The following is a 69721-nucleotide window of genomic DNA, read 5'->3' on the forward strand; positions in this document are numbered from 1 at the left end:
GAAGAAATTAAAAAGTCTTCTTTTTAAACTTGATTATGAGAAAGCATTTGATAGGGTTAATTGGAATTTTTTAATTGAGGTACTTAAGGCAAGAGGGTTTGGTAATCTTTTCATCACTTGGATAAAATCTATCCTCCATAGCGGATAAACATGTATTAATTTTAATGGTGTTTTAGGACCTTATTTTAAATGTAAGAGAGGCTTGAGACAAGGTGATCCCTTGTCTCCATTATTATTTAACCTAGTGGCTGATGTACTTAACAAATCTTTACAACAAATTCAATCTATTGGATTTATTTCTGGTGTAGGCAATTTGGCATCTATTGGTCCAGTTCTCAATCTGCAATTTGCAGATGATACACTTTTATTTCTTCAAGCTGACCCTAAAATGGTTGCAGCTCTTAAATTACATCTTATTGCCTTTGAAAATCTTTCGGGTATGAAAATTAATTATAGTAAATCTGAAATGGTACCCTTCAATTTAACTGAACAGGAAGGTAATCATTTGGCTCAACTTTTTGGTTGTAAGGTGTCTTCTTTACCTATTACATATCTTGGTCTACCTTTACATTATAAAAAACCAAGCATTCTTGATTGGCAATTAGTTATCGATAAAATTGAATCTCGGATTCAAGGTTGGAAAGGCAAGTTTCTTTCTTATGGTGGTAGGGTAACCCTCTTGAACTCGGTTTTATCAGCCATACCAATTTATTGGTTATCTGTGTTTGTTATGCCATCTAAGATTCGACGGAGAATTGACCAATTACGTAGATGATTTTTGTGGTTTGGTGGTAGTACAGTGCGAAAAAGATACTATTTGGTTTCATGGGATACTGTGTGTAAAAGCAAAAATCAAGGTGGTTTAGGGCTTTTGGATTTAAAAAGACTTAATCAAGCCTTATTGGCTAAATGGTGGGTAAGATTTCAGGATCCCATAGTTGTTGGGAAATGGAAGTTAATTGTCCTAGCCAAATATGGTCCTACTGGATTTTCTTCTAGAAGTTCACCCTTCTAGAAGGGTATTCTTGAGGGATCAGCTGTGGTTGAGGTTGGTTTTGCTAGGAAATTAGGTAACGGATCAACTATTCAATTCTGGCATGATAGATGGATTTCTGATCATTCTTTATCTAATTTGTTTCCTAATTTATATAATATTTCAACTGATCCTGATTTGCTTGTAATTGAAGCCTTCTCGTACGGTTCTTTACATCTTTCTTTTACTAGACAACTAACTGGTATGTTACTTAATGATTGGACTGCATTATCTTCTTTATTACATGATTGCAACCCTGACTCTAGTTTAGCGGATTCTTTATTATGGCGATGGTCCTCTAACGGGACATTTTCTGTGCATTCTTATTATCTTTGGCTTGAGTATGGTGGGATGGTCAATACTGAATTTACTGCGATTTGGTCTTCCAAAATCCCTCTTAAAATTAAGATTTTCCTTTATTTGCTCAAACAAAACAAGGTTTTAACTAAGGAAAATCTGATTTCGAAAGGGTGGACTGGTGATACCTCATGTGTCTTTTGTGGTGCTTTTGAATCCACTGATCATCTCTTTGTCCATTGCCCTTTCACTCTTCAAATTTGGCGATGGATTTCAGCACATAACAACTTTATTTTTGAAGGTTATACAATGGAAGATATTTGGTATATTAATGCTTGTATCCCTCTCAAGAACAAGCCATTAGTCGAGCTTGTCCGTGGGGCTGTTCTATGGTGTATTTGGCTTGTGCGAAATCAAATATGTTTTCAAAATGTTTCAATTCCTTCTTTGCAGGTGGTGGGTTCTAAGATAATATCCTTATCTACCTTTTGGTGTAAATCATTGTATGATGGTTCTTTACTGCCTTTATCTTTAATTTTACCTTTACATACTAATGACATTCCCTGTCAGGTCATAATTCCATTAGAGGAAGAGGTGGATTCATTAGAAGTGGATACAATCGAGAGGGATTCAATGGTGGCAGATTCAACGGTAGATATAACCCATATTCTTGGGTTAGAGCTCCTAAATAGTTTGTAGGCTGTTTGTTTTGGGTAGTTTTATGGTGTTGCACAACATGTTTAGTTTCCCTTTATTTTGGATACTTGTTAGGTGTACTTTGTTTTTGGTACATGTGGTTGCTTTGGATGTGATAAGGCTATTTTGTTGTACTGTTTTTAGTTTGATTGCTGGCTTGTCCCAGCTATTGTATCTGTTCTAGTTCCAATTTTTTGAAATTGCTTAATAAATAGTAAAAAAATTCCAAAAAATGTAAAATTTGGTCTCCAAGCACATTTCAATATGGAGAACAAGATGAACGGTTCGGATCGACGTTTTGAACTTTAAAATCGCAAAATATGAGTGTGAAGTAAAATAGTCGCTTTACTTCACAACTCACCATAGCCTACCTCTCTCTCTCTCTCTCTCTATATATATATATATATAGAGGAGGGATCAAGTTACAACACTTGAAAGTTACAACAAAGTTACAACATCATTTTTTTTCATTTTCAAAGTCCAAATCGTCGATCCAAACCGTTAGATATTCAATCTATATTAAAATGTGCTTGCAGACCAAATTTTACATTTTTTGAAATTTTTTTGCTATTTATTAAGATGGGTACAAAATTGCTGTTTTTTAATGGTGCAGAATTTTAATAAAAACAGCGATTTTGTACCCATCTTAATAAATAGCAAAAAAATTTCAAAAAATGTAAAATTTGGTCTGCAAGCACATTTTAATATAGATTGAATATCTAACGGTTTGGATCGACGATTTGGACTTTAAAAATGAAAAACAATGATGTTGTAACTTTCAAGTGTTGTAACTTGATCCCTCCTCATATATATATATATATATATATATATAGGATTTGGCTAATATGCTATGGGTAGCTAAGAGGCCTCCTGTGCTACGGCTCAATATTCGACTTTTCAAAATCCTAACGGTCGATCCGAACCGTTCATCTTGTTTTCCATATTAATATGTGCTTGGAGACCAAATTTTACATTTTTTGGAAATTTTTTACTATTTTTTTAGATTTATTGAATATCGCTGTTTTTTATGGTCCAGATTTGTCTGAAAAACAGCGATTTTCAATAAATCTAAAAAAATAGTAAAAAATTTCCAAAAAATATAAAATTTGGTCTCCAAGCACATATTAATATGGAGAACAAGATGAACGGTTCGGATCGACCGTTAGAATTTGGAAAAGTCGAATATTGAGCCATAGCACGGGAGGCCTCTTAGCTACCCATAGCACCGTAGCCAAGTCCTATATATAAATATATATATTTTTTGAAATTTTATGGCAGTAGCTCCCAGAATCATTGTAATTGCAATGCGAAACAAATCACGTACAAAAAGCAAAAACGAAAAGAGCAGACAAAACCCTAGCGCTACCACTTCATTCACTTTCGTTCGCCCCTCTCCAGTCTGTACTCCTTCTCTCTCTACCTCTGCTCTACCACCCCTCCAGCAACCCACTTTCCATCCTTCGCATTCTCCGGACGGTGGACAGAGACTGGCAACAACACTCCCTCTTTCTCATCCCACGGTCCCACCGCAACTTCTACGCCTCTTCGTTGTCTTTCACACCTTCAGAGATGAGAGAGAGTCGGCAACGATAGCCCTAGTCACTAGCTCTCCGTACCCCTGCACCTTTCTGTCTTCCTCCACTCAAGTCGGAAGTTTCAGGGAGAGTTGACGACAATAGTCCTAGCCGCCATCCCTCCCATCTCCTAGCGCTCCCAACCCTCATGCCAACACCCTCACTACATAAAACCCTTGATAGGGAAGGGGAAACTGAGGTCGCACAGATCTCTCCCACCCACAAACCTAATGGAAAAAAGAAAAAAAATGATGATGTCCCCTTTCCTCCGATCGCTGGCCAGCCGATGCTTGAAGGTCGTTGGTGTTTGCTCTAGGATTACAAAACAAAATTGACTATTGTCAACCAATCATATAAACAATAATTACAAACAAAATGTTTGCTCTAGGACACCCGACTCTATCATTAGCGCAACTGAATTTTGACCAGAACTTCCAACCCCTGACTCAATCGGAACTCTCTTTACATAGAGTTTCATCATCATATATCCATTCCCTTTAACCATCCGTACAAGCCTATCCATGAATTCTTTGTTAGTATCAGCAATTTGGCAAAGCAACGGTCGGGGGTATTCCAATGTTCAGTCGAGCTACCAATTCTAAGTTCCACCTTTTTGGGGTATTCGAATGTAACCATAAATCAGAGACTTCAAGTCCAAAATTGAGATTTCATCAATAACCATGAATGAATATGCTGGATTTTTGATGTCATAAATCCCGAATGCATCAGTCTTAAATTCTCACCATAATGTAGTGGAATGAATATTTTTGGCCAACAAACTACATTGGTAAATGATGAACATATGTAAGTCATGTGATATTCACAAAATTAGGTTACTAATTTAAATAATTAAATAAATAAAAAATTACTAAAAAATCACCTCAAAATTCTCCTGTTTTTGCTTTCGAAATCACCCCTTCTCATCCTCTTTCTCTTCTTCTTTTTCTCTTTTATTGAGTTTGAGTGAGTTGTGAGTGGGAGGAGAGACAAACATGGTTTATATAGCCTGTTTCAAAAGAAAAAAAAAAAACTCGGTTGCTGAGAAACTCGACGGCCCAAATTTGGTCTCGACCGCCGAGTTTCTGAGGGGCCTGAGCATTTTTATAATTTGTCAAAATAAATAGGAATTTCTATTATTTTTATTTAATATTGAATATTAATAAAAATTTCGAGAGTATGACTTGTAGTTGGGGGATGAAAATGGAGCGAATAATGCTGATATCATATTTATATCCACATTCTAGTGAGTGAATACGAATAAAGATGGAGAGTGATTAAGTCCCACAAGTGAAGGGGAGAGGCGCATGCATCAGTATATAACTGTTAAGCCTGTAAGAGTTCGAGCGGAGAAAATAAAGAGGAGATGAATACTATGTGTACAAGAGGATATTATGCGAATTGCCAATTGGAGTGTGCAGTATGTCAAGATTATCCCCTCGAAACAGCCTTCCATGTCCTATTCCAGTGCAGGTATGCATCTCGTGTTTGGGGTTGTATGGGACAGCTTATTACTCATGCGAATTCAATGTTTGAAACATGGGACAAATCACGGGCTTCATATAAGAGAGTGGTGAAAGAAGGAAAGAGGGTCTGGGCAGGAAAGAGGGTCTGGGCAACAAGGTTTATGGCGGTATTGTGGAATATTTGAAAGCAAAGGAATGATACTATATTCAAAGGGAAGAGAGTGCATCCAGTGGTACTTGCAGCGCGAATTCGAGAAGAGACTGAATTGTGGTTATCTTGTTGTAGGCGAGACAGTGTGGCAGTTGCCAATGTTGTGCAGTTTAGTAAGTTTTTAGGAGACTGTTTTTGTTGTTTTAAGCATATCTATTTACTGTAATTTGGTAGCTGCTACCAAAGTTTCAAAAAAAATAAAATAAAGAGGAGAGAGGGTGACGATTAGAAAACAATCGGATCCTGTTTCCCTGATATACGCGAAATGGTTCTTTGATAAGCGGGAATACTAATATCGTATCCGAATCTGGAATTAATTCATCATATGCATGTGCAGTGTATATCCGGATCCTCACCATATGCATATGCAGTGTATATCCGGATCCATATCCGAATTCGGAATTAATTCACCAGATGCAGTATATATCCGGATCCAATAATATACAGATTCACATTTAAAATTATTCGGATCCATTTAATTTGGATTCGGAATTGTGCAGATCATTTAATTCGGATTTGGAATTATGCAGATCTGTTCAATTCGGATTTGGATTATTTTCGAATTCGGAGGGGATTAATTCACCAGATGCAGTACATATCCGGATCCAATAAAATATGGATTCACATTTAAAATTATTCGGATCCATTTAATTTGGATTCGGAATTATGCAGATCATTTAATTCGGATTTGGAATTATGCAGATCTGTTTAATTCGGATTCGGATTATTTTCGAATTTGGAGGGGATTATCCATGTTCGTTTTCAGCCCTACTTGCAGTCGCAGGTGAATTTAAAATTTAAAATTTAGTCTCTGTTGCATTTTTTTATCTCGTATACTGTCCCACACTTCCTCAGTTCCTCCACTTTTTTAGTGATATGTCTCCATCTCTCTCTCTCTCTCTCACTCTCACTCAGATCAGATGGCTTTTGGAGAGGACAGAACAACCCTCGTCTTAGTCAATCTTGCATCTATCATGGAGAGCGCCGACGAAGCGTTGCTCCCAGCGGTTTACAAGGAGGTGGGTGCTGCATTGCACGCCACTCCTACTGGTCTCGGATCGCTAACTCTGTTTCGCTCAGTCGTACAATCATTGTGCTATCCCCTTGCCGCCTACATGGCATCCCGCTACAATCGGACACGTGTCATCGCTCTAGGTGCCTTCCTATGGGCTGCCGCAACCTTCCTCGTAGCCATTTCCACCACTTTCCTTCAGGTTATTGAATCTATTGTTCTTCATTTTCTTGTTTTTTTTTGTCTTTAATGGGATTTTTTTGTCTTTAATGGGATTTTTTTGTGTGTTTTGATTATTGACTGCTCATATTGAACAAAATTGGTAAAGCCAGGTTGCAGTCTCAAGAGGTCTAAATGGCATTGGACTAGCATTAGTGATACCAACAATCCAATCGCTGGTCGCCGATTTGACTGAAGAAGAATCACGCGGTTCGGCATTTGGATGGTTGCAATTCACCGGAAGCATGGGCTCCATAATTGGAACCTTCTTTGGCCTCCTCCTAGCATCCACCACAGTCATGGGTATAGCCGGATGGCGAATCGCTTTCCATCTAGTTGCGGCTATAAGCACCATAGTTGGATCGCTCGTCTGGTTCTACGCTGTGGACCCTCATTTTGCAACCAAATCCATTTCGTCAAAGAATGAGACCACACAGAAATCCACACTCGAAGATATGCAAGAATTTTTGAAAGAAGGAAAGGGAGTCTTGCAGATACCAACATTTCAAATAATTGTTGCTCAAGGTGTTGCCGGCTCATTTTCAGGATCTGGTCTCTCTTTTGTCCCGATGTGGTTCGAACTCATCGGGTTCTCTCACGAGTACACTGGTTTTTTGATAGGTGTTTTCCATGTTGCAACTTCAATTGGGGGAGTTTTTGGGGGAAAGTTGGGGGATTTTCTTGCTCGGCGTTTCCCTAATGCCGGGAGAATTGTTTTGTCACAGATTAGCGCGGCCTCGGCAATTCCATCTGCAACCATTTTGTTACTGGTGCTACCATATAACCCCTCTACAGGAATTTTGCATGCTGTTGTAATCTTTGTAATGGGTGTACTTGTCTCATGGAATGCCCCTGCCACAAACAAGTATGCTTCTTTGTTGACATCAATTTATGGCTACTTTGCACAAATTATGTTTATAGATCACATCACTATCTGTCCTCTCATATGTACTGCTGAAGCCTGAAAGCCTAAAACTTCGTTGAAACTTTTAGTTTTGGTCAAAAATTCCCTGCTGTTCAATTAAGCATTTTAACCCAACTTAACTCATTTTTATGTTGGGCAATTAAACACCAAACAACCTGACCTTACCCATATGATTCTTATTATCCAAATTTAATCATAAGTCTTGCATGTGTAACTTCTTCGTGTAATTTTGAATTCATTTTTTGTATAGAAACAGCTGTGTTCTCTTGGTCATCCACTATAATTTATTTTGTTTATTGAACTACTTTTAACATATGCAGTCCAATATTTTCTGAGATTGTACCGGTGAAATCAAGAACAAGCATCTATGCACTGGACAATTCTTGTGAGTCAATACTAGCGTCTTTCGCCCCTCCAATTGTTGGTGCTTTAGCCGAACATGTCTACGGTTACAAAATAGGAGATTACGGCAGGAGCGATGATCCAAAGACCAATCAAGAAAATGCGGCCTCTCTAGCCAAGGCGCTTTACACTTCTGTATCCATTTCAATGCTACTTTGCTGCTCCATCTATTCCTTCCTGTACTGCACTTACCCGAGAGACAGAGAGCGAGCCCGGATGGATTTTCTAATAGCTTCAGAAATTGAGCAGATAGACTTAGACAGTTCAGAAAAGGTGAGAGATCATACTTGCCTCCAGAATTTTGAATCAGAATATGACAATGAAATGAGTACTATTGACTTATATCATGAAGGAGGAGGTTTTGAGAGTGATGTTAGTGCGGAGAAATTGCTAGGACATCAATTATAATTATAGAGAAATAGGTTGATATTTCATTCTTGATCAATTTAAGTTCTCTAAAATACAAAAATAGATAAATCGTAGAGTAGCTGATACTATGGAGAAAGAGGGCTCTTTATTAATTAATTTTCAGTTGACATGTTCGATCTCGTAATACAAATTTGTATAGATAGAACAGGGTGTAAACTGTAAACTACTGAAATTATTAATTAATATTATGTTTACTCCCGAAATGTGTTTGTTCAAATTAGGTTGTCAAAGAAACATCTTTACTCATTTATCAGTGTTGTAAAAAACGGTCAATTAGTCAGTAGTGGTGATTAAATTGTCATGAACAGATTTGTCGGAAGACTGTTTGTGGGTGGATAAGACCTAATTGGCTGATTTATCTCATTAATTGCTCATTTTTTGTTTAAATAATCTGATTCATTATCCGTTTTCCGTTTGTACATTTTGATTATTATTTTCTGCATTTATTTTCTTGTATACACTGTATTTCGTCTTATCTTATATGGAGTTTTTTCAAAATGGCAATTTCCTAAAACTTTATTAGTTTACAAGAAAATTAAGTTAAAATAAATATATTTTGATAAATTAAATTAATTATTTTTAATAAATTATGAGTATATGGACATAATTTTAATGAAAATGTAAAATTGTCCGTAAAATATCGATTAATCAGTCTCATACTGATTAATCATTTGGCATGATTATATTCGTCCGACAAGCGCATATTGTTATTTACAACATTGATTTATCATATTCATATTGTATTCAATATAAATAAAGAACATTTTTGCATAAAAAAAAACTTTCTTTAACTAATAAGAATACGAACATGTTTTTCCCATCTGTTGCTCTATTAGATTAATGGATAAATACAAAAAAATTATTATATTTTTTTATTGATACATATAAGTATATAACTTCTTTTATTTATACAATATTTTATATAGTTTTATTTTGTTAATAATTTATATATTTTTAAATAATAAAACCAAGCAATTATTTTTTTTTTTATTCATATTTAAGATATTATGCACATAATGTGTTTAAAAGTAATATCTACATTTTTTATTTTTGAATTAGACACTTAATTTTTATAAGCTATAAATTATTTGATAATTATTTATTACTCATTTGTTATTCATTAATTGTAATGATTAATGCTAGAGTACCAATAAGACTAATGCTTAAAGGGTAGGGATAAGATATGAATAACACTAATTTAAATCATTAAAACAGAAAAAATATCTCTTTACAACTCGTACTGTATCTATGTTAAACGGGCAATTGATAAGATATGACTAAAATTAATTTAAATATATAAAAATATAAAAATATCTCGGTACGACCCGTACCATACTTATTGAGTACTCTTATAAAATGGTAGATGAGTCTATCATTAATTTAACTCTTACAAGAATAACCTTTATAAATTTTATCACATGTTCACATTAATAGGGATACTGATATAAATTATGATTTGCGTGATGCTACAAAAACCACAACTATATATATAGAGTAGAATTAGGGTCACTACTATAGAAATGGTCATTGTACACTGCACATTGTACACGGATTTGAAGAATCCGAACCGTTAAAACCCACCTACCTTACGAGTAATGCGTCTACATGTGAAAATTTTAAACATTCGAATTAATTTAGTATAAAGTCAATCGGTCAAAATTAGAAAGTTAGTAAATTAATTTTAATGCATTCATTTTTTGAATGTTTTTTGACTGTTTGACTTTATACTAAATTAATTCGAATGTTTAAAATTTTCACATGTAGAGGCATCACTCGTAAGGTAGTCGGATTTTAACAGTTTGGATTCATCATTTAAAATTAATTTAACGGGTTTTGGTGAACTTAAGAACACCCTAGTTCTACTCATATATATAGAGTATACTAGTATCATACCCGTGCGTTGCAACGGGGACATATTATAAGAAACAAATATATCAATGAAACTAATAATTATCTAAAAATTAAGCCACATGTTAATAGAAAATTTATATGATTATGTATTTTTAATTAGGGTAAATTTCGCTCTAGGTCACTAAACTTTGTTATTTGTCACGAATTGGTCACTCAAGTTTGATTTGTCCATTTCGAGTCACTCAACTTTGTTATTTGTCCCAATCAAGTCCCTATATTTTTTCCATCCAAAATTTTAACGGAATATGCTAATTCCATTAATATTTTGGATGGAATATGCTCATTCCGTTAATATTTTGGATGGAATGAGTATATTCCGTTAATTTTTTGGACGAAATAGGAATATTTCGTTAAAATTTTGGATGGAAAAGTATAGAGGGACTTGATTGGGACAAATAACAAAGTTGAGTGACTCAAAAGGAACAAATTAAACTTGAGTGACCAATTTGTGACAAATAACAAAGTTTAGCGACCTCCAGCGAAATTTACCCTTTTAATTAACTTTAATCGTGATCTCTGATAACAATTTGATGATGTGATGATTCTTTACTTTTAAGTACCAATGATATCAAATAATAGCTCGATTCGAATCTAATATCAAATATCATACAACAATTCAATATCGACATATAATATGATATCAAAAAACATAAATAAAATGTGTTATCGTGTGTATGTATAGGATACATATATACATACACGTATTATAAGAGAAATATATATTCACACACACGTTCCAATTTAGAATAGACACACACACACACACACATATTGACATATTATATATTGAAAGTATATTCTAAATTACCCACACCAATATGTATAGAAACAAAGAAAGAGAAATATGAAAATAAAAATAAAATGATTTCCATTGTGATCTGTATAAAAACGAAGAAGAAATAAGGAAACAAAGAAATATGAAAATGGAAGGTGGAGTATTCTCAATTGAAGATGAGAAATATGAAAATGGAGAAATAAGGAAACAGATAAATACATTGCTAAATTTCAGAATTTATTTAATTTTAATTGTAATGTATCGTGTGGCAGCACATGTGGTGAGTATGTTTTTAACTAAATTTAGACTTCTATACATAAAACAGATGCATTTAATCAAAAGAAGACAAATTATGTAATTGGAGGGCTGAGATCAAATTAGAAGTTTCATCAATCATAGCCGTTGGCGGATGGAAAACCCAACGTGCTTAATAATAGAATGGAGATATATATGTATGATATAAAAGTTTTTGCTAAATAACAATATTCTAAATAGCGTGCTATAGCGACATAATAGCAGTGTTATAATGTTTACGGACTTTGAACGCTAAGTTATGGGATGAAAGTGCATTATTTCAATTACGACCGCTATAGCGATAATAGCGGTCCGCTATCTGCACTACACGCTACGCGCTATAGTGCACGCTATGCTACCCAGGCTTTTATATAAAAGCCAAACTGAAAATTAGTTTTAAAGATCAACTTTTTCAAGGTCCAGATTGATTTTACTTTTAAATAAAATAAGATAGATAGTTTATTCCGTGATGCTTAGTTCTTTTTTTAATAAAAAAAATATATAGTTTATATCATGATGCTTCGGTTATTTTGAATGGAAAAAGATAAATAGTTTATGATATTATTAAAGATATTTTGAATAACGATTTATATTTTGTATTATAATCTAATTCTTTAATTAATTTTGTGTTACTTATTTTTCTATAAGACTTTAGATATGGTTGATAATTAGTAGAATATAAAATATATGTTTTTAAATAAAAAACGTTATGTATGATGGCTTTAGTTATAACTACGCTATTCGCGATAACTTCTTCTTTTTTAGTCTTTTCGCTATGACGCGATAATCGCTATTTAGAACCTTGCTAAATGAAGCAAGTATACATCTACATTTTCATCTACACTTTCGTTATATCTACATTGCTAAATGAAACTTCAAAATTTTTGTATGTACATGCATCACTCATGAAATACTTGAATTTCAATGTTTTGAATTCATAGTTCAAAATCAATACGATCGTCTTTTAGAGATGTACTCATCAATCTCTCTTGATAAGCACATCACACTCTAGTTTTGGTTTACCAGTCTTTCATAGTATCCAAGCAATTCTTATTTACTTGAATACTTTTAACTTCAGAACCTTTTAATAGGGTCACCGATTTAGCTCTAAAAATCAGACAAAAATGGTCAACTATGTTTTGTTTATATGATGATCAATTTGGAAGTTGTATTACATGAGATCCACATTGATTAAATCTGAACCAAGAAAACCTCATCCATACTCGTATACTTAAATAAATGGGATCTCCACCAGATACGGGGAAGCTTGCAAAGCCAGTACCAAAATACACGTAAAACTGACGAGTCAAAATTCAAACGCGGCCCAAAGTCAACTATAAACCCGAGCAAGTCAGTACTATGTGCCTCAGCTATCATTACAAAAAGAAAAGAAATCAAAACGGATATCAATTGAAGATCCCGCGACGAAAGCCTACCCAAACCGAAACAAATCATTTACCGTTACCCCAATCCGGACTAATAGATCAACCTATACCCGAATCCGATCAACATTAAAAGCGAAATGATTGGCTTCTGAGTTCTGAATAATTTGAGATTTATTAAAGAACTCCTAGCAATTTGCAATGAACCTTACTTAAACGGTTAAACCCCCCAACCTTGATCTATAACCGGTCCATGTGGATGTCTTGCTTGGGCGCTTTAATTACGTGCTCTCACTTTCGGTCTTGGAAACCAAAAATAATAATAAATAAAACAAATAAAATAAACCAAAGAAAAGTGGGAAGTGCCTGGAGTACTGCTGGCTAATGTTTCTTTATTGAGATATGGCCAATAAAATGCAAGTTATTTTTATTCATTTTGGTTCTAATATTTCGGAAACTTTCTCAAATCAACATTTATCATACTCCCAAAGTATATTCCCCGACTATGTTCCCTGCCCCATTACAAATACATCTGTTTTCCCGCTTGTAGATCTGAGTCAACCTCTCCACCTCTCTCGGCAGACAACAAAATGGGAATGGATAAAATGAAGATGAAGACAACCTTAATATTAGTCAATCTTGCCTCAATCATGGAGAGGGCAGATGAGGCGCTGCTGCCAGCAGTGTACAACGAGGTTGGTGTCGCACTACACACCACGCCAACTGGTCTTGGGTCATTAACTTTGTTCAGATCACTAATACAAGCATCCTGCTATCCTCTAGCTGCCTACATGGCATCGCGGTACAACCGTACCCATGTCATTGCATTGGGTGCATTCTTGTGGGCTGGGGCCACTTTCCTAGTTGGCATTTCTAATTCATTCCTTCAGGTATATCTTGCAGCCTTCCCTGCTTCATTAATTAATTTTATTGCTCTTTGGTTCCCTTGACCTTAATTTCGTGCTACATCTGTTGTCATTGATATAAACTAGGTAGCAATATCAAGAGGCTTAAATGGCATTGGGTTAGCACTAGTATCACCAGCTATCACTTCATTAGTTGCCGATTGTGCTGAGCCAGAATCACGGGGTTTGGCATTCGGATGGTTGCAATTCACTGGATGCATGGGCGCTATATTAGGAGGCTACATTGGCCTTCTCCTAGCACCAACTACATTCATGGGTATAGCCGGATGGCGATTTTCTTTTCATCTAGTCGCAATCATAAGTATAATTGTTGGTTTGCTCGTCCGGGCTTTCGCAGTAGACCCACATTTCCTTTGCAAAGCAAATGCTGTTTCAAGAAAGAAAGATACCGAAAAGGAATCTGTACTTGATGGTGTGAAGGATTTTCTGAGAGAGGCGAAGTCCGTCATGCAAATACCTACATTTCAAATTATTGTTGCTCAAGGTGTCATGGGATGTTTTCCCTGGTACGCCCTTTCTTTTCTGTCGATGTGGTTCGAGCTGATTGGTTTCTCTCATGGATATACGGCATTTCTTGTGACCCTTTTCTCAATCGCCACATCACTTGGTGGACTTTTTGGGGGGATTATGGGGGATTTTCTTGCTCGGCATTTTCCAAATGGAGGGAGAATAATTTTGTCCCAAATCAGTGCAGGTTCTGCAATTCCGCTAGGAGCTGTGTTGCTATTGGCAATACCATATGATCCGTCCAAAGGATTTTGGTATGCTATTGTTATTTTTGTTATGGGTTTGATTATCTCCTGGAACGCACCGGCTACCAATGGTATGTTACTCCAATTTATTTGTTTTATCTTTCACTAGTTCTGGTACTCTCGTTTTCTTTGATCTTCAGCTAGTATTATTTTGTTAATTATTTTCCTATTCTTGGCCTGTATATCTACCATTTGCACAGTCCAATTTTTGCGGAGATTGTACCCGAGAGATCAAGAGCAAGCATCTATGCACTAGACAATGCGTTTGAGACGATACTTGCCTCTTTTGCTCCTCCAATTGTCGGCATTCTTGCCAAGAAAGTGTACGGTTACAAAATCAGAGATAGCAACATGAGTGATGATCCTACCATCAATCGAGAAAATGCAGCCTCATTGGCTAAGGCACTTTACACTGCCGTGGCGATTCCTATGGTATTCTGTTCCTCCATCTACTCTTTCTTGTACTGCAGTTACCCGATAGACAGGGACCGTGCCCAGGCCTATTCTCTTATGGCTCTTGAAGATCAGCATATTGAGTTGGCGAATCCCAGGATGGTTGATAACAAGATTCAATTTGGCAACTTCGGTACAGAATTTGGAGATGAAATGAGGGATGACATGGAGAAATCGTCAACAAAACAGCAGCAAAGTAGGATTTAGCATGGTTTTAAGTTTCGTAATGAAACCAGTGGGCATACCCACTTTTGTCAAAAAAAAAAAAAAGATATAGCATGTTTGTTGTTCCTTTTCTTTCTGTCTATCTTTTTTTTTTCTCCTAAAAAAATATTGTTTCACTAATATTGTCTTGAGTTGTAGAGGAAAGCTGTTGAAAGCCACGAAATTTGAAATAACTCTGATCGGCCAAAAATAAATGTTTGTAAGATAATTAATTTGCTCAAGGATTTAAAGAAACTATGTCGAGAAATTAAGTTAATGCCTAAGAAATATATATATTACACTATATTTCGCTCCGCATGTTTAAAAAATTTACTAGATGTCTTTACAAATTTACATCACATATAAAAATTACTTCCTTACTGCATGATAGCAGCTGTATTTATACTTACGAAAGATTAATTAAAAACCATAATACAAAAGTTTAGGATAAACATTAGCTAGGTTTAGTGGCAGATATCATTACAAAGAACCCATTTCTTACACATGTAAAACCAACCAGCCCACATGCACTACAGAGGTCCTCCAGTTCTGTTTCTGACACATAAATCGTGTTGCTTGTGAACTGAGCAAAATACTGCATGTATTATACAACCAAAATCATGAAGTCGCCTACATAAAACTTGTAGCATAACATAGTTCTGAATGTTGTCAATAGTTTTACCATAGTATTTACCTGGCGAGTAAATCTCAAGACAGGAACAGCTGGGGGAACGACGTCTGCAATGAAAGTTGTTGCAACAAACACACCTCCTGGACGAAGAACTCGGCTTATTTCTGCCACCTGGAAGAAATGTGAAGCAAAAAAAAAGGTCATGACAGGCAAGAGTTGGTTACAAAATATAAACCGGTTCACTAAAGGGCTATAGAGGTTTCGAAGTCTTATCATATTAAGAATTCATTCTTTTAATTTATAGAAAATAGCATATTCGTCTACCTCTTCAAAATATATACATTTGATTGCCAAAACGATTATGGATTGTTCAAATTTGTCCAGAAAATAGTTATATTTGGAATTCATAAGATTAATCTTTCTATTCTCTTCACTCTTATGTCATCATGAGTTGACAATATCACGTCCTGTATATTGTGCTCTCTCCCCATCTCTCCAGAGGCTGCTTGGTGTCTCTCCCACTCTCTCTAAAATCCTAATGCATTCGATTTCAAGGATTTCAAATGTTTTTGAGTTTGCTCCAAAAGCGTGTAGTGGGAGAAAGAAAGCATCTAGCCATGTGCGGTCCACTGTCCAATGTATATCATAATATAAAGCACTACACAACCATTGTTGCTAGTTGGACTAACAGGACCAACTTGAACAATCTAAAACACTTTTGAAAGCTTTAGGAAGTCAATCAGGATAAAAAAAGATGTTATATAGTGATTTGAATAATACTTTACTATCTGGGTCACAATTGGAACAAAACAGAAATACATAGTTTAACTTGAATCATTCAAGGTAGTTTCAGAATTAGATGCACAACTTGTCCTGAAAAAATATTATTAAATAACAACAGAATCAACTTGAACAATCAAGTAGTTTGGGACAAACAGAAACAAAACATAAGTGCATGCGAACCTCAACATTAAAAAAAAATGACAAAATAGTTTTGAATATCAGGACCAAGTGGAACAACACAAAATTTATTGCAACTTCCACGTACAATCAATAATATTAAAAACCAATGTGCAACTTAGCCTTAATAAAATCAAAACTAAACGGAGCAGAACTCAAGACAGAGTTAAAGCTGATTGAATTGAAGAAGAGAGCTTACAGCAGAGACCGGAGACTGGTGATGGCCAACAATGGAGAGCTGCTCCAGCATGGACAGCATCAATGGAGCCAGAAGGGAATGGTAACCGTGATATGTCTGCCCTTACCAAGACTAAATTCCTAAAAAGCAGGAAACAGTTCCAAAAAGACTTACCACATGACTATAATAAGAGACATAAAAGGTAAACAAAATTAACAAATAATAGGGGTGGTCAAAAGTGTACTCATGTGGGATGTTCTCCTTCTCAACAAACTCACTGCATTGACGCAACATATTTTCTGAGAAGTCCAAGGCAATGACTTGAGAAAACATCCCACTTCTGACAAAAAGCCTCGAAAATAGCCCACTTACCACAACTGGCATCGACAATTGTTCCTCCTATGGTTGGCTTCAGGTACTCCTTCGCCATTTCAAACTGCATGTTCCCAGGTTAATATCATAGTATGATATTGTTCCAAAAAACACTTCGAAAAATAGACAATCTTCAAGATATGGGGTGTAAGGAACCTCTTTTTGAAGGCCGGGAAAACCACCTCATACGAAGTTTTGGCGCCAGCCCCTCTCTTAGAGAAAAGATACCAAGGGGCTCCTGTTGGAACAAACCATGCGTGATAAATAATCTTTTCAACAGGTTAAATGCAGTCAATAGCTCAAATTTTAAATCCTATCTAATTTTCACTGACTCAAAAATTCTTTAGGGCCCCAAATTTTATTAATCCATTGACCAAAATTAAATTTTGAAAAGTTATCAAGATGAGGAAATGTCAAGCCTAAAGAGCTCTGTTGCCACAGGCATGGATTCAGTATATTCCCCAGAACTAGCTGCCACAGTCAAATCAAGATATGTTCCATTATTTGGGTTGTCTTTCTTGCATCTGTTACACTTGAGAAGAGGCCCATATATAGAACTCCTGTCATAAGTTTGAAGAAAAAGAAGTGGTAAGACCATAACAAGAATTCTTTTAAGAGTGATATTACTTACTAAGCAAGGTTAGTTGCTTACGAAGATTCATCAGATTTCTTCACAAGAGGATAGTAACAGATTGGGCAGGCCAGCTTAGCTGCTCTTTGTTCAGTTTTGGCATCCAATTCAAGATCTTGTTGAATCTAGATCCGTGCAAAAATATAAAAATTTATAATGTGTTATTGATATTAGACTTATACATAAATATTAAGAAAGTAAATTCGCTAAACTGTTGTGAATTGAACAAATAGATAGTTGTTTTATAACATTACTGAGAGTTCTCTTCATCAAAAAAAACATTACTGAGAGTTCGCAATAAAGGACATATGAGCATCTCAATCCCAGCACTGTTTTTGGTAAAGTTTATTGTTTTGAGTCTTTTGACAGTTTTAACTAGCAGTTATCTGTTTCCGACGGGTCCCACTAACTGCCACATCTCTTGAAGACAATACAAAGTTTCAACCCATGACAATTTCTATTTATTTATTAGCTTTATCCATGCAAAATTAATAATATCCTACATAGATTAAGACTCAACAAACAACTAAAAACAATTATGACAGGGAGATGGCTGATAAATTTGATCCAAGTAGGAAACCAATTTGAATTAACAACTGCATACCAATAAATTTGAATTAACAATTAGGCCGGCTTGAACACCTACTGTTCAATTATTGATTATCCTTTGTGCGCGCAATTGGGTATAAACCAACGCATAATTTTTCTGTCATCATGATAACCCACTTATGGCAAGATGAAATTCTCAGTTCACCATCCAAAAATGATACCAAAATACGTTTCTAAAACTGTACCCAGTGCAGTGAATGATTGCTTGCTACAATGTTTTGCTATTTTTATTTGGTTAATGAAATTTAGTATGCAAAAGCCTACTACTTCAAGAAAAAGAAAAGAAAGTTATACGAAATGTGCATGTAACGAAAAATGTTGTTGCTACTAAATAAAACAGAGAATGAAAACGGAGAAACAATAAGCATACTTGACTGATTTCCTCAATGGGGGAGGAAGTAGAAGCAGAGGCCGCAACTCGAAGCATGGTTGCGGGTAGGAATACCAAAGGTCTGGTGGCACACTGTGCGCTTCTACCTCTGTTCAACCAGACGCATCGCCGAGGGAGGATCGTTCCGATGCTTCCGACCACTCCCGCCATTGCCTCTCTCTCTCTCCCAAACCGCGCCCCTTTTTTTAGGCTTAATTTCTTATGTATCCTTAAAAACTCTTCTAGTTTCTTATTTCTCCTTGTAATTTTGAATATAGCAAATATACCTCTCGACTCTTTTAAACGTTTCTTATTTGCCCATGCAACTCTCCAGCCTTAAAATTGATTCATCCAAATTTTTAATACCCATTTTACCCTCCTTCTCCTCCCCAGTTTGTATCTTCTCTTTCTATCTTCATCCAAAAGATATATAGGAACAAAAGGCTCTTTGTTTTCGTTTCAAATCCTCTCTCCATTCTTTTCAGCAAGTGCTTCCATCCGAAATACACATTAATCTAATCCTCTCTCCATTCTTTATTTTCTATACGAAATACACACTATTCTTTCTCATGCATTTCATCAAACACCTTTTGTGCATCCTCCATGGACCAGCTTACGAACAAAAGGCTCTTTGTTTCCATACGAAATTACTACCTCTCAATTCTTGTCTTTGTTTCTATTCCTCCCTCCATTCTTTTCCTGTAGTTATCATCACAAGTGATGGAAACAAATAATTTGACATTTTTTATTTTACACAAGTAAAGAAGAAAAAAAGAAAAAAAAAAACAGGTAGCGAACAATTGTGAGGCTTTCGTGTATTGGGGATCTTTTTATTCGTGTTATATAATGGAGTTAATACATAGTATTAAGACGTGATTTTATTTAAATTGATATAAGTATCGTCTGATTGGTTACTTACACTATTTGCTTTTAATTGGAACCCTATAGGTTGCAAAATGTTTATATGTATAAGAGCTCCCTCTACGTGCATAATGTATTTTGTTTTCAATATGACTAAAAGTAATTTAAATAGATAAAAATATAGAAAATCTCGGTCTAATCCGTACCATACATATTAAGTACTCTTATGTTTGATTGTGGAATAAGTGGTAGAGTAAACCCTCTATTCCACCTTTAAGGAGTCAAACGAGAATTAAATTTGAAGAAGTAATATAGAGTAACATTTGAGTTAATTCGGATTAAGTTACAACATTTGAGTTAATTTGAATTGAGTTACGCATCGCCGAGGGAGGATCGTTCCTTTTGCCTGAAGTAATTCTTATTTACTAGGGTACTTTTAACTTCAGAACCTTTTAATAGGGTCACCGATTTAGCTTTAAAAATCCGACAAAATTGGTCAACTATGTTTTGTTTATCTGATGATCAATTTGGAAGTTGTATTACCTGAGATCCACATTGATTAAATCTGAACCGAGAAAACCTCATCCATATTCGTATACTTAAATAAATGGGATCTCCACCAGATACGGGGAAGCTTGCAAAGCCAGTACCAAAAAAAAAAAAAAAACTCAAACTCGTGCAGTGCCAGTACCAGAACACTTTGACAAGTCAACGGAATTCCCAGCACACGTTGCGTTGCGTTGATTGACGAGTCAAAATTCAAACGCGACCCAAAGTCAACTATAAACCCGAGCAACTCAGTACTATGTGCCTCGGTTAGTCGGTTATCATTACAAAAAGAAAAGAAATAAAAACGGATATCAATTGAAGATCCCGCGACGAAAGCCTACCCAAACAGAAACAAGTCATTTACCGTCACCCCAAATCGGACTAATAGGTCAACCTATACCCCAAATCGCGAAATGATTCGCTTCTAAGTTCTGAATAAGAGAATAATTAGAGATTTAAAGAAACTCTAGCGCAATTTGCAATGAACCTTACTTAAACCCCCAACCTTGATCTATAACCGGTCCATGTGGATGTCTTGCTTGGGCGCTTTAATTACGTGCTCTCACTTCCGGTCTTGGAAACCAAAAATAATAATAAATAAAACAAATAAAATAAACCAAAGAAAAGTGGGAAGTGCCTGGAGTACTGCTAGCTAGAGTGGAAAAAATGTGTCGTGCCGTAACTTTGACTTCGTGCCAAGCCGTATTGTTAAGGGGTCGTCACGCCGTGACTATTCACGTGCCGTGTCCAAACGTGACCAATCACGTTTCCCACGTTTAACTATTTTTTTATAATTTAAGTTAGTTTCTTCAAGATTCACCATTTAATTAAAGACCTAATGATCCTAATTACACGTAACTCGCGTGATTACGTGCCGTGCCGTGACCAAAATGTCAAGGTGTGGTTACAGAACAATAACCCGTGTCGTGCTGTGCCATTCCGTGTTGTAGCCGTGTCATTTCGTGACAAAGCCAGCTCTACCGTGTCATTTTTCGCACACTACTGCTGGCTAATGTTTCTTTATTGACATATGGCCAATAAAATGCAAGTTATTTTTATGCATTTTGGTTCTAATCTTTCGGAAACTTTCTCAAATCAACATTTATCATACTCCCAAATTGTATTCCCCCACTATGTTCCCTGCCCCTTTACAAATACATATGTTTTCCCGCTTGTAGATCTGAGTCAACCTCTCCACCTCTCTCGGTAGACAACAAAATGGAAATGGATAAAATGAAGATGAAGACAACCTTAATATTAGTCAATCTCGCCTCAATCATGGAAAAGGCAGATGAGGCGCTGCTGCCGGCAGTGTACAACGAGGTTGGTGTCGCACTACACACCACGCCAACTGGTCTTGGGTCATTAACTTTGTTCAGATCACTAATACAAGCATCCTGCTATCCTCTAGCTGCCTACATGGCATCACGGTACAACCGTACCCATGTCATTGCATTGGGTGCATTCTTGTGGGCTGGGGCCACTTTCCTAGTTGGCATTTCTAATTCATTCCTACAGGTAAATCTTGCAGCCTTCCCTGCTTCATTAATTAATTTTATTGCTCTTTGGTTCCCTTGACCTTAATTTCGTGCTACATCTGTTGTCATTGATATAAACAAGGTAGCAATATCAAGAGGCCTAAATGGCATTGGGTTAGCACTAGTATCACCAGCTATCACTTCATTAGTTGCCGATTGCGCTGAGGCAGAATCACGGGGTTTGGCATTCGGATGGTTGCAATTCACTGGATGCATGGGCGCTATATTAGGAGGCTTCATCGGCCTTCTCCTAGCACCAACTACATTCATGGGTATAGCCGGCTGGCGATTTTCTTTTCATCTAGTCGCAATCATAAGTGTAATTGTTGGTTTGCTCGTCTGGGCTTTCGCAATAGACCCACATTTCCCTTGCAAAGCAAATGCTGTTTCAAGAAAGAAAGATACCGAAGAAGAATCTGTACTTGATGGCGTGAAGGATTTTCTAAGAGAGGCAAAGTCGGTCATGCAAATACCTACATTTCAAATTATTGTTGCTCAAGGTGTCATGGGACGTTTTCCCTGGTACGCCCTTTCTTTTCTGTCAATGTGGTTCGAGCTGATTGGTTTCTCTCATGGATATACCGCATTTCTGGTGACTCTTTTCTCGATCGCCACGTCACTCGGTGGACTTTTTGGGGGGAATATGGGGGATTTTCTTGCTCGGCATTTTCCAAATGGAGGGAGAATAATTTTGTCCCAAATCAGTGCATGTTCTGCAATTCCGCTTGGAGCTGTGTTGCTATTGGCAATACCATATGATCCGTCCAAAGGATTTTGGTATGCTATTGCTATTTTTGTTATGGGTCTGATTATCTCCTGGAACGGACCGGCTACTGACGGGTAAGTTACTCCAATTTATTTTTTTTATCTTTTATTACTTCTGGTACTGTGGTTTTCTTTGATCTTCAGATAGTATCATTTTGTTAATTATTTTCCTGTTCTTGGCCTGTATATCTACTATTTGCGCAGTCCAATTTTTGCGGAGATTGTACCAGAGAGATCAAGAGCAAGCATCTATGCACTAGACAATACGTTTGAGTGGATAGTTGGCTCTTTTGCTCCTCCAATTGTCGGCATTCTTGCCGAGAAAGTGTACGGTTATAAAATCAGAGATAGCAACATGAGTGATGATCCTAACATCAATCGAGAAAATGCAGCCTCATTGGCTAAGGCACTTTACACTGCAGTGGCAATTCCTATGGTATTATGTTCTTCCATCTACTCTTTCCTGTACTGCAGCTACCCGATAGACAGGGACCGTGCCCAGGCCTATTCTCCTATGGCTCTTGAAGATCAGCATATTGAGTTGGCGAGTCCCAGAATGGTTGATAACAAGATTCAATTTGGCAACTTCGGTACAGAATTTGGAGATGAAATGAGTGATGACATGGAGAAATTGTCAACATAACAGCAGCAAAGTAGGATATAGCATGTTTTTAAGTTTTGTAATGAAACCGGTGGGCATACCCACTTTTCTCAACAAAAAAAAATGATATAGCATCTTTGTTGTTCCTTCTCTTTCTTTCTATCTATTTTTTGCTCCTAAAAAAAAATATTATTTCACTAATATTATCTTGAGTTGTAGAGGAAAGCTATTGAAAGGACCACTTATATTGTTGGAAGCCACGATGTTTGAAATAACTCGGATCGACCAAAAATAAATGTTTGTAAAGTAATTAATTTGCTCAAAGGATTTAAAGAAACTATGTCGAGAAATTAAGTTAATGCCTAAGAAATATATATGTTACACTATATTTTGCTCCGCATGTTTAAAATTTTTTACTAGATGTCTGTACAAATTTACATCACATATAAAAATTACTTCCTTACTGCATGACAGCAGCTGTATTTATACTTACGAAAGAATAATTAAAACCATAATACAAAAGTATAGGATAAACATTAGCTAGGTTTAGTGGCAGATATCATTACAAAGAACCCATTTCTTACACACGTAAAACCAACCAGCCCACATGCACTACAGAGGTCCTCTAGTTCTGTTTCTGACACATAAATCGTGTTGCTTGTGAACTGAGCAAAATACTGCATGTATTATACAACCAAAATCATGAAGCTGCCTACATAAAACTTGTAGCATAACATAGTTCTGAATGTTGTCAATAGTTTTACCATAGTATTTACCTGGCGAGTAAATCTCAAGACAGGAACAGCTGGGGGAACAACATCAGCAATGAAAGTTGTTGCAACAAACACACCTCCTGGACGAAGAACTCGGCTTATTTCTGCCACCTGGAAGAAATGTGAAGCAAAAAAAAAGGTCATGACAGGCAAGAGTTGGTTACAAAATATAAACCGGTTCACTAAAGGGCTATAGAGGTTTCGAAGTCTTATCATATTAAGAATTCATTCTTTTAATTTATAGAAAATAGCATATTCGTCTACCTCTTCAAAATATATACATTTGATTGCCAAAACGATTATGGATTGTTCAAATTTGTCCAGAAAATAGTTATATTTGGAATTCTTAAGATTAATCTTTCTATTCTCTTCACTCTTATCTGGAAATATCACGTCCTGTATATTGTGCTCCCTCCCCCTCTCCAGAGGCTGCTTGGTGTCTCTCCCACTCTCTCTAAGATCCTAATGCATTCGATTTCAAGGATTTAAAATCTTTTTGAGTTTGCTCCAAAAGCATGTAGTGGGAGAAAGAAAGCATCTAGCCATGTGCGGCCCACTGTCAAATGTATATCATAATATAAAGCTTACACAACCATTGTTGCTAGTTGCACTAACAGGACCAACTTGAACAATCTAAAACACTTTTGAAAGCTTTAGGAAGTCAATCAGGATAAAAAAGATATTATATAGTGATTTGAATAATACTTTACTGTCTGGGTCACAATTGGAACAAAACAGAAATACATAGTTTAACTTGAATCATTCAAGGTAGTTTCAGAATTAGATGCACAACTTGGCCTGAAAATAAATTATTAAATAACAACAGAATCAACTTGAACAATCAAGTAGTTTAGGACCAACAGAAACAAAACAGAAGCGCATGTGAACCTCAACATAAAAAAAAATAAAAATAAAAACTTGACAAAATAGTTTTGAATATCAGGACCAAGTGGAACAACACAAAATTTATTGCAACTTGCACAATCAATAATATTAAAACCAATGTGCAACTTAGCCTTAATAAAATCAAAACTAAAAGAAGCAGAACTCAAGACAGAGTTAAAGCTGATTGAATTGAAGAAGAGAGCTTACAGCAGAGGCCGGTGATGGCCAACAATGGAGAGCTGCTCCAGCATGGACAGCATCAATGGAGCCAGAAGGGAATGGTAACCGTGATATGTCTGCCCTTACCAAGACTAAATTCCTAAAAAGCAGGAAACAGTTCCAAAAAGACTTACCACATGACTATTATTAGAGACATAAAAGGTAAAACAAAATTAACAAATAACAGGGGTGGTCAAAAGTGTACTCATTTGGGATGTTCTCCTTCTCAACAAATTCACTGCATTGACGCAACATATTTTCTGAGAAGTCCAAGGCAATGACTTGAGAAAACATCCCACTTCTGACAAAAAGCCTCGAAAATAGCCCACTACCACAACTGGCATCGACAATCGTTCCTCCTATGGTTGGGTTCAGGTACTCCTTCGCCATTTCAAACTGCATGTTCCAGGTTAATATCATAGTATGATATTTTACCAAAGAAAGCTTAGAAAAATAGACAATCTTCAAGATATGGAGTATAAGGAACCTCTTTTTTAGGGCCCGGAAAACCAGCCCAAACGAAATTTTGGCGCCAGCCCCTCTCATAGAGAAAAGATACCAAGGGGCTCCTGTTGGAACAAACCATGCGTGATAAATAATCTTTTCAACAGGTTAAATGCAGTCAGTAACTCAAATTTTATATCCTATCTAATTTTCACTGACTCAAAAATTCTTTAGGGCAGCAAATTTTATTAATCCATTGACCAAAATTAAATTTGAAAAGTTGTCAAGATGAAAAAATGTCAAGCCTAAAGAGCTCTGTTGCTACAGGCATGGATTCAGTATATTCCCCAGAACTAGCTGCTACAGTCAAATCAAGATATGTGCCATTATTTTGGTAGTCTTTCTTGCATCTGTCACACTTGAGAAGTGGCCCATATATAGAACTCCTGTCATAAGTTTGAAGAAAAATAAGTGGTAAGACCATAACAAGAATTCTTTTAAGAGTGATATTACTTACTAAGCAAGGTTAGTTGCTTACGAAGATTTATCAGATTTCTTCACAAGAGGATAGTAACAGATTGGGCAGGCCAGCTTAGCTGCTCTTTGTTCAGTTTTGGCATCCAATTCAAGATCTTGTTGAATCTGGATCCGTACAAAAATATAAAAATTTATAATGTGTTATTGAGATTAGACTTATACATAAATATTAAGAAAGTAAATTCGCTAAACTGTTGTGAATTGAACAAATAGATAGTTGTTTTATAACATTACTGAGAGTTCGCAATAAAGGACATATGAGAATCTCAATCCCAGCACTGTTTTTGGTAAAGTTTATTGTTTTGAGTCTTTTGACAGTTTTAACTAGCAGTTATCTGTTTCCGACGGGTCCCACTAACTGCCACATCTCTTGAAGTCAATACAAAGTTTCAACCCATGACAATTTCTATTTATTTATTAGCTTTATCCATGCAAAATTAATAATATCCTAAATAGATTAAGACTCAACAAACAACTAAAAACAATTATGACAGGGAGATGGCTGATAAATTTGATCCAAGTAGCACACCAATTTGAATTAACAACTGCATACCAATAAATTTGAATTAACAATTAGGCCGGCTTGAACACCTACTGTTCAATTATTGATTATCCTTTGTGCGCGCAATTGGGTATAAACCAACGCATAATTTTTCTGTCATCATGATAACCCACTTATGGCAAGATGAAATTCTCAGTTCACCATCCAAAAATGATACCAAAATACGTTTCTAAAACTGTACCCAGTGCAGTGAATGATTGCTTGCTACAATGTTTTGCTTCTTATATTTGGTTAATGAAATTTAGTATGCAAAAGCCTACTACTTCAAGAAAAAGAAAAGAAAGTGATACCAAATGTGCATGTAACGAAAAATGTCGTCGCTTCTAAAAAAAAAAAAATAGAGAATGAAAACGGAGAAACAATAAGCATACTTGACTGATTTCCTCAGTGGGGGAGGAAGTAGAAGCAGAGGCCGCAATTCGAAGCATAGTTGCGGGTTGGAATACCAAAGGTCTCATGGCACACTGTGCGCCTCTACCTCTGTTCAACCAGACGCATCGACGAGGGAGGATCGTGCCGATGCTTCCAACCGCTCCCGCCATTGCCTCTCTCTCTCTCCTAACCCCCGCCCCGCTTTTTATTTTATATTTTCTTTTCCTTGCAAAGTTGCAAGTTTCCTTTTTGGATCAATTAGGTGATGGGCGTTCTTTATCCACGATGCGAGATTGCCGAACACGAATTACATGTGGGTTGTTTTGGGTCGATTAGGGGGTTAGGTGTCGTATCTCGTATCTTCTAGGCCTGAAAGAAGGCCCTAGTTTTATTTATAATCAACCAAGGATCTGCCTTAAAGTTTAAAAAGAAAAAAAAAAAAAAAAGCAAATAAAAGAGAAGAGAAAAGAAAAGGCAAAATGAAAAAGAGGACCAAGTTTGCTATCCTCTAAATTAAAACAGAATATATTTTTTTAATAGATTGATTTTATCTTATTTTCTTGCAGTTACCTTTTCTTCTTTTGAAATTAAAAATTGAAAGCAAGGTCAATATTTATTTTTCTTCTTTCTTTTAATAGATGGAGTCGTGTATAATGGCAAAGAGAGAGGCACTTGCTCCATGACCTTAAAAGAATTTCAAAAATATATTTCTTATGCTTTAATTCTTAAAAAATATAACAATATAAATTTTGTTTAAAATCATTGTAAAATTGTACTCATCCTAAATTTCTGTCCCTTGTACATTTCTTTACATTCACTTCTTATTATGCCAACAAAAGATATTCCGGAAACATGACGGTATTCACATCAACATCTAAACCACCAACTGTTTAAGCATATAAACGACTTCAATTATTAATTAATGGGATCTTAAAATGCCGGGTCAACATCTGTGTTTATAAGTTGCCCTGCTTTGATTTTCAAGTTTGTTTTTACTTAACAAGATCCTAATTATGAGAACACACACTCCAAATTATTTCCAGCTAGATTCGGTTGAACTTTCTCCATCTATGCCTTTATAATTGTATATAATTTTTTGTTTTTTTAGGAAAGAATGGAGTTCATTCTTCCTTTTAAAAAAAAAAATCCAATAGATACTGAATTTTCAACCTTGTATATGATTATTCTTATAGCATAAATCCTTATCGGTTGTCAAATATGGTTAAAATAAATAAATAAATAAGTGGTACTAGAGGTTCTACTTTTATCCGGTATCCGGTCCTAATATGGCACCGAACTGGATTCGAACCGAAACCGATTTGAATCCGATTAATTTGGGTATGATATGGTTTTAAGAATATGACCGGCTAAATTATAGACAGTTACAAAATTAATACTTAAATATCCGATCTGAATCTGCACCAGAACCGATATTTGTAATTCATAGGATATGGGTTTGATTTAATTATCTGGCCGGCAACCGAATCCAACCTAATACCGGTATAAATACCCGATACAATACTAATACAATTCTTTATAATTAATTAATATAAAAACATAGATTAATACTATAGATAGATAATCATATGTAATATATTTTTAGGAAACAGATTTTTATTTAAGTAATAAGCTATACCATAAAGATACCGAGAGTTTTTTTTTTCTTTTACTATTTGACATGCAAAAAGGTAAAGATTACAAGAAAGATTGGACAGAGGAGAACAAAAAGAAGAATTGGATTTTTAGTTCAACAATATGTGGTTGGAAAACAAGGATCGGTTTGTTAGAAAAGTACAGAATATATTGTCCAAATTCCAATATTCAATATGATACTACAATATCGCTTTTCAATCAAGCAAGTGATTCAAGATAATTGAAAGGATATGTACTCGTTTCGGATCCGAACCAGATTTAATAATTCACAAGCAAATTTTTGGGACTTTTTTCATAAATCATAATTAATAAAACGTTTTTTAGATAACCAATATGATTGATTTTTTTTTTCAAAAACCATAAGGACCGTGGGAACCCCACGGTCTCAAATTGGTTTTTTTTTTTTTTTTTTTTTTCAGACTGTGGGGTTCCCACGGTCTCAAATTTTTTTTTTTTTTATAAAACTGAATTTTTTTTTATTTTTTTTATTTTTGTATTAAAATATTATAAATGTCGAATATATTTCTTTGAAAATAGATGAAATACAATATAATTTGATTTATTAGAAATATTGCAATAAATAACTCGGATCAATATTTTTCAGGTCGGGTTTTTCGCAGCTGTAAGAAAAATTAATATATTTCTTTATATGTTATTAGAAAAAAATAAAAATGCTTAGATTCTGAGTTATTGATCCCGGTTCAAAAGTCATTTCTAGGTAATCCAGAAAATATTATGATCTTTCTAGTAAATTTAATTTATGAAAAGTTGTATCTATTTTTGAAAAAAACAATAACTTTTAAGTTATTTAATAATTGTTATTCAAAAAGAATTCTCAAAATAGATATAACTTTTTATAAATTAAATGTCCTAGAAGGATCACAATATTTTCTGGATTACCTAGAAGTGACTTTTGAACCGGGATCAAGAACTCAGAATCTAAGCATTTTTATTTTTTTCTAATAACACATACAGAAATATATTAATTTTTCTTACAGCCGCGAAAAATCCGACCTGAAAAATATTGATCCGAGTTATTTATTGCAGTATTTCTAATAAATCAAATTATATTGTATTTCATCTATTTTCAAAGAAATATATTCAACATTTCTAATATTTTAATACAAAAATTTAAAAATTTAAAAATTTAAAAAAATTCTGTTTTATAAAAAAAAAAATTGAGACCGTGGGAACCCCACGGTCTGAAAAAAAAAAAAAAAAAAAAAACCCAATTTGAGACCGTGGGTTCCCACGGTCCTTATGGTTTTGAAAAAAAAAAATCAATCATATTGGTTCCCTAAAAAACGTTTTATTAATTATGGTTTATGAAAAAAATTCAAATTTTTTAGTACATATTTATCGGGAATCAAAATATTGGACCGTATGTAAAATTTTATTTGAAGCAATACAGGCTTTTTTCACTACAAATTTGCTAATTTCTAAAGTGCATAACCGTATGCAAAATTTTATTTGGAGCAATAGCAAGAAACCAAGAATTAGTATTATATTTTTTTTCGTTGGATAATCAGAAGGGATCACAGAATAGTGTGTAATAATACATAATAACATTTCAGCTATATTTAATGTATAATGTGATAATTATATGATACAAGTGATGTTTTTAAATACAAATGCTGCACAATTATGGGGGCAAATGGATCGGATATTATCCATTCGGATTCAGATTCGGATCTAGATTTTTTGCAGATTATGATATTCAGTATGGATAATTTGCAAATATGAATGCTGATATAGATATGATTCATGCGAATACGGCTACAGATACGGATTCAGAGATACATAATTAGTTATCCGTATTCGTAAGTTTAATTTAAACGGATATTTGTTATCAGTTTAGCACCTGGTAAAACTTTGCCACCCTTCTGACTTCTTCTCTCGATCCCAATTCTCGTTGTTTCAAACCTCCTCTCACAAAGCTACATGAAATTTCCTCTACCGAATAGATTAATCGTCAGTTGAATTGCTTGGTAAAATGCTCTCTCCTCTCTTCTTCTCTCTCCATAACTCTATTTTTCTTTCTTCTTCTCTCTCCATAACTCTATTTTTCTTTCCCCCGATTCTTCCTCTCTTCTCCTCCTCCTCCTCCTCTTCTTCTTCTTCTTCTTCTTCAATTTGCTAGGTTTTCTCTTTGTTGCAAACTGAATCACTCGTTGAGTTGCAATTTAGTCGCTGGCCGGGTTGCTCTCTCTCTCAATAGAGCTTGTGTATCTTCCCCTTCTTATTTGATTCTAATTTTTCTCTCATTTTTAATTTGATAAATTGTAAAGTCATTTTTTCTGTAAATTAGGGTTAAGCAAGTTTATTAGTTGAAATTTCTCTTCTTTTACCTTTGAATATCTGAAACCCTCTCAAATACTGATACATGTTGGTTGTGCTTACTCAGGGGCGGACTCAGGATTTTCGGTGGGGAGGGGGGGAACAAGAAAATATTGAATCGTGTTTAAATAGCTTATCGGATTTTAACCCACTAACTAATTGGGTACTCGATAAAAAAAAATGATTTGACTTATATTTTTCAATACTCTGACTTATAATTTATGATCTTGTGACTTATAATTAATATTACCAATCATAATTCAAAAAAAATATTTTGATTTTAATACTAAATTTAACTCAAATTACAAATCAAACATTCAGAGGGGAGCAAAAAAATTTCCAGAGAGAAGCAAAGTCAATCGGTACCAATAGATCACCACTAAAACTCAAAATTCAGGAGGAGCGGCTGCCCCCCACCCAAGTAGATCCGTCCCGGTGCTTACTGATATGCTATATTGGTTGTTCCAGAAGCTTGTGTACAACAAAAATGAATATAAAGAACGCAAATTGAAAAATTATCTAAGCTGGTAATTAGATTATGTCAGAAAGATTAAATTGCATAATTGTATAATAGTGACATTTTATCAACAATGAAGTTTGACATCATGTCTCACAGATTTATTCAAACTAATATATCCATTTAAAAAAAAAAATCAAAGATGGCAGAATCGCATTTTTGTATATTAGCTGTGCGATTAGCCGATTACTGTAACTTCAACATCATTTTATGTTAGTAACTAATTTTGTTAATTATATTTATATTTTGTAATGACTCAATAAATTTACCATGAGAAAAATAATATTGTTTGTCATAACGATCAAATATCAGAATTATATTTGTATCCATATTCGTATCCGTTTGATTATATCTCATTCATATCTATATCCATCTAATATCCGATCCGTATCCGTATCCATATCCGTATCCGTATCTTAAAAATAAATGTGGATACGGATATGAGTTTACCACTATCCAATCTGTGTCAGATCCGTTTGTACCTCTAGCATAACCACCTCTCTGGATGTAGACTGGAGAGCGCATAACGAGTGTTTTGAGATCCGGAAAAACTTCAGAATTAATAAGTCTCTAACCTGTATAGATCAAAATGATTTGGCCGACAAACTAGCAAGAATGGCTAGGGTGCAGGGATGGGATTGTCAGGGTTACACTTCTCCAATTTTTAGGAACTGATACCTGGTTGTGCCAGTACCAAATGGGGGATTTTAGAACATATCCATGATGTTTGTTTTGATGTATTGATACTTGATATAATACCCACGTGTTTTGAAATAAAAAATATAATACATTTTCAAATTAATTTAGTATAAAGTCAAGTAATTAAAAAATAACAAAAAAATGAATATATTGAAGTTAAAAGACGTATAATATTATGTATGTAAAACTCACGTGTATATGTATCCATACAACATATAAATTTATAGCACTCAATATACACAAAGCTCACCTTGTAATAAAAAGACTAAAATTAAACTTTGAAAATTAGTTGTTCGTTAAGAAAAATGGATTTCAAAATTAGTAAACTCTAAATTTGATTTTGAATTTTTCATAATTAGCAAAATCATGTTTCCTTTGGCAGTATCCGAGTTTTTAAGACTATAGAAGGTACAGAGGACCCCTGGACATAATCATTCACGTGCATTTGTCCATCATGCCTAAGACACGGTGAGACTTGTACATTAGCCTAATTATAACATAACATGGATTGGTGCAAACCATCATACTCCGAAACAGTTCCCCTTTTCTTTTCAGGATCTTTTACATCACGGCCTGTCGCCTGAAAAATAGCCTTTCTTTTCTTTCAGTTCTATGCTACACCGGCGGCAAACCGGCATTAATTGAATGATTTTAATCCTCATCCTCTACAATCAGGAAATCATTGTATAGCAGATGCAAATAAATCAATCAATCAATCAATCATTTATTTATATGAAATGCTCCTAGATCCATAGTATACTTCTAAAATAAACATTCGATCGGTTTAATAACCGAAACAGCCAACAATTACAACATTTATTATTATAATTTTTGTGAGAAAACAAACCCAAATCCTCTACATGAAACACAAACCTCTTTGAGTAGAACTAGGGTGTTCTTAAGCTCACCAAAGTGTTTGGTGAGCTTGACTTCAAAATCCGTCAAATCGGTTTCAAATGACGAATCCGAACCGTTGGAATCCGCCTATTTTACGTGTGATGCGTCTACATGTGAAATTTTTTAACTTTCGAATTAGTTTAGTATAAAGTCAAGCGGTCAAAACATGTTCAAAAAATGAATGCACTAAAATTAATTTATTAACCTTCTAATTTTGACCAATTGACTTTATACTAAACTAATTCGAAAGTTCAAAAATTTCACATGTAGACGCATCACACGTAAAATAGACGGGTTCCAACGGTTTGGATTCGTCATTTGAAACCGATTTGACAGGTTTTGGAGTCAAGCTCACCAAACACTTTGGTGAGCTTAAGAACACCCTAGTTCTACTCAACCTCTTTCCTATCAGAATGTAAATTTAAATTTTTATCTCAGCATCAAAATGAAAAGATATGATCTCATGATCTATTATATTCAATTTGAGAAATCACATCTGGATAGGGATCAATTGACCATAAGTTTAACTCGATAAATTTGGTAATGTTTTTTTTAGTTAAGTAAAAAGAAATTATAAACACGTTTTTAAGGTTATAGATTGACAACATCAAATGATGTTAATTATGAATTATGTAAATTTCAAGTACTTGGACGATTGGTAAAACTCTTTTTAATATTTTTCAAGTATATGTGCATAAAATATAAATTATATTCCAACCATACAATTTCAAATTTAAAAATTATTATTTTTGTATGATTGCATGTCACCTTAACCCGTTGCCAAAAGCTGGGTATATATTTTCACAGGACATCTTTTACTGTTTCCGACTCCATGCCGTACATTGCTTACAGGAGCGGAATTAGAAATTCATGATAGATGTACTAAAATTAAAATGAACAATATGTTATCAGTGGAAATTGAATTCAAGTTCTTTACAATCACAAAATAAGCTCTAACCACTAGATTACAAGTAAACATGTGATATTTATGAAGAGAGCTAGATTATATAAAAGATTCTAAAAAAATAAAATTCAATTAAATTTCAATATACATAACTAAAATTTTAAAATTATAAGGTGACTTAGCTCTCGTATGGGTGAATGTAGATCCGTCCCTGATTGCTTATGCATCAAATTTTAATTTGTTAAATAGATACCAGACATCAAATTATATTATGAATACATGAATGAGTATACGTAAATGTCAAATAGTTGTGTTCAAAACACGGAAAAAATATCTTTATTAAAGTATACGTTATTTGCTTTATTATATAAGTGCATATTTGATTGTGGAGTAAAGTTAAGAATGATTTAATTGCTTAAGTTAATCATATTTGGTAGAGTAATCGTGAAAAGAGATAAAATTGAAAGATGAATTTTAGAGTAAGTTAATCCGTCTGGAGAGAGAGAGTACATGTCGAGTAAGTTAATTACTTCATCTAGATAGAGGAAATAACTGTGAAACAAGTTACTTTGCTTGAATAGAGAGAGTAACTGTGAAGCAAGTTACTACGTCTAAAAATTAGAAGTAACTTGCTCCATATCAACCCAAATATTACTCCATATTAATAAGAAGTTTACTCCACTTCACAATCAAACATGCAAGTAATACATAAGAATTAGCATTTAATCTTGTGACAAAAGTTAACATTCTTTACGTGAGAGATCGTGTGTAGAAGAGTTATTTATGAATAATTAAATGGAAGTTGGTAGATCTTCATTTTTTTTATCTAAAAAAAAAGGGCTAATACATACCAAAACAATTAGGTGTAACATATCAAGAATAAAAGATCAATTAAATTATAATGCATGTGATTAAAATTTTAAAAATCTTAGGGGTGCTTAATCACTTCTAATACAGTGTTAGATATGCTTCTGATTTTGAATCAATTGATATTAAATCGAGCAGAAATGGAGGTTTCACATTGTTCCAAGCGAATCAAAGTAAAATTTTAGATCATCGGATATAGGTCGGCTTGATTTCACATAGCTTAGGAGTTAGGTCCGAATCAATAACTAACTCGAGAGAAGAATAAATTCAACATAAATAGAGGTCCACTTTAGAAATGAAGTTCAAGTGTCATGAATCATGATGTCCATGACTTGTCGCGTTGTGTGATTTTTCAATATATCGCAGGATCCATAAATTCTAAGAGGATTTCTTTTAACCATTTATTATTTTCCGAAGAGGCCGGAATGGTAGTCATGGTTAGACTTTTGCTAAACCCGGAACGGGTAGAACCCGTTTTGCCCGGCCCGTACCCGTTACCCGTGGTACCCGTACCCGTTGCCCGGGTACAAACGGGTAGACGGGTAGACGGGTACGGGTAATAAACGGACCGGAGAACGTGATTTAAAAAATAACCCGTTGTACCCGTACCCGTCTACCCGCCAACCCGTACCCGCCTACCCGTACCCCTATACCCGCCTACCCGTACCCGTACCCGTACCCGTTACCCGTACCCTTTACCCGGTTGCCCGTACCCGTTACCCGTACCCGTTACCCGTTACCCGTACCCGCCAACTTTACCCGTACCCACTTTTGAAATTCAAATTTTGAATTGTACCGCCGGTTCAAGAGGGGCCCGGTCCGGGTCAAATCAAACCCGGCCGGACCCACCCGGGTCACGTCGGTTTTTTTTTTTTTTTTTTTTTTTTTCAAATTTTATTCCCTCTCCAATTTTTTCTTTAAATACACCCCTCTAATCCTCTTCCTCTCCACATTCTAACTCAAATTCTCAAATTCTCAATCCCTCAAACTCAATCTCAAATTCTCATTTTTCATTATTCTCAATTTTTAAATTTATTTTTAAAAAAATATATAGTTGTAATTTAATTCATTTTACCAATACGCAAACGGAATTAGAGGTTCGCTAAACCCGTTACGGAATTACGAAGGTATCAAAATTACAAAGTTCGGCACCTCCCGCAAGATTTTTCCGCGAAATTTAAAGGTTAGATTTATTTTATGTTAGATTAATTTATTTTTGTAGAGTAATTTAAAATTTGATATTAGATTTATTGTTGTAGATAAATGTATAATTTAAATTGAATGTTAGATTTAGTTTATGATAGATTTGTTAGATTTATTTAATTTATGTTAGATTTGTTAGATTTATTGAATGTTACAATTATTTAATTTATGTTAGATTTGTTAGATGTGATTATGTGAACTTGTGAAATAATTAGATTTATTTTGAATATGTTAGATTTTATTTTTGAAATTCGGATTTATTTTTAATAGGTTAAAAAAATATGTTAGATTCATTTTTGTTAGATTCATTTATTTTTGTAGAGTAATTTAAAATTTGATATTAGATTTATTGTTGTAGATAAATGTATAATTTAAATTGAATGTTAGATTTAGTTTATGATAGATTTGTTAGATTTATTTAATTTATGTTAGATTTGTTAGATTTATTGAATGTTACATTTATTTAATTTATGTTAGATTTGTTAGATGTGATTATGTGAACTTGTGAAATAATTAGATTTATTTTGAATATGTTAGATTTTATTTTTGAAATTCGGATTTATTTTTAATAGGTTAAAAAAATATGTTAGATTCATTTTTGTGAATATGTGAAATATTTTGAATATGTTAGATTTATTTTTGAAAATGATAAATTTATTTTGAATAAGTTATATTTATTTCGAATATGATAGATTTATTATGTGAACTTGTGAAATAATTAGATTTATTTTGAATATGTTAGATTTATTTTTGAATAGGTTAGATTTTATCTTTGTTTTTTCAAATTCTTTTTTTTTTTTTCTGTTTTTCCTATTTTTTCTGTTTTTTTCCAGATTTTTTTAATTTTATTTTTTTCTGTTTTTTTTAAATAAAGTTGTATTTGAAATTCATTATATAATTAGGTTAGATATATTTGTTGAATATGTTAAGTAATTGTATTTATTTTTGAATATGTTAGATTTATTTTTCAATAGGTTAGATTTTATCATTGTTTTTTCAAATTCTTTTTTTTTCTGTTTTTCCTATTTTTTCTGTTTTTTCCAGATTTTTTTAATTTTATTTTTTTCTGTTTTTTTTAAATAAAGTTGTATTTGAAATTCATTATATAACTAGGTTAGATTTATTTGTTGAATATGGTAAGTAATTGTATTTATTTTTTAATATGTTAGATTTATTTTTCAATAGGTTAGATTTTATCTTTGTTTTTTCAAATTCTTTTTTTTTTTCTGTTTTTCCTATTTTTTCTGTTTTTTTTCCAGATTTTTTTAATTTTATTTTTTTCTGTTTTTTTTTAAATAAAGTTGTATTTGAAATTCATTATATAATTAGGTTAGATATATTTGTTGAATATGTTAAGTAATTGTATTTATTTTTGAATATGTTAGATTTATTTTTGAATAGGTTAGATTTTATCTTTGTTTTTTCAAATTCTTTTTTTTTTCTGTTTTTCCTATTTTTTCTGTTTTTTTCCAGATTTTTTTAATTTTTTTTTTTTTTTTTTTTAAATAAAGTTGTATTTGAAATTCATTATATAATTAGGTTAGATATATTTGTTGAATATGTTAAGTAATTGTATTTATTTTTGAATATGTTAGATTTATTTTTCAATAGGTTAGATTTTATCTTTGTTTTTTCAAATTCTTTTTTTTTCTGTTTTTCCTATTTTTTCTGTTTTTTTCCAGATTTTTTTAATTTTATTTTTTTCTGTTTTTTTTAAATAAAGTTGTATTTGAAATTCATTATATAACTAGGTTAGATTTATTTGTTGAATATGGTAAGTAATTGTATTTATTTTTTAATATGTTAGATTTATTTTTCAATAGATTAGATTTTAATCATTTTATTTTTGCTTTTTCAAATTCTTTTTTTCTTCTTCTGTTTTTTCCGGATTTTTTAAGATTTATTTTTTTCTGTTTTTTTTTTAAAGAAGTTGTATTTGAAATTCATTATATAACTATGTTAGATTTATTTGTTGAATATGGTAAGTAATTGTATTTATTTTTGAATATAGGTTTACATTTTTTAAAAATGTCATCTCATCGTGATTCGGTGCAAGAAGATATCGCGAGAATGTCGGCCGATATTTTTGGCCCCGAAATACCAACTACAAATTATCCACAAGATTATTCACAAAATTATTTTGATAGTTCCTCTCAAATGCCACCACCTAATTATCCACAACCTCCCCAAAATTATCAAAGAAGAGACCAAATGCTACAAACAAATTATCAACAAAACCCCCAAACGGGTGCACCGTATTATACTTCAAATGATCCAAACACATTCATTCCACAAGAATCACATCAACTACCACCACCGTATGCATATGGAGTCACTTCTTCCGTTGCATCGTCGAGTCAACTCAACCCCCCTATTTCAGGTACTCCTTCGACAAGTGTCACTGAAATTCAAGAAGAAGGTCTCGCTCCTCCTCCGCCAATTGTCCCCCGCCCCCCACAACAACCAGCAGCAAAGAAGGCTAGAAGACCTCCCGAATACAACCAATATTGGTTTGAATGGTATGATGTGACCAAAGATGACGACGGTTACTTGAAAACTCTTTATTGTAAGGTAGACCATTGCAAGAAACCTTATTTTGTTTATAAACAAGCTAGTGGTATGAGTAGCTTTAAAAGACATGTTGATGTGCATATTAGAAAGGTGAAAACTATAACCCGAATAATACCCCGCAAATTCAAACTCAAATCACCCCGGATGGTACTTTAACCAACCCAAAATTTGATGAAAAAAGAATGCTTAGTGAATTGGCCCGGTACATAACCCACAAAGCCCAACCAATCAGTATGGGTGGTTGCACAGCCTTTGCCCGGTTGGTCATTCGGGTGTGTGCTCAACCAATGTACAAGAGGATGCATCATAGAAAGTTGGTTGGTGAAATAAAAAAACAGTTTACAACCATAAAAGATGACCTCAAAGGTACATTTGCATATCAATCCAACAAGGTCTCAATTACCTCCGATATATGGACTGCTGGTAAACATGGCCTTGGGTACTCTTGTATTACTGGGCATTGGATCGATGATCAGTGGGTATTACAAAAGAGGATATTAAGTTTTCGAGTGTTAGATTCCCCGCACACCGCAAATGTAATTTTTAAATCTATTATTGAGGTTTTACAAGAGTATAACCTTAAGAGGGATATGGCTAACAAGGTTTTTTCAATATCTTTCGATAATGCTAGCAACAACATTGCTTCCATTGAAATTTTTAAACGGTCACTAAACCCGATTATGAATGGTGAAATGTTTCACCAAAAGTGTGCTTGTCATATACTTAACCTCGTCGTGAAGGCGGGACTTAAAACAGAAGCCATAAAATTATTGATAGTTAAATTTAAGGATGCCCTCAACCACATTGTTTCAAACCATGAAAGAAGACAAGAGTTTGCGAAGTTGTGCGTAACCTATCGAGTAAGCAAGTTGAAAGTACCTTGGGATATAGATACCCGTTGGAACTCAACCTATAGGATGTTGAACCGATGCCTTCCTTATAAAGCTGTCATAGGGGAGTTTTTGAGGGGATCCACCCCTCAGGCAATGCAATTGGAACTCACCGTCGGGGAATGGGACCAACTAGAAAGGCTTTCAACATTCCTAGGAACCTTTTTTGAAGCAACCGTCAAACTATCCTGCTCGTATTCACCGACGGCATTTGAGTTGTTGGGGCAAATCTATCAAATTTCCAAGGTTTATCGTATTTTGGAACAAGCAGAAACCCACGATAAATCTCTCACACCGATTGTAGAGGCCATGAAACTAAAATTTCTAAAATATTGGGAAGATGTACCCCTCTTGGCCATTATTGCAAGCTGCCTCAACCCGGCATACAAGAAATATTACACGATCAAAATGGTTGAAGCGTACAAAGATAATCTACATTTAGTCGCAACCGGGGTCGAGGCATACGTGGATGCGAAGTTCGCTGAGATGTTTAACATATACAACTCAAGAATTAGTGGCAACCAGAACCCCTCTTCGTCCCGGGCTGGTCCTAAGTATGAATAAATATACATTATGCTTTTAATCTTTATTATTTATAATATCTACATTATTTGTCCACTAATTTTTTTTTTTTTAATAGTTCCACTTTCAGGAGCACTAGCAGTAGTGGATTGTTAGCAGATTTTCAATCAGATAGCGAACTGCACGCATCCACAAACGAGTTAGTGAGCTATTTGAATATGCGCAACGAAAATGAAAACGTTGACATCATGACGTGGTGGAAGAGGAATCAAAGGTCTTATCCAACACTGGCGATGATGGCCCGCGACGTCTTTGCCGTACCCGTGTCAACCGTCCCTTCAGAAAGTTGTTTTAGTTCGGCGAACAGGATCCTCTCCGACAAACGCAGTAAATTGGGTCCACATGTTTTTGAAAGACTTGTGTGCTTGAAAGATTGGATTAATGCTGACGAGCGCAACCAACATCAAGCTCAAGAATCATCTTCTGCAGCTGATACTGAAGAAAGCGTTACCGAGCCGCAGCCTCAACCTAATTCAGATTCAGACGGTGCGGAAGAAAACGAACAATGGTATATGAATCCAAACTACTAGATAGGTAGTGTCGGTATAATTTTCTAACCTCTTTTAATATTTATGGTTATTTTAAAAATTATAATTTCTAAACATTTCAATTAGTTTTTAAATTATTCATTTTAAAGAACAATTACTAACAAAAAAAAAAGTTAGAACTCCGCCTATGTTATTTTACATAGCCGGTCCCAAGCCCGGAATAAAGGAGGAGGGTAACTTTTATTTTTTAATCTATTGTTTTCAAATTATTCATAATTATTTTTAATGTAATAAATTAATTTAAGATATTATTATTTATAATTTATTGTTTTAATTATAATGAGAATTTGAAAATAAAATAAAATGACTTGCTTAAAGAAATAAATAAATAGATTTGTACTTAGCCGTATAAATATACAAATTTTCGTACGAATAATTTTTATATATAAGGTACAAATTTTATTCATTTATAAATTATAAAGACGCGACTTGATAATTTCATGTATATATATACTCTATTTGATATCGAACTATTCATATTATAAAAATCGAATTATAAACACGTAATAATATTTATACGACACTGTAAAAAAAACAGAAAAAAAATATTAAACAAAACAGGAAAAAAAAACAGAAACAAAGACAGAAAAAATAAAAAAACGGAAATACAAAACTGAAAAAAAAAAATTAAAAAAAAAAAACAGAAAAAAAAACAGAAAGAAAAACAGAAAAAAAAAAAACAGAAAAAAAAACGGAAAGAAAAACAGAAAAAAAAACAAGGAAAAAACAGAAAAAAAAAAAAAAAAAAAAATGGGCGGACCGGACCCGTACCCGGATACCCGGACCCGTACCCGCGGTACCCGTACCCGTCAACCCGCAACGGGTACGGGTAATAAACGGACCGGATATACATTTTTGGAAATTTACCCGTCTACCCGTTACGGGTTTTACCCGTACCCGACCTACCCTTTTACCCGTCCTACCCGTTACCCGTAACGGGTAACCCGGAACGGGTCACGGGTTACCCGTTAGCAAATGTCTAGTCATGGTAGAGTGACGAAGCGTTGGATATTGCAATGATGAACCAAATAAGTTATTACTTATCACTAAAAGGCCTCTTAAAGTTCTATCGCATGTTTGAATTTGATTCTGGGATTCATTCATTTAAGTTTGATAACGAGGATGACTGGTGTAGATATAAACAATGGTAATTAAAAATAAAATAGATTGACTTCTGTATTAAATATTAATGCTACGCATAAGCTAATATGTTTTATGAAATAAATGTCCTAATTTACTTGGCATTCATATCTTCAATTTTAAAATTCAAACAATTGATTCAAAAGACAAAAATAACGATTCAAAAATTTATTAATTATAAAATTCCTGAACCATTAAAAAATAATCCACAAGACCACAACCAGTCACTTATATTAAAGTTCACTTCAGGCGTAATATGTGCAATAAATACCGGTAAGAGCTCCTTTTAAGTTTTAAACTTCAATCTCTTTGGTGATATCAGTATCAGTATTGCTACAACCTAAAATTTTATATCTTTCCGACAACGGACAAATATTTAATGCAAAAAAATAAAATACACTAATAATTCTCAGAATATGATCGTTCTAATATTTAAATTCTTAAATAATGTAACTTTCCAATTTGTTCCTAAGATGGTGGGTCCATGTTCCGGTGTCATTCGAGCCCAATTGCCAACATGTCAACTTTATTCAAATCACGGGCCGAAGTACTCAGGTGGCATCTATAAATATAAAATTTGATCTTTAATACAAGATAAATTGTGCCGAAATTTTTATTCATAACAATAATAAAAAAAAAATCAGAACATATCCTCAAATTTATGAAATTTTCAAAAATAACATCAATTTTTTTTTCAAAAATGACGACTTCAGTCTTAAAATGCATGACTAGTTCCGCTGAATAATTCAGCAGAATTGAGATTCTGCCTCCTAGTCTTCCAACCCTATATCTCCAATTACTCTTGCTGAATTATTCAAAAATAGTGGGCTACAGTTCCATCGGAACCAATCTTACATTCTAGTTCTACTGTATGCAACGAAAATGATATTGTTTGAATTTGTATCAATGCGATGATATATTTTGAAATTTCATTTATTTTAATGTTATAAATAAATATTTCTGTAAATTGTGCGCATATTTACTTCACGAAAGACCTTAACATAATTTTATATTTTAAAAATCAACATAGTACCCTTTGAATTACTATATTAAGAGGACTAATCGTAATTAATCACTCGAAAACTATTATTTTAATTTGCGTTATGATATTTGTAATATTTGAACAATGATATATATGCACTGCACAATTAATATCTTATAGTTTAAGCAGATTATAAACTGCTCTGAAAGATACAAATAGGGGCTAGACTCCTACTTCTTTCTTAAAAAAAGAAAGAAATAAAATACTCCTCTACCGAAAATTTTAAATATACTCTCAACAAAAAAAATAAACCAAAAGACTAAATATATATTTGGGCCGTAACAATAGATGGTGACCCTTCAAAACTGGAGTCGTCATTTGTCGTTGTGTCCCCGCAAAAACTAAAAAAACCAAAGAAATTTATTTGATTCTATTGAGTTTACAATATTTGTTTAATAATTTTTAAAAATAGAAAAACAAATAATAATTTAAATATGTTAGAAATAGTATAAAAAAAATATCTTATTGGTACCTGTCTTATTGAATACATTATGAATTGAGTAAACGGATAAACATGTGCCATTAACACTCCTAATAATGACTCACTTATTAATCATACTATTGCAATAATTGCATGGTTAAAAACCTGAATAATTTTTTCTCTAGAAAAGAAACCTGAATTATTACATCATGCAATGCAAATAACTGCCTCATCACAAATTAAAGGTGGCAGGCAGCAGATGGGACCTCTATTATACATACTCTGTCATCCATGATCCATCCACTGATCCACACCATTCGAATAAAACTGGTAGACTCTTGCCATCACAAAATGCAGTCTGGGAGCGGAAGCACAATACAACGTACAGAGTCCAAATCTAGCACCCAGGCTTGTGTTTGTGTCTCTGTGTCAACGCGGCATCATGTGGCACTGGATCACCATGCACCACTCACCACTCACCACTAATTATCACGAGTCAATATTCTCTTAATCCTTTTTTTGTAGAGAATTTAACATACACCCCTAAAAACATCAAAATTACGTATTCTCCTCTGAAATTCATAATATCATATGAGTAAGACTTGGGTGCTATAGATAGCATAAGGTAATATGTGCCACAACTTCAAAAACCTATCGTGTAAACTTCAAACTTAGATTTCAGTAGCTCAATAAATTAGTTATATAAATAGCTTGTAGAATTCTAATTTTTACTATTTTTATGATTTATGAAAAAGGAAAAAAAATGACATAAAAATATTGACAATTTTCTTTTATTTTTAGGCTATTTTTAGCCATTTTTCATAAATCATAAAAAATAGTACAAAATTTTCAAAAATAGTAAAAATTAGTATTCTACAAGTTTATTATATAACCAATTTATTGAGCTACTTAAATCAAAATTTGAAGTTTATACGATAGGTTTTTAAGGCCGTAGCACGGATGACCTTATGCTATCCATATATAGCACCCAAGCCTTACTCATATCAATATATCATATTTATACTTCAAAAACTTATAAATTTATTTAATTTATTGACTATTAAAGCTCATTTTAAATTTATAAAGTACTTATTTTATTCTTTATTAAAATTAAAAAATATATAATTTGTGTAAAAAAAAACATTATGTCTTCCAATCGATTTCCAAGGACAAACATATTAAAATCTGACCCTTTTAAAATTTAATTCTTAGATCTCTGGTCACTATCATGAGGTCGTAGTTTCAGTTACCTAAATCTCTATTATTCCTTCAATTATGTATGTACAATTAATAATGGATTCAGGTCCACTATAATTATACAGGATTTCACAAGCAGATTTAAATCGTCTATTTCACACCGACTGACCAATAAAAGATAATATACTATCAATGTTAATACTTAATATAGACCCATAAATATGAAATAAGAGTAAGACTTAGATGCTGTGAATAACATAACACCTTCCGTGCTACGTACGGTCTCAAAAATATATCGTATAAACTTCAAACTTTGATCTAAGTATCCTAATAAAGTAGTTATATAATGAACTTTGTAGCATACTAATTTTTACTATTTTAAAAAAAAATTTATTTTTTTATTTTAAGCCATTTTTCATAAATCACAAAAAACAGTAAAAAAAAAAAATTCAAAAATGATTAAAAGTTGATATTCTACAAGTTCATTATATAACTAATTTACTGAACTATAATTAGATCGAAGTTTAAAGTTTATACGATAAGTTTTTGAGACCATAGCACGGAAAACCTTATGCTATCTGTAGCACGTAAGCCTTACTCATGAAATAAACGGTAAGAATATGTTCGAGATTTTCCAATGAAATTCAAGCAATTAAAGAGGAGAATTTCCATTACTATGAAACAAAAATATAGCACGGCACCATTTTTTTTTCCAGAAACATGACAAACATAAAAAAATGACAACTTGCTTTACAATGTGAAGATATCAGTGTATCCAGTAGTCAGTCTACTCTTTTTGCCCCAATTCTAGAAGACGACTAAAATTTTCCGTTCATGAATTTTTGTTCAAAAAGTGAGATTCAACAATTTAGAGATTTTGTATAGCTCAATTAAACCAGCAGGAAAAAATAATAAAAATACTAGTACAAAGAAAGTAAACCATTCTCATTCAAAAATCAAAATATGGTAATATATGAAATTTCAAGAATTATTATACGTAAATATGATTGTGGCTCCAATTATTTAGTCATGTCATATCACATATTTTGTCATTCGTATGATTTGTTTAATTCTTTTTATTTATCTTGAATAATTTATTTAGTCATGAACTTTATATTTTCTCAACGCAAATTACGGGGCAAAACAATTTAGATGACACAGCACTCACAGCCCACAGGCGTAGGCAAAAGGGAAGCAAGGAAGGTAAAGGCGGTAAGCTTGTGAATTGTGTACACTTTATTTTCTTTTTCCATTAAAACTAGTATTTTGCTTTAAATGCGAATACTCTCCGATCTACTTTGTGAAAAAAAAAGAAACTAAAATTGTGCTATATTTTATTATTCATTCTCTCCATTTAATTTTTTGGCTTCATCCCAAGTCACGAGAGTTGCGGAGGTGCAAGACAAATTATGTCGTATAAATTTTAAAAAAAAAGGTTAACTCCTTTGTCTCTTCTTAAAAAAATTATTCGTACAATTTTTGTTTTTGTTTGGGATTATAAAATTTAACTCATTGGTGGTGATAGTTAGTTACTAAACTAGTCATCAAAATAATGTAATCATTATATTATTTAATTTTCAATTGATTGTGCATTAAATTTTGTGTTATTTGAAATAAAATATCTGGTTATTGATGAAGTGTCAATAAAAAAATAAGTTTGTTTTTGAAATATAATTTAACCCAAATTCCATATACAATGTATGCCAATAAGAGATGATATCTAATTAAATTTTATAATTTTTTAAGTCCTTGTTTCTTAGCTTCCTTCCTGTGAAGTATCAACAGTCAACGAAGTGCGGTGGTGGCAACATCACTTCACAGTTCGCACTCTCTCACTCACCGAAGTATCCATAAATGCTGAACCGATTCACAGCTTAGATACTTCTTCTTCCTTTCAAAGTTCACAGAATTGAACTATTGGATCTCCAAAGAGATATTCAGATCCCAAAATGGTCTCCTTATCTCACCAAGCCACAATTCTCTTCATTTTGCTTGTATCTTTCCACATTGGCCTCTCTCTGTCTTCTTCGGCCACCACCTTTCCATCCTCTTCTCTCTTTCAGTCCCAGAAGACTAAAAATTCAAGCAAAAAAGGCCTTCTCTCCTCCATTGATAAAGAGGAGAAATTATCAGGTTCAAAGTCTCCCAAGAAGAAATCAATTTCGGATGAGAAAGAGGAGAATTTAGTCAGCACCAAACCGTCGAAGAAGAAGCTCATTTTAGAAGAGAAATTTCAGAAGCCAATCTCGAGCTTGAAATCTCCTCGAAAGAAACTCATTTCGGAGGAGAGAACTGACGAGATAATCTCAAATTCGAAACTTGCCAAGAAGAAATCAAATTGGGAAGAGAAATTGGATAAGGTAAGTTCAGGATTAAAAAGTACCAAGAAAAAACTTACTTTGAAGGAGGAAGTAGAGAAGTTGCTCTCAAGCTCAGACACAAAACCTCTCAAGAAGAAAACCAATGTAGAATTGAAAGAACAAAAAGATCAAACCAAACCTGTTAAACCCAAAAAAACAAATTCCACGGCCTCTACAATTCCCACAAAAATCAAACTCTCAAAACTCAACAGCACCACAAATTCTAACAAAAAATCCATCAACTCCACTAAAACCGCCATCTCCAAACCCAAACTAAAACAACCCAAAAATGAAGGCACAGAAGATATCCCAAAACCAAAGAAACCCGACCACCCATTATTACTCGATGAAACCGACAGCGATGACATAATCTCTGATCTGCCAGACCTGATCGAGCGGCTTTCGATCACTTCTAAGGCCTACATAACGGCTGCTAATTTTGGCATTGCTGAGGGAGTGAAGCCATTTCTGGGAAGAAAATCTGCACAGATAGTAGCCCCTGTTGCCTCTGCTTTATTCCTAGTTGTACCGCTGCTTCTGCTAATTACTTTGCTAAAGCGGCTCGGTTCGTGCCTCTCTCTTGTTCGGCACCTACTTGTGTTCATCCAGGCATATCTAGCAATTTATTTTGCCACTCTTGCTGTTACGGCATTGGTGACGGGTCTCGAGCCGTTGCGGTTTTTCTATGCCACATCACCTTCGTCATACACATGGACTCAGGTTTGATGCTATATTTAGACATAAAATTGTTAATAACTAGCTTAGTATAATTAAATTACATTTTGCAATAATTGTTTGCAACGGCCAATTATTTTTTTTCATTTATTGGTTCCCAATTTATAGTTAACATTTTCAACAGAAGAATTTTCATTGATATTGTCATGTTGTGTTAAATTTGCAAAAAGGTGCCAGCATGATTTAATGAAGTACATCAGATATGGCAACTTGGCAAGAACGAAAGCTGATGGCTTTATAGCTAAATAACAATTTAGGCTAGATACTTTTTATCCAAAAGAATCAAATTTTCATATGAACCCCTATACATTGTAAAATTCAATTACTGGTACAAAATCTGACTAAATTCTACATCACAGGTGGCACAGTCGCTTGGCTATGTGGTTTACCTGGTACTACAGCTTGTAGACCTGTTAGCAGTATTCTCTTCCTCAGCCAGTGAAGGGAGCAGAGCACTGGCACTGGCACAGATGCTAGTAGGATTGGCAGTGGGGCTACATTACTATGCGGCTGTATTCCACAGGGCAGTGATGGGAGAGCCGCCTCGAGCCAATTGGCATGTGCACGGTGTATATTCCATGTGTTTCATGCTGATCTGTGTATGTGCACGGGCTGAGCGGAGGAAGAAGGCCTACGTCGGCATTGAAGGCACTGAGGAGTGGAAGAAAAGCTGAGACGTGGTACAATTTTCGGGTGAGGAAACCCCATCCAAGGGGTCGTTGCACAACACAACGAGCTTTGAGGGACCAAGGGGAAAATTATGTGTTTTTGTTTTTAAGGGGTGTGATTGGAAAAGTTAATAAAGCTTTGACATTGATAGATACGACCTGGCGGGAGAATCCGGCTGAGGTTTAGAAATGGGAGCACGAGGTTAGAGCATTGGAGGTGTTTTTTTTAATAGTTTTTACTATTCTTTTACTGTAATCTAAGATGTGGAAAAATATAGCAAGGGAAGTAGGAAACTGTGTAATAAAGGAAAATGGAATAACAAATAATGCAATGCCAGTATTAAAATTTAAGTTGTAAACAATACTTGCGCGTAGTCTGAAATCCATGTGAGGTGTCAAACGCGTTGGTAGGTACATTGGGTATTTTTGGGGAGGTACGTAATTTGGTTTGTAGTTCAATGGCTGTAATGTGCGGAGACCGGAGGGGCTAAGCAGTTGGTGAGGATTTGGTGCATTCTTTTTGGAGGTATGCAGATTCAGATCCAGAAATTCTTGCAATAATTTTTTGTATAGTACTAGAAATAACAAAAATTAATGGTCAGAGAGGAGGAGACTGCATATGAATTATTGTATTCTTCACTGCTTTTATTTTATTTTCTTAGTTTACGATTGTATACGGCCACGATATGAAAGACGCGTGCAGTTGATTTTGCAATCAGAAAAAGGGTCTGATTGTGGTGCGGCCGTACAAAATTGTAGCTGCATAACATAGAAATTTAGGCCGGTAAGGATACTATCTTGAACCAGCACAAATTAAGTATTTTTTTTTCCTAAATTGAATTTTATTATATACTATGTTTTTCTAGATAAATTTTTCATTCATCACAATAGAGTATTTTTTAAACAAATACGTTTTGAATTTGATATTTAAATTTTAAAAATTAAAACAATATAAATATAGAATATATGATATTTCATGTAATCAGATAACTTTGACATTACAACCTCCTTAGTCCTCACAAGAAAATAAAAGAACTGAGATCAGCCTCGTATTTTTGTCCTTGTTAGCTTCTCTTCGATAAAAGACAGGACCATAAATAACGCGGTGTAACTTTCCATACCCGATATGTTTGGCAAGCTAAGCTGACTTTAATTGATCTGGCGCACCTCCATTTCCCCTCATATTTTTTTTTTTCAGAATAATAGAAATAACTGCCCACTACAATTAATTAATTATTACTTACAAGTCAAACCAAGAAGAAGAAATGAGACTGTTGTCAGTGGTCCTCCACGGTCCCACCCCCTACTAATTCAAATTTACAATACAATTAAAGATCCATAAAATAGCGTGTGTTCGAGAGCACACTCTATCAACAAAGTAAACACTTTTTGCTATCAACAAAGTAAACACTTTTTGCGAGGAAAAAAATGCATTTATGACGGTAGTCCGTCGCAAAAAGAAAATACTGAATAATAAGGGTAGTCCGTTGCAAAAATGTCACTTTTTTATTCTCTCGAAAAGTGTCTCATTTTTGTTGTGCTCTACACCTAACGGTATTTTGGGGTCAAATCAGCTATAATTTACGGAACTGAAGGAAAATTTTCAATAGAATTCATTCGTTATCCATTCATAATTTAGACGGTTATAATTAAAGTACGAGTTGTATTTTTTTCAAAATTTAATATTTTTTACTTCATTTATGACCGTCCAGATCATAAATGAATAGATATATAGACTCTGTTGGCAAAATTTGTGATAGAAGATTCAGTTCCATAATTTACACTTTCGTTAACGGTAAACTAGTTAGCTATTGACTATTATTTACTGCACAACAAGCCATCAACCAACAATTTATCATTTCTGTTTCATTAAAGATTTATGACATAAACTAATAAATTAAGTGTTGCAAAGAGATAAATGATAGAGAATATAAAAGGTTGCTAAAATACACACACACACTAATTTTATAAAAAAAGATATTGAATTTTCTTATCGAGCATGAGATTATGTTTAAATTCCGCAAATCGCAAACGGTAAGAATATTAGAGTTCGAACATATATATACAAACTTTCAAATGAGAGTAATATCTCAACCAGCTAGTCTTTATAAACTATGATATAATTTTCAACAAATAAAAAGCTATGTACATACGTATGAAAACATAAAATCATCACAAAAATTATAAAGAGGGAGTGTTACATTTTGCTAAAAGAGGAGGGTTCAAATGCATCATAATTTTATGCTCCAATATACTCTACATCTTTTATTTCAGATTTTAAAGTCTGAATAGTCGATTTGAACCGCTCAACATGATCTTCATAATAAAATATGTTTGGAGATCAAATTTTATATTTTTTAGATAGATACAAAATTACTGTTTTAAAGAGATTCTGGACCGATAAAGTGACATTGTACTTATGTAAAAAAGTAGTAAAAAAGTTCTAAAAAATATAAAATTTGGTCTCCGAGAATATTTTATTATGAAGATTATGTTGAGCTGTTCGGATCGATTGTTCGGTCTTTGAAAACGAAAATAAATAATATGGAATATATTGGAACACAAAAATTACTGAATGCCAATCTCAAAAATTAAGTATGTCTGCAAAAAATTTGTGCCAGTGGCTTGTATTAGAAAGTTGCGAGTCTATGGAGATGATTATAATGACGCTTGTCTTTGTCTCTTACAATTAAGATTTGATTTCAAAAGTAGAATTAAATCCACACTTAATAAAAAAAAGTATAGACAAGTAGCTCACACAGAAATAGTTGACAACACGAGGACTGAAGTCTTTGAACGTCGGATGTTATTTAAATTTTAAGAAATTAGAAACCTGTAAAATGAATTTTTAAGATAGAAAAACGCACCCATTTATTACATTAGATGAAACCGCATTCCATGTCTTTTTCAAGTACCAATGTTTGTAGGCCAGCCTCATTTAACGCGTCTATGGACTATGGGGCACCGTGGTCACTGATCACCGACACAACAAAACAAAGCTCCTGTCCTTGTTATTCGCCTGAATTTGTTAAGAGTACGCGGCTGATTCTTTAATCCCCATATTTATAGATTAATCAGATTAGGATAAATATGGGGATGTTTGTCGCTTCTAACCTAAAAAAAATGATATTATGGCCCCACCATCGCTATTTGGTTACCTGTCGTTTCGTTCCTCATCTTGCAGTTGTTCGGAAGAGAACGAATTAAATTTTAGTCTCAACTAAATTTACGGTGTCAAATAGTGTGAATTAAAGAAGAAGAGTGATTAAGAAGACTTAAAATAATAATTTATTATTCGAACAAGACGAATTTTATTTTTAGAAATGGGACAATTTTCTTTCATTCCGGGTGTGATATTATATGACTATTAAATATTAATATTAATAAACGCAAGTAATGTGCTCTAAATTAATTAATTTCAGCAGATTTTAGGAAATATATGATATATCTTTTTTTTATTTAGAATAAATAAATTCACAACGATGTAGGCGATAATATTTAGAGTTGAACTGTTTCGATGATGATACGACTAAAAGGTGGTTCCGATTTATTTCAAATATAGATGGAATTGTGCTATTTTGTGACTAGTCACGTTTTAATTCAAGTCACATGATGTTGTGATGTGCTATTGTTGTTTTTTCTGAAGAATAATCACAATACGCAACATGGGAATCATGCCATATAACTAGCACTTGTATTATATCGTGTTGTGATGCGCCGTTTATTGACCTAATAAATTTTTATAGACGTACTAGGTTATATTTGTATCTATTTAACTTATGAAGTCAAGACTGATTTGGGAGATATCAAGCTTAAGAAATTATAAATATCTAGTTCTTCATTGACCCTTTTTACATGATTAGATAGATATTTTGAGTAAAGGTTGGTGAATAATCAATCCAACTACTCGGGTGGAATTAGAAAATTTTAATAGTTGATTGAAAAATAAAATACACAATATATGATAGATAAAATGTGAGCTCTAAGTCGTCACGCTCATAAAACATAACTGTAATCACTAGATTAGAAGTAAACATTTAAAAGGAGATTGGACTACATAAAAAGTAAAAAAAAACAATTAATTAAATTTCAATACACATAATTAAAATTTTCAAATCATAGAAGTGGTGACTAAACACTCCTGACTTAATATATGTAAGGGATCTTTCATTAGATTTCAAACCTATATATGATCTCTCTTATACGGAGAACAATTGTTAAACATATGTAATTAATTTAGTATATCAAAAATCAGACAATGGTTAAATTAATATATTTAATTTGGTATATCAACAAGACAACAATCAAGCTTAATTACTATAGAAGTAAGAAAAAAAATTCCTTATATAATGAGACGAAATTAATAAAGTTCATTGCAAAACATACACAAAAATATAAATTAAATTTAATTACAAGTGTACATAATTAAAGTTGCATAAATCGCTCCATTAGGATAATTTTAAACGGAGACAATCCGGTCTAGTGCAGATCTAGTCTACACGAATCTTAAAATAGATCGAATGGTTAAGATTCATTAACTCAAAAAATTCTTTTTTGAGTTAATGCAGAGGATACGAATTCAACAATTGCCTCCAAATTGTGCAATTGTTTCAACATATTTCTATCTCAAAATGAGTATTGTCTTGCGATAACAATTTGTTCTCAGCGAAGTATAGTTTCAGGATGTTCACTGTCAACTCTCAACACCCGCCCTACCTTTAAAGCCAGACGTCTTGACGTTAATACAGGGCAACTATGAACAGTTATAGACGCTTGAAATGGGTAAAGATTTTAACATAATAATTTTGATATCACGCAACGCACATACTATAAAATTAAGGATTAATTTTCTATTCACACTTCAAGATTTCTTTAGTTTTCTATTTACTCCTACACTTTTTGTTATATTTAATATATTCCTTAACTTTTTATTTATTTATTTACTCATAGAAGTTATATACTCATATTTAAATGTTATTAAAATCTATCTTTTTTCATTATACCCTTGCTCTTACTTATGAATTTTTGTATGCTTTTATCAGCAGCTTGAATAAATATGTTATGCGTGATAAATTTGATAATGCCATTCAATTGATAAATTTGTTACTAATTAGTAGCTTGAATAAACTTGTAGGTGCTTTATCGTTGAATAAACTTGCTGGTACTAGTATCTGAGTAGATAACATTATTGGTAAATAGAAACAATTTAAATAATATAATTAATATAACACATAGTATATTGATAAATAGAAAATTGAAGAAGTCTTTGAGAGCATGTAGAAAACTAACTCCAAAATGAAAACAAAGCTGCATATAACTTGTGTGTTGCATGAAGCCAAAACTGCTATGTTATAATTAATCATTACCTGCTTGAATCTTCCAATTCTGTCTCAAACCGTAAAATTTTCTATGAAACGTTAAATCGTTAATTATTCCAAAATTAGATCACTAGACCACCATTGATCACAATTTTGAAGGTTATATAAATTTCTCTAGCCCAAAGGTCGACAAAGATGCCCATATATGACCACAACTCTAAAAGGCTATATAAATTTTCCTACCCCAAAGGCATAGAAGCCCATCTATAAATTTCTCTGCCCCCAAGTACCTATTTAGCATACCGAACCGAATGCTTTGTTGCATGTTGAGACTTGAGATCTCAATTGAAGGAAGTACCTGTTTATAAACATTAATTTCTGGCATAAACATTTCACTTCCGAGCATCACCAACAATCGAAGAGTATGCCATTGATTTTTATTATTTAATGAGCTTTCTCGGTAGCAGAATTCTCCTTTCTTTTTCGCCTTGTTACAAAGAACAATCGAAGAGAGCTGTATGCCATTGATTTTTATTATTTAATGAGCTTTCTCGGTAGCAGAATTCTCCTTTCTTTTTCGCTTTGTTACTAAGAATTTGAGTCTGCTCTTGCTGGTTTTTGAAATAAAAACATAGATTATCAACTTATAAATTTTGAAAATCAATTTTATAAAAAAATGACTCAAGGGGTAAACCAAGAGGAGGGTTCAGATGTAGAGGATGGGGCAGACCCAGTTATGCTGGATCAAGAAGATTCAATCTCTATGCTTGAGATAGGATTCCTGGATGATTTGCTTGCTTGAGTTCATCTTTTGTTGTTTTCCTCAGTTTTAGTAGTTTTGTTTTGTATATGCCTTGGTGACTTTATTATATATCAGCCTTGGTGACTTCTTTTTGTCTATTTTAGTTGATACTGACATGATCCCCTTTTGTTACTGGTATATACTAGTTATACTGTAAATGTTTTTTTTCTCTAGTTGTTTAGACTTAGAAGCAGAACAACTATTTTGGTTTCTAACGAGATCGATAGGAAACCACTTTTATAAATAAAAAAAAAAAAAAAACGACATGTGCAAGGGAGGGGCCCAGAACCCAACAAAATAGAAACACAGAAAAGGAAAAATATTCTACACTTCCCTTAGAGACTGATTTATTATTTTATTATAGTTCCCAAATTATATTCATGACAACAGAACATATATAATTCTATCAATTTATGCATCCTGAAGGTCCACCATAATAGAAATTATAACCTATTCCCTGAGAAAATGTAAAACCACATGTTGTGAAACAGTCATCTCTGTCTGTAAATTCTCTTACTTCGGTTTCGTCCGGATCTCCAGTTTGACCGAATTTATCATAGACCTTAATATTGCTGATATATGCTGCCTTGTTTGCGCCTTCACAGGCAGCATGTCCGCTTCCCATCCGAGGACTTGTTTCATTTTTTCGATACATAACACTGCCTGCCCATGCAATTGTAGTTGCATAGTCAAATGTGTTGTTAAAAAGAGATTTTGGCCACCACCCGATTAATATTTGATTGCTGTTATCATCGCGGTACAATGACCAGTCTTGAGTTTTCTCATCCTACAAAATTTTATTTAAAAAAGAGACTTAAGAAACGAGCTACTTGTTTAATTAAATCCATCATTGCTGTCTTAACCGTCAAAACCAATATGATCCTAATGCAAAGTAAGCAAAATATTCTAACAAAAAAGTAAATAAAATAAATACGTATTGAACCTTCTTTATGCTTAGTGTAATAAAGTAATCTTTTCCATTAAATGTGGAGAGTGGTGAGACCTTCTCTCCTGGAACTGGTGCGCCGGAAACATTTGCAAGAACAAACCCTTGACAAAGGGTGTTATAGCACCCCATGCCTTTTTCACTCTGTGTATATAACAATAGCAATCTTATTAGTCACTAAGCACAACATTTTCTAATGTAGATTATTACAGTATAGTTTTTATGTGTATACGTACAGTCCATTCTGTAAAAATTCGCAAATCAGTGCTGCCAGAATATAAGCTTGGATTTACCTGTATTTATTTACATTGTAGTTGTTAATATATGCATCTACAAAATAGAAGAGTTATTGTGTAAGATGAAATTAAAGAGTGAGGCTATGGTGATACACTTATTACTGAGCGCTTGTACTATGGATCATATTTTCGTTTTAAAAAATTCAAACAATTGATCCAGGCTATTTTACATTAATTTCGCATGAAAATTTACTTGAAGACCAAATTTCACATTTTTAATTAAACTTTCTTACTGTTTTATTAAATATGCAGAAAATCATTGATCTAAAGATTCTCAACCATTCGTAAATAGTGATTTCTACCTATCTTAAAAATTAGTAATTTTTTCTTCTTCTAAAAGATAGAAAATTTGGCCTTTAAGTATATTTTTATATGAAGATCACGTTGAGCGGTTCAGATCGATTATATGAACTTTAAAACCGATCCTAAATAGGTTGATCTGACATATGCATATCACCATAATCTCACTCGAAATTTAAATATGTACATGAAATCCAGCAGCCATGAAAGAACTTATTATATTGTTACTCATAACAGCTATATAAACCGCGCTTAATGAATTGTAACCGACGTTCGGTATGCTCCAGGTTGATATTCTAGCTCGTGTACCATGGAACTTTTCGCTTTGAATAAACCAGCCAGCTTGCTTATAAATTAAGTAAAAAAAAAAAATTACTTTAAAAGTTTAATTTTGATGATGTAAAAATCACATCTTTGTGAAATTGAAATTTACAGTTTTTGCAAGTACTTACATGACTGATATATTCTGAGGACTGATCATTAGTTAGATTTGGAAACAAATTTGAAATAATTCTCGAGTGATGGACTTCAGTAGATTTTCCATCCTGTGGAAAAAAAGGGTTAAAAACTCGCTACAATTATGTAAATCAGATCCTGGCAGCCGCTGCTAGGCTTTCAAAAAAAAAAAAAAAATTATGTAAATCAGTAAATTTTGTACAAATTGAGTTGCCAAAAAACATATTTCCAAAGTGTATGTGCACCTTATCTTTAGATTGTCCGCCTTTAAGTTCTTGGAATTGCGTACCTTCGATGCAATTGTTGTACAAAACACAGAGGTAAATCAAAACCAATGCTAGTATTTGTTTGTAATAAGCCATGTAAGAGAAACAGAGAAGGATCTATATTGGACTATTTGTTAATAATAAATACGTGGACAAAATCATAGAGACAAATAGTCTTTATATACACTTTCTTTTGCCAATTTTTATATCCGAAGTCAATACTGAATGGAGTCATTTATTACGCATTATCTATAGGGAGAGAGATAGTGGGTTAGTACTATAAATCTAGAGTCAGGTTTGGTTCGATATGCTACTAAATCTAGAGAGATAGTGGGTTAGATAATTCGATATATATGCTACTAATTCTTAGTAATTTTTTTTTTTAAGGTTGGTTAATTTAGCCAACAGATGTATTAATAATGAAAGGAGTTTATTTACATATCCTACTCTCTAATATGATACAAGCTATTATCTAGGTAAATAAAATTAGAAACTCATTTCTTAAATAACACTGCCAGAAGCAATACGTAAGCTCCCGCTTCATCCACCCCTTCTATCCCTCGGTATCTTAGTAAACTAACTACGTCCTTCAATAATTCAATTATGTCTATATCTTAGTAGAGGGAGGGTTCACATGCCTTCATTTTTTGCGGCCATTTTTATTAATATCCCTTAAAAAAATCAAAATTTTAAAAATGCCCTTGCCTCCCATTTTTTTTTAAACATGCCCTGACCGCCAGAATTACGGGCGGCCCATTCCTCTAGTGAGGCGCCAGCCCTGGGGCGCCCCATGGTATTTTTTTTTTTTAGAGATCTTAGTATTTTGATTTGAATAATTTTGTGAAAGAAAAAGTTTTATTGTTTAGAGTGTATGCCAAAAAATAAAACATTTGATATATTTATGAAGTGATGTCGTAACTCTTTCTAACTATGATTTTTTATTTTTTCAGTGAACTTTGATTTTATTTGTCAGTTGGATATCACAAGTCTAAATATAACATTAATTAAGATTTTTATAATATATGTATAATATACACACATACACATACACATATACATACACATACACATACACATATACATATACATATATACATATACATATACAAAGCTACATATATACACATACTATTTTAGTAGCTCTAAACTACTATTTTGAATAAAGGCCAAGTCCTTAATTAGTGTTATATTTAGACTTGTGATATCCAACTAACAAATAAAGGTAGAAGATTACAATTATAATTTAGTATACACATACACATACACTTTTGCTTTGGTCCATAATACAATTATAATTTAATATTAGTTAGTAACAAAAAAAGGTAGAAGATTACAATTCATGCAACATATATACATATTGAATTTTGTACACATGCAATCCCATGTGATAAAACATAACATATACTCCTCTGGATCCAATACAATGTTTGTATAAAAATTATGTCCTTACCACTTAGTAACCATGTGATCAAGCTTTGGCCCAAAATTCGCTAAAATGCTTGGTTATGATCTAGTTTGGACCGAAATTTCATACAAACTAAGGCGTATTAGATCCAACATATCAAAAAAAGAGTATGCATGTGATCCATGACATGATGTCTCTTGGTTAAAGATCTCCAACATATTGCATCTCCAAATGACATTCATCAACATATACATGCATACATGCATACATAATAAAAAATAAAAATTCTCAGTTAAAATTTTCGTTCAAAATTATAAGAAAATATTTATACAAAAAATTAATTGAATCTGTATAACTTTTATGCGAACCACTGAAAATCATTTTCGTAAAAAAAAAATTATTGCATATTATATGAATTTACGACATCACTTCATAAATATATCCAAATGTTTTATTTTTTGGCGTACACTCTAATCTTGTTTAGATCAAAATTATTTAAATCAAAATACTAATATATGTATATGTATATGTGTATATGTGTGTGTGTGTATATGTGTATGTGTATGTGTATGTGTATGTATATGTATATGTATATATTATACATATATTATAAAAACCATAATAAAGCCCAAGTCCTTAATTAGTGTTATATTTAGACTTGTGATATCCAAATGACAAATAAAATAAAAGTTCACTAAAAAAAAAAAAAAAAAAAAAATTAAAGTTATAAAAATTTACGACATCACTTCGTAAATATATTAAATATTTTATTTTTTGGCATACACTCTAAATAAGAAAACTTTTTTTTTCACAAAATTATTCAAATCAAAATACTAAGATCTCTAAAAAAAAAATACCATTGGGCGCCTGGGGGGGTGGCGCCCCAGGGGTTGGCGCCTCACTAGAGGAATGGGCCGCCCGTAATTTTGGCGGTCAGGGCATGTTTAAAAAAAAATGGGAGTCAGGGACATTTTTAAAATTTTGATTTTTTTTAGGGATATTAATAAAAATGGCCGCATTTTTTGTGCCTCCACCATCTTTTCATTTTTTAAAACTTTAATAACTCAAAATGTAAAATTTAAAAGTTAAAATAAAACAGCTAGATATGATTTATGTTATTTTCTCTATGTGCTCATAAAAAATTATCACATTTCAATTTTATTTTTATGTGAATCAATAAGTTCACATTAGTACGTTTTTACAAGATCTTGATGACAACTAAAATAAAATTGAAATGTTATAATTTTTTACACGTGCATAGATAAAATTTAATGTTTTTGGAGGGCATTTAGTTCAAATTTCTTAAAATAATATAATTTACTAAATCGAATTATTAATTTATTATTAAGTAAAACACAAAAACAAATAATTAATTTAATGCTACTAATTTGACTTAGAGAGGGAGAGTGGGCGGAGTAATATACTATCATACTCCAAAAGTTTTACCATATCTTGATGCATTATAAATGTAGATATTGGTTTCTACTATCATACTCCAAAAGTTTCAAGATATGATAGTTTTAAAAAAATTCTATGCCAGTTTAATTCAAATGAAAATTGATGTGTATTTAATATATATCAAGTGATTTAAAATTACAATAATATGAAATTAATTGTCCTTGATATTATCATTAAATAGTACAAAAAATATATTTAAATTTAGGGGAAATTTCATAAATAACCATTATGAGTTACCCTCTTATTTTTTTTTTATTAATACCACAACCAAACATAGGCGTTATAGGTATATATATCATTCACCAATTAATTTATATTTTTTTTATTTGATAATTCAAGTTCTTTGCTTGCAATGGATCTGTAAACACTACACTATTTTTTTTCACAAATAATATCAAGGATATAAATGTTATGAAAACTTAATTACACTTCTTTCTCAGAATATAGTACACTATTTGAGAAAGTTTTGATCAATATCATTTTAGCAAACACCTTACCAGCAAGCCCAATCTGCTTCAATGCATAGAGCCCCTTGATCAGCGAGCCGAACATGATAGGATCAACACCACATCCTTCTCTCGAGGATTGACCAAGCACACAAAATACAAGACCTGCTCGACCCATACGACGCCAGCAATCCACGATGAGGCCGAAGGTACTGAGGCGAGAGAGACTGAGGCGAGAGAGATGGTGCGAGAGACGGTGTTGGAGAGGGGTGCTGCGGCTCAGAGGTGGCGTGGCTCAGAGGAAGCGATTAGGGTTTTTTTTGCTGAAGAGAGACGGGGAAAAAAGTAATTTGCTGAAGAGAGGTGCAGCGATCGAGCATTCCAGCGAAAAAATTTACGTCTTAGATAATCTGCACGATTTTTGATTCAAATCCAATGGTGCAGAGTGAAAATAAGTGTAGTAATACGTATGGCTATGCATGTGGCGGGTTCAATTTGAACTAAATGTAGATTTTTACACATATAAATGATGTATTTAATCAAAGATAAGCAAATTATTTGACTGGAGGGTTCAGATTCAATCCGAATTTACATAAATCAATCCCGGCCATTAGAGTTTCAGGACAGCCTACTCAATTTAAGATGCATAATATAGAGGAGATATATAGATGATTAATTTGATATGCTGCTCTCTATGCTTATTTAAAGATCACTGTTTCATTTATTAAATTCAATTATGACTATATCTTTGTATATTCTCGTAAACTGTAATTAATAGTTTTTGTCAAATATAAATCTTCCGCATTTATGAAGCACATATTTAACGTTTTTTTTTTTTTTTTTTTTGGGGGGGGGGGGGACAGAGTTCTAGAAGTGGAGTATGACTTTCAAATTATAAAGATTAATTATGTTAAAAGTTTTTATATAAAATGAGAATCAATTATATAATATCATGCTATTTTACTCTAAATAGAAAATCAGACATAAAAATATGATTTTTTTTTTAAATGAGGATCAATTAACCCCCATTCTATCTTCTTCCTTCCAATATCTCTGATCGTAACATCACTAGTATCAAGTTGGCTTATGAACCTGACCGTTCAATCTGATCTAATTGATGAGTTGTGTGTCCACAACTCCACATACAAAATTTATAATTTTTATAATTTATCTAGTATCAAGTCAAACATTCAAATGTGAGAGTTTTTTTTAGTTAATTTTAGTACAATTATTATCATTTTTCAACTGTCCAAATTGGTACTAAAATAATTCAAAAAATTATTTATTTTGCATGTTACTACATCACATATAAAGTAAATCGACTTAAACAGTTTAAATTCTTTGTTTAAAATCTATCTGATAAGTTATAGAATTGGTGGCACATACCATCAATATCATGGTAGCCGGACTATTATAAACCATCGTAAACCTGAGGTTGCAATTAATCACGCCTTAAATCAAAATTTTCATTCAGGATACGATAATCCTACTTGCTTTTCTTGAGTAGAACTAGGGTGTTTCGAAGTTCACCAACCTTTATTGCGAACTCAACCAGAAGCAGATCCAGGAATTTGATCAAGGGTAGACACAAAATATTGATAAGAGTACAATTTTTTTTCTCCTGACGAATCAGAGCAGAGTAGTGAATAGGGATCTAAAAAAATCACGGCATGACCGGATATGTCACAGCATGACATGGTTCTGTCACGGCACGTGTGCCGATTATGTGCTGTGACCATCCACGTGACGTGACCATCTTTCAAAAAATTGGCACAACAAGGTACGTCATGCAAAAGATTTGATTATGGCATGACACATGGTCACGTGTAATTAGAATTGTTAGATCTTGATCGAGTGGTGAATCTTAAATAAACTAAAATAAATTATGAAAAAAATAGTTTAACGTGACCAAACGTGATCGGTCACGTTTGGACATGTCATGTGTGGTAATGGCGTGATTAATGTGTTGTGACCATGCATTCACGTTCCATGACTATCCTTTCAAATTTGGTCATGGCACGACACGACACATGATTCAAATTACGATGTGACTAGTCATGACACGATACATATTTATATCCTTAGTAGCTACCTTTTTTTTCTCCTAACAAAACAAAGATTCTTCTAAGTGGAATGGCTAATCGGACTACGTCTTTTTTTTTTCTTTTACGCGAATCAATATGGACTGACTTACATTTCTACGCAATTTTATTCTACTGGACCATCAATTAAATTCAGGGGTAGACATTATATCCATTCAGGGGTATGCAAAGGTATAAAATACCACTGGATCTACAAAAAAAATTCAAATTCAGGAATAGGCAAGTGCCTAAACAAACTGCACTTTATTTCTCTGTATTTCTATCTTAATTTGGTGCGTGCTAACCTCGTTCGTATGGTGATGGCCACACCATAGTGTTTAGACGTATAACGTTGACCTATTAGGATTATGGTACAATTATTTATATCCAATAAAGAAGATAGATGTAGCTGTTGATTCTTTGTGATCTGAACTAAGTAAGAAATCTATTAGTTTATAGATCTGCAGACGAACGTCGCGGTATATAGATTATTAGTGGGGTAATCTCGTTAGTATAAATGAAGGATGTAATTGTGAACTTAAATCCTTCTAGTCTTGGTAATAGAGACTTATCATTGATTTTTATGCAATTGATTATAGTAAAGTCTCGATCCCATCCCCTTACCAGTCCTTTTCAATAAGGGTGCTATAACGTACTTGTGATTAGCACTAAGTTAGGATTAGCAACTTTCAGATTTGCATTTGATACCAGTTTAGGTCGCACACGGTTCTGATCAAACCGCATGCAAATCTAATTGGAGTTAGAAACTATAATTGATAGGTTTGACACTCGCATGCAGTTGGTGACAACACTGCATACAATTATTTTATTTTTTTAACCAGAAACTAGATTAAACGAGTAAACATGATAGATAGTCTAACCCCTTAAAGCTTCTTCTGTACACAAAACATTTACTTTACTATTAATTATCTCGATAATCCAATTTATCCAAACAACAAATTAAACAAACAACCAACTAAACCTAGAATTGATTGTTGATTAGATTTTTAATACGAGATATTCATATGCTTGTGAATTATTCGTAAAATAGACAATTAGGATTATAAATATTATTAGCTTTGATTTTGACCCATTACATACCTATAATTTTGTAGATAACAGTTTTTTTTTTTTGTTATGTTACTTAACAAGTAAACAAGAGAAAAAAATTATCAAAATAAGTGGTATTATTTGTTGTTTTCTTTTGCTGCCATATTATGACTCTTGTTATTATTATAAGAGTTATCCTCCTCTCTCTATGATTATATGTATTTGTGTATAGAATAAAATTATTGTTTACTTAAATGAAATAATTAAGTGACAAATAATATTCTTTATATGATATAAACAAATGGAAAAATAAAATAAAGACACGACTCTCTGTGTGGATTTTCATTGTAACTCGGAATGAATTTGAGGAAATTGATCCTAATTAAACCATAGTGATTCTTCAAATTATTTTAAGTTCTAACAACTGTGGCTACAAAAAAAAGATGCTCTTCTTCTAATATTGACAAATTCTTCTTCATTTTTTTTTATTTGTTGCACATAATTACTTCATAATCCATAAGTTTGTCAAAAACAAATAAGATAACATACTTTACCACTAGGACTGCTGAACCCTGCTTTTAGCATTAATTTCATCATTACTGTTACTAATTAAGGCAACCAAATAAATTAATGATGAAAATAAGTGTATTGGGTTATATTATATTGGTTAATAAAATATAATATGTACGATAAAGAGGAAACGATTAGCAGAGTGCAAAATTTGTAGATTACTCTTTAGGCAGAGACAGAAATGCATGAGCATGATAAACGGAATAAAATAAAATGTACGACTCCGCTGGGGATCGAACCCAGAATCTCTGGTTCCGTAGACCAGCGCCTTATCCATTGGGCCACGGAGTCTTATTGTGTATTTTAGAAGAGTTTTAAAATATAAAGTAGTTTTTTCTTACACTTGCAAGTTGCAACCCATGCTCCTTGCCAGTTTGAGTCGAGTCGAGACGAGACAAGACAAGACAAACGCTCGACCTTCTTCCGAGTTCCATATATGGAAACGATAGGAAATAAGCGCCGCCGTCCCCTTTCCGAGGAGGAGGAGGACGACGACGGTTCTCGACGCCCTTCAGAGTACCATGCTTCCTTCTATTGCCTGAAACCCTCTTATGTTTTCTCCAGTTTTCGCCCAACTAACACTTCACCTTTTTTTCTTTCTCCAGGCAACGAAAGGTTCGATTTCCCAAGGGGAGGAAGATAAAGGAGGTATTTACATCCAAAGGTGATGAACAAGGCAGTTCTATCAAACCTGACAAGGCCGCAGAGCTGCGAGCCAAGCGTCGCAAGCAGGACCGCAGTGTGGTGGTTCCAGAAGAGGAGGTTCAGGTTCAGATTGACATCTCAAAGGCCGAGATCCGTTATGAGGTTAGGTTCCTGTTCGATTCTTCATTTATCAGTATCTATTAATGTCAAGTCTTACTGCTCTTGTGATTATCTGGTGAGTTACATGATATGATCTTTGACAGGAAGATTTTAACTTTGTGGAAGATGGAATCGAGATAGAACCATTCAATTTGAATAAGGAAAGGGAGGAGGGGTATTTTGATGAAAACGGAAATTTTGTTGAATATGCAAGAGGAAATGAAATGAAGGTAATTTTAATTGTTTTCTGTGAGCTTTAACAAATATGAGAATGAAGTTTGGGTTTTAAATTTGTGTTTCTTCCTGTGAAGCAAAATGAGAATGAAGTTGAACCAAAACGGCAATGTTTTGGTTTGTTTGGTTTGGCTTGTCATGGTACAGTGCTGATAATTGGGATGACCTGGTACCAAGCATATTATAATGGTAGATCTTGATCTGTTTGTCATCGTAATACAGGATGCTTGGTTGGACAGTGCCGTGGTAGATACAAAATTTGCTGCAAAATTGAAGGCAAAGGCGAAAGATGAAGAGGAGGAATTTCAAGACCTTACATCAGATGATGTTGGGAAGATTAAAAGAATTATAGCTGACATACTGCAACCAGGTGAAACGGTATGGTCCTTTCAGTATTTTGTTTTCTTAAAAATCGTACTACATCAGAACTATTGCAAGAAATAATGATTTTCTGACTTGTACAAATTACATTGATAATTTACTGAATGTGTGAATTACACCCAACATTAAAATTATTGTCCATATCACTCAAACATTGAATAGAAGTTTAGGTCAACTGTGAGTTGACCAAGTTGACCTCAAAAAGAGGAAATATGGCTGCAGAATATTGTTCACCATAGCTGAAACCCAGCATCATATCACTTGGTTTGTTCAATATGCTTCATTTAATACGAAAGAACAATTTTTACGAACATGGGCAAAAAATTGCCAGTATGCATTTAGCGATGCCTTGTAAGAATAAATATTTAGAAGAATATTGAGAAAGTAATCTTGCTAGTTGTGTAAATATTTTATTGTGGTGGATTAGTAATGTATATTAGAATATCATCTGAACTAAAATTTAGTAATTTCTGTGCATTACAGATTATCCAAGCTCTAAAAAGGCTAAAAGGTACAACTGATAACAAAACAAAGATGTCAGAAGAAACAAAAGAAATATTTGATCAATTGACAGAATCAGCCATGAAACTGATGGAGAATGGAGAATACAGTTAAGCATGACAGTCTTTTGCTTTTAGTTTTTTTAATATGCTTATCTATATCATGCATTTAATTCAAGTGCCCCATCTTCAGACTTGCTTAAGGAATAAATTGTATTTTCTTATGACAGATGTTTACCATGAAGAAAAAGAGACTTTTGAACGGGAGGCAGGTCAGTTTTCATGTATTCTCAAATTTAGAAATGGGAGTATGGGATGTATGAGTGGGTTCTTTTCGCAAACCACAGAAATTAATTTTAATTATTTGCAAGTTGCACCATAGATATTGTGGGTTTAAAACTAGCAGCATCTCCACCAGATATCTTTTTCCTGGATTATTTGCTAATAACTTGCAAAATTGTCCAACCATAGTATTACTTAATTGCCTCTAATTGTTTTATAAACTTAACCAAATCATTTTATAACTAGTTTTATAAACTTAGGCTTACTCAAAATTGTCATGACTTGTTTATCTTCTTATGCTGTGATTTTATGATGCTTATTCTAAACTGGATACAGATTTGAACTAATTTTCTTGTTTTCAATACTTCTCATGTTTCACTTTTGGTTAACTGAGCAAAAAGGAAGCTCATCTGCTTCCCAACTCATTTACTATTGGGTGCTATTTTCAGATAATATTTATTTTCAACAAACACTCCTTTCTTAATCACTGCAGAAGGATACGAACGGTTAGCTCGTGCACGAGGAGGTGCATCAGGCAGTGGCACAGAAGATATATTTGCTGAAGAGGGTGATACTGAAAGAAATGGGTCATCCATCTGGGGTGTGGGTTCAGGTCTGTCAGCCTCCACTGCATCTGCCGTTCCTCTATCTTCTGTCAATGATGATGGGGAGCTTGATATGTTTGGGGATGAAGATGAAAATACTGATCCTAGTAAAGCCCAAACTGGTATGAAATGAGCACATCTATTTTTCTTGATTTGTCTGGTTTGACGATGTCACATACTTCATGTGCTATACTGATGAATTAATGACAACTTGTAAATTACATTTGGCTAATTGGCTCTTTAATTTTGATCAATTTGGCATCTATACTGACAATGCAGTGGCATATGCATGTTCCACTCTGTAGTGGAACTTAATTTTTTGAACCCATATAATAATGAACATTATTATAATCAGCCATATGTTTGAACAAAGCAATAGTGTTGTTGCATATTCCCATGCATTGTATTGGTCATAGCATTGATTCACTTGTTGCGTTGTAGTTATCATTTTATTGAAATTCACATTTCTTGTGTCTGATGCAGAAAGTGCTGAAGGATCAGCAGACTCAGATTATGTTTACGATCCGTCATCTGGGTAGGGTCGTAACTAGTCCATTGTTTTGTGTACTCTGTGTCTTTAGCATTTAAAATGCTTGCTAATCCCAGCAACAATTCTTTTCTTTGGCATGATTGAGTTTTTGGTGGTGCATATGTAGATATTATTACAGCAGCAGTCTGGGCTATTACTTTGACGCTGCTTCTGGGCTTTATTGCTGTGCTTCAACTGGGATATGGTAATTTTACATTTCTTTGTCTTTATATTTATATATTTCCATCCTTCTATTCATGTACTGACTGTTCCTTCTGATCGCAAAAGCTACTGGGTAAATTTATTCTGTCATCATCATCTTTGAGCATTGGTATAAATTATTCTGCTGTCATCATCTTCATCATTATTACTACTGCTATGACTGCTTGCTATTATAAATGTTTATTTATTTTGGATTGGGGGGAGATTTTTTGTGTTCCTCCATTTCTCATCTCTAAATAAAACACCATGAATTTTCTTCAACTCCTAGGTACTCATTTGACGAACAAACTGGTACATACAAAGAAGTTGAGTCTGCTACTGCTCCATCAGGCGAAAGCTAAAAACTTTTGTATTATTTCACTTGGAGGTCTTGGTGAAATCAGGTGTCAGCTAAACTTTGTTTATCACTTGAACAACCGGACTCAATGTAATGTTTATGATTAAAGACTGTAGTTTAGATATCTGATTATGTGCTCGTCACTGGTTTGTAAATTAAAAGTGAAGAAAGGTTTGTTGTTTTTAGTGAAGAGATCGTTTTGAGAGTAGATTTCTTCGGATGCCACTGAAGTCCATGTCACAACTAGATTATTGGATTTTGGTAGTTCCTGTGACCATCGAGTTCGTTAGATTTTTTCAGTCTTGGTCATTTTGTCCAAAATCTTATGAATTGCTAACTACTGTCGGAACTGCAAGATCGTTGTTGAACAGTATAAATTGACATTTTTTGTCTTTTTTTATTATTTGATGTTTAGTTGAAAAGTTATTGCATAGCCAGTTAGACGCAGTGTACCATTATTTGGTCAAAAATCAATTTACGTTAAGTTAATTATTTAGATGTCAATATAATGAATCTGTATTATTTGCGAGGGTAAAAGTAACACTGTCCATATCTAGCAATACTTTTGAAAATAACAATTTTTGTCGGCTCTCTCAATAATAATAATTTTTTACCTTTGGAAATAAAACAGATTCTTGTCGTTCCACAAAAAAAAAAAAGTTTGAATCAATCGCTCTCGCGCGTCAGTCAAAATAAAGATAATACCAGAAACAATATTGCTATGGTTTAATTACTATATAAATTGAGCTCCATATTACTTCATCTTTATTTTCACCCTCTCCCTCGTTTGTTTTCAATGAAAACCTTCAGTAACTTAACGGCCTTCCAATTTTAGTTTTCTATATCTTAAAAATTACCAAGATGAAAATAGGTTCATAGTTTTTAATACGCTTCACCCCAAGTTTAATATGACTAGTTTTGGTTCTTGTGCATTTCATTATATTTTAGCTAACTAATTTTATTATCATACAAAAATTTGCTTTAGTTAATAAAATCCATAAACATGCAAAACCTAATCCGACCGCTTAGAAATGAATAGAGTGATTGTCTTTTAACTTTGATTAGTTAGTAGTTAACTGAAATAGGGCTCATATACAAGTTAGTGGTGTTAATTGAATTTAACGGTCAGAAGGCTAGATGTCACAATTTGAAAGTTTGAAAGGATAATTGTCGACAGGTGATTGTCATAACTAAAAAGTTTGGGAGGTGGTGGACGTAGGCCGTAGGGTGTGGGACATTACTCAAAAATATTATAACTCGGCTGGTATGGATTGGATCAAAGACCAAATACCAAAATCCGACAAACCCGAGTTACAAATACTTTATGATAATTTATGTAGTCTGACTAGTGTGTTAGGGTCTGTTCGGCGTGATACTATTCACGTGGGAAAAATAAAATTTCACTCAGATTTAATTTTTTTTCCCACATGAACAGTAATTTTTCAGTTCAAAATTTTCAGTTTCTATTCATATTCCTATTCCCACTGGGAACGCCGAACACGCCCTTAACGTTTGAATTTTAATACAAGTCTTAACAGTTCAAAATTTGTTGACTTCGAACGAATAATACAAATTGTTCAAGTCAATCTCCTTAATAAGAACTTCATTTAAATATAACTCTTTTTTTTAATTTGTAATTTATATTATCAAGTCTAGCAATAAAAAAAATAATGAAAATTGAAAATTTTCAGTTAATTTTAATACATTATTTTTTTATTATTTTAATACTGCTTGATTTTATATCAAATGAATTAGAAAAATTTTGTATGTAAGTATATTATTTGTGAAATAGATTGATTTGGACGGTCTGGAATTTTTGTTTAAGACCAAATAGATTTTGATGATAACTAGTATTCTAACGTTAGGCCGCTAGCGGGAATATTTATGATGTGTATAGTCTTGCCGTTGGGCATGTTAGATTGAAACATGGATTAAATTACACAGATAGTAATAGGAATTTTAATTACTCTTCTCTTTAGATAGCCTGTGCGTCCATAAAATTTCAATTTGTGGGACATTGATCCTTTCTTTTCCATCATTTTTTTTTTTAATTTGTATTGAAATGGTCGAAGCGCTAGCATCAATCCAGAACTTAGATGAAAGTACGTTCGATGTTATGATTTAAATATTGTTGTTTTAATTAATTTAGGATCACGTACATGGACTTCAATAGAACATTTATTTGATTGATACATGATGTTATGGATATATCTATGTTATTTGTATTAATTGCTTATACGGCTGCATGAATTGTATTTGCAATATCAAACGAGACGGACGAAAAATGTTAATTTCTTAATGGATATTAAGGCTTGAACGAATTTAGTACAAATTTAACATTTTGAAGGACTTATCAAATACTTTTGAAAACTTGAGGACCAAATTAA

The 69721-nt window shown here is 33.3% G+C and overlaps 7 protein-coding genes, 1 non-coding gene and 1 pseudogene across 12 annotated transcripts; 5 read left to right on the forward strand and 4 right to left on the reverse strand.

Annotated features, from left to right (window-relative positions):
- Window positions 1-6164: 6164 nt before the first annotated feature.
- LOC144558793 (uncharacterized) lies at window positions 6165-8458 on the forward strand. Its single transcript, XM_078307675.1, has 3 exons — window positions 6165-6488; window positions 6619-7370; window positions 7751-8458. Exons 1-3 carry the CDS (start codon window positions 6195-6197, stop codon window positions 8238-8240), a joined length of 1536 nt encoding a protein of 511 aa, XP_078163801.1. The 5' UTR covers window positions 6165-6194; the 3' UTR covers window positions 8241-8458.
- Window positions 8459-13141: 4683 nt separating this feature from the next.
- LOC144558532 (uncharacterized) lies at window positions 13142-14961 on the forward strand. Its single transcript, XM_078307373.1, has 3 exons — window positions 13142-13513; window positions 13616-14376; window positions 14502-14961. Exons 1-3 carry the CDS (start codon window positions 13214-13216, stop codon window positions 14959-14961), a joined length of 1521 nt encoding a protein of 506 aa, XP_078163499.1. The 5' UTR covers window positions 13142-13213.
- Window positions 14962-15264: 303 nt separating this feature from the next.
- On the reverse strand, window positions 15265-18912 carry LOC144557971 (putative methyltransferase At1g78140, chloroplastic; annotated as a pseudogene). Its single transcript, XR_013512824.1, has 9 exons — window positions 18710-18912; window positions 17752-17855; window positions 17519-17659; window positions 17256-17337; window positions 16972-17163; window positions 16765-16867; window positions 16695-16703; window positions 15653-15760; window positions 15265-15553 (listed from the first exon to the last, which is right to left on the reverse strand). The product of XR_013512824.1 is annotated as a putative methyltransferase At1g78140, chloroplastic (transcript).
- On the reverse strand, window positions 15265-27061 carry LOC144557969 (putative methyltransferase At1g78140, chloroplastic). 3 transcript variants are annotated; one of them, XR_013512823.1, is made up of 9 exons: window positions 26815-27061; window positions 25883-25992; window positions 25650-25790; window positions 25388-25469; window positions 25106-25296; window positions 24889-25000; window positions 23800-23907; window positions 23488-23700; window positions 15265-15334 (listed from the first exon to the last, which is right to left on the reverse strand). XR_013512823.1 is itself a non-coding variant. In XM_078306646.1 (8 exons), the coding sequence occupies exons 1-8, from the start codon at window positions 26983-26985 to the stop codon at window positions 23560-23562; spliced, it is 1050 nt and encodes a 349-aa protein (XP_078162772.1). In that variant the 5' UTR covers window positions 26986-27061; the 3' UTR covers window positions 23412-23559. The 3 variants fall into 3 exon arrangements, 2 of the variants coding, with proteins under 2 accessions (XP_078162772.1, XP_078162773.1); XM_078306646.1 differs by lacking the exon at window positions 15265-15334 and having other exon boundaries at window positions 23412-23700; window positions 25883-25986; XM_078306647.1 differs by lacking the exon at window positions 15265-15334 and having other exon boundaries at window positions 23412-23700; window positions 26815-27054.
- Window positions 21255-23084, forward strand: LOC144558381 (uncharacterized). The gene is made up of 3 exons (XM_078307224.1): window positions 21255-21637; window positions 21740-22497; window positions 22627-23084. Exons 1-3 carry the CDS (start codon window positions 21338-21340, stop codon window positions 23063-23065), a joined length of 1497 nt encoding a protein of 498 aa, XP_078163350.1. The 5' UTR covers window positions 21255-21337; the 3' UTR covers window positions 23066-23084.
- Window positions 27062-46157: 19096 nt separating the features above from the next.
- On the forward strand, window positions 46158-48391 carry LOC144558763 (uncharacterized). Its single transcript, XM_078307628.1, has 2 exons — window positions 46158-47363; window positions 47738-48391. Exons 1-2 carry the CDS (start codon window positions 46233-46235, stop codon window positions 48050-48052), a joined length of 1446 nt encoding a protein of 481 aa, XP_078163754.1. The 5' UTR covers window positions 46158-46232; the 3' UTR covers window positions 48053-48391.
- Window positions 48392-54572: 6181 nt separating this feature from the next.
- LOC144558533 (protein neprosin-like) lies at window positions 54573-59917 on the reverse strand. The gene is made up of 4 exons (XM_078307375.1): window positions 59786-59917; window positions 55349-55405; window positions 55110-55256; window positions 54573-54953 (listed from the first exon to the last, which is right to left on the reverse strand). Exons 1-4 carry the CDS (start codon window positions 59915-59917, stop codon window positions 54573-54575), a joined length of 717 nt encoding a protein of 238 aa, XP_078163501.1.
- Window positions 59918-63658: 3741 nt separating this feature from the next.
- On the reverse strand, window positions 63659-63731 carry TRNAR-ACG (transfer RNA arginine (anticodon ACG)). Its single transcript has one exon. It is a non-coding gene; the product is annotated as a tRNA-Arg (tRNA).
- Window positions 63732-63816: 85 nt separating this feature from the next.
- LOC144558138 (CD2-binding protein-like protein) lies at window positions 63817-67717 on the forward strand. Of its 2 annotated transcripts, XM_078306877.1 has the most exons (10): window positions 63817-63956; window positions 64046-64247; window positions 64349-64474; window positions 64701-64856; window positions 65343-65469; window positions 65590-65631; window positions 66135-66368; window positions 66730-66781; window positions 66903-66980; window positions 67266-67717. In XM_078306877.1, exons 1-10 carry the CDS (start codon window positions 63877-63879, stop codon window positions 67336-67338), a joined length of 1170 nt encoding a protein of 389 aa, XP_078163003.1. In that variant the 5' UTR covers window positions 63817-63876; the 3' UTR covers window positions 67339-67717. The 2 variants fall into 2 exon arrangements, with proteins under 2 accessions (XP_078163003.1, XP_078163002.1); XM_078306876.1 differs by lacking the exon at window positions 66730-66781 and having other exon boundaries at window positions 63834-63956.
- Window positions 67718-69721: the final 2004 nt, after the last annotated feature.

Source organism: Carex rostrata, chromosome 8 (assembly GCF_964058835.1).
Source record: "Carex rostrata chromosome 8, lpCarRost1.2, whole genome shotgun sequence".
Classification (NCBI taxonomy): Eukaryota; Viridiplantae; Streptophyta; class Magnoliopsida; order Poales; family Cyperaceae; genus Carex; species Carex rostrata.

Excerpts from the sequence above, each read along its gene's own strand:
- LOC144558138 (XM_078306876.1), top strand. The coding sequence starts at position 63,877 with ATGGAAACGATAGGAAATAAGCGCCGCCGTCCCCTTTCCGAGGAGGAG. Across the intron at positions 64,248-64,348 it reads AGGCCGAGATCCGTTATGAG|GAAGATTTTAACTTTGTGGA; the intron begins GTTAGGTTCCTG and ends GATCTTTGACAG. Across the intron at positions 66,981-67,265 it reads TGTGCTTCAACTGGGATATG|GTACTCATTTGACGAACAAA; the intron begins GTAATTTTACAT and ends TTCAACTCCTAG.
- LOC144558381 (XM_078307224.1), top strand. The coding sequence starts at position 21,338 with ATGGAAATGGATAAAATGAAGATGAAGACAACCTTAATATTAGTCAAT. Across the intron at positions 21,638-21,739 it reads TTTCTAATTCATTCCTACAG|GTAGCAATATCAAGAGGCCT; the intron begins GTAAATCTTGCA and ends GATATAAACAAG. Across the intron at positions 22,498-22,626 it reads AACGGACCGGCTACTGACGG|TCCAATTTTTGCGGAGATTG; the intron begins GTAAGTTACTCC and ends CTATTTGCGCAG.
- LOC144557969 (XM_078306647.1), bottom strand. The coding sequence starts at position 26,985 with ATGGCGGGAGCGGTTGGAAGCATCGGCACGATCCTCCCTCGTCGATGC. Across the intron at positions 25,470-25,649 it reads GTAGCAACAGAGCTCTTTAG|GAGCCCCTTGGTATCTTTTC; the intron begins GCTTGACATTTT and ends TTGTTCCAACAG. Across the intron at positions 25,001-25,105 it reads AAGGAGAACATCCCAAATGA|GAATTTAGTCTTGGTAAGGG; the intron begins GTACACTTTTGA and ends CCTGCTTTTTAG.
- LOC144558533 (XM_078307375.1), bottom strand. The coding sequence starts at position 59,917 with ATGGGTCGAGCAGGTCTTGTATTTTGTGTGCTTGGTCAATCCTCGAGA. Across the intron at positions 55,406-59,785 it reads AGATTGGGCTTGCTGGTAAG|GTAAATCCAAGCTTATATTC; the intron begins GTGTTTGCTAAA and ends AAATAAATACAG. Across the intron at positions 55,257-55,348 it reads GAATTTTTACAGAATGGACT|AGTGAAAAAGGCATGGGGTG; the intron begins GTACGTATACAC and ends TTATATACACAG.
- LOC144558793 (XM_078307675.1), top strand. The coding sequence starts at position 6,195 with ATGGCTTTTGGAGAGGACAGAACAACCCTCGTCTTAGTCAATCTTGCA. Across the intron at positions 6,489-6,618 it reads TTTCCACCACTTTCCTTCAG|GTTGCAGTCTCAAGAGGTCT; the intron begins GTTATTGAATCT and ends TGGTAAAGCCAG. Across the intron at positions 7,371-7,750 it reads AATGCCCCTGCCACAAACAA|TCCAATATTTTCTGAGATTG; the intron begins GTATGCTTCTTT and ends TAACATATGCAG.
- LOC144558532 (XM_078307373.1), top strand. The coding sequence starts at position 13,214 with ATGGGAATGGATAAAATGAAGATGAAGACAACCTTAATATTAGTCAAT. Across the intron at positions 13,514-13,615 it reads TTTCTAATTCATTCCTTCAG|GTAGCAATATCAAGAGGCTT; the intron begins GTATATCTTGCA and ends GATATAAACTAG. Across the intron at positions 14,377-14,501 it reads GCACCGGCTACCAATGGTAT|TCCAATTTTTGCGGAGATTG; the intron begins GTTACTCCAATT and ends CCATTTGCACAG.
- LOC144558763 (XM_078307628.1), top strand. The coding sequence starts at position 46,233 with ATGGTCTCCTTATCTCACCAAGCCACAATTCTCTTCATTTTGCTTGTA. Across the intron at positions 47,364-47,737 it reads CGTCATACACATGGACTCAG|GTGGCACAGTCGCTTGGCTA; the intron begins GTTTGATGCTAT and ends TCTACATCACAG.